This window comes from Myotis daubentonii, chromosome 16 (genome assembly GCF_963259705.1).
Source record: "Myotis daubentonii chromosome 16, mMyoDau2.1, whole genome shotgun sequence".
Classification (NCBI taxonomy): domain Eukaryota; kingdom Metazoa; phylum Chordata; class Mammalia; order Chiroptera; family Vespertilionidae; genus Myotis; species Myotis daubentonii.
This window is the reverse complement of record NC_081855.1, coordinates 40,971,448-41,034,081: the sequence shown is the minus strand read 5'-3', so window position 1 is coordinate 41,034,081 and position 62,634 is coordinate 40,971,448. Positions and strand designations below refer to the sequence as shown.

The 62,634-nt window shown below is 52.2% G+C and overlaps 1 protein-coding gene across 2 annotated transcripts; it reads left to right on the top strand.

The window, feature by feature from the left end:
• Positions 1 to 8,156: 8,156 nt before the first annotated feature.
• RGS9 (regulator of G protein signaling 9) lies at positions 8,157 to 58,786 on the top strand. Of its 2 annotated transcripts, none has more exons than XM_059670078.1 (19): positions 8,157 to 8,406; positions 16,684 to 16,780; positions 20,820 to 20,870; positions 21,269 to 21,375; positions 21,578 to 21,629; positions 21,889 to 21,947; positions 22,958 to 23,034; positions 27,035 to 27,116; positions 33,550 to 33,612; positions 39,620 to 39,649; positions 40,362 to 40,423; positions 41,211 to 41,324; positions 43,436 to 43,551; positions 45,803 to 45,890; positions 47,922 to 48,060; positions 50,324 to 50,409; positions 53,935 to 54,052; positions 57,272 to 57,747; positions 58,276 to 58,786. In XM_059670078.1, exons 1-19 carry the CDS (start codon positions 8,350 to 8,352, stop codon positions 58,409 to 58,411), a joined length of 2,010 nt encoding a protein of 669 aa, XP_059526061.1. In that variant the 5' UTR covers positions 8,157 to 8,349; the 3' UTR covers positions 58,412 to 58,786. The 2 variants fall into 2 exon arrangements, with proteins under 2 accessions (XP_059526061.1, XP_059526060.1); XM_059670077.1 differs by having other exon boundaries at positions 8,158 to 8,406; positions 33,550 to 33,621.
• The last annotated feature ends 3,848 nt before the right edge of the window (positions 58,787 to 62,634 follow it).

The window sequence follows — 62,634 nt, the reverse complement described above, 5'->3', positions numbered from 1 at the left end:
CAAGTTAACCAACTTTTAAATACTCTCTTATTTGAATTTTCTACTCTAAAAAGAGAAAGAAAATTATGCAAATATAAATACAGAACCTAGTAAAATTAGAATGGTCTAGGTCTAAAAAACGTAATGGCCTCCAACACACATAAGGGTGTGGCAAAATTAGTTCATTCTGGGCAAACAATGTAACTATGAAATCCCGTTGAAAAACGACTGGACATTAGTTCAAAAACCATCGACTATGTTTGGGCTCTGACCCATGAGAGACCATCTGTGGAAAACGTATCCCAAGCAGACAATCCAAAAGAAAGGACAAGCTACATTTCTGAAGTGCTTCTACAGTGGACAACTGCTGATTTTGCTTGTCCAACTTCCAGGTTTTTTACTTAATTTTAACCCTGATTTTTTTTTTTTTTTTTTGGTAGGAAGCCAGCTAGCTCTCAATTCACTTTGGAGGTGAATACGTGACTCAGGCCTGGCCCATCAGAACATTTCAGCATAGCCCTGGCCAGTTTGCTCAGTGGCTAGAGAGTTGGCCCCAGCACCAAAGGGTCTCGGGTTTGATTCTCCGTCAAGGGCACATACCTCAGTTGCAGGCTCAATCCCCAGCCCAGTAGGTGTAGCAACCAGTGGATGTGTCTCTCTCACATCAATGTTTCTCTCCCCCTCTCTCTCCACCCACCTCCCTTCCACTCCATCTAAAAGCAATGGGTGCCAGGCTGGGCGTGGCTCAGTGGTTGAGCATGGACCTATGAACCAGGAGTTCAGGGTTCCATTCCCCGTCAGGGCACATGCCTGGGTTGCAGGCTGGATACCCGGATCCCTGAGTGGGGGGGGGCGAGGAGGAGGAGGGTGTGCAGGAGGCAGCTGATCAATGATTCTCATCATTGATGTTTCTATCTCTCTCCCTCTCCCTTCCTCTCTGAAATGAATAAACATATATTAAAAATAAATAAATAAAAGCAATAGAAAAATATCCTCAGGTGAGGGTATATATATATATCCCGGTATGGCTTGGAGGAAGATATGATGTCTGAGTCTGCCTGGTCCCAATCCTGGCTCTGCTGCATCCTAAGTGCATGAACTTCCACTTGCTACTTATCTGATCTGAGTCTCAATTTACGCATTTGTTCAATGGGTATATTAATAATAGACATCTTCCTCATAGGGTTATAGCGAGAACTAAATGAACGGAGCAGGTATCCTAACACCTCCTGGTATGTGTGTATTATCATTATTTCCTGCCTCCATTGCCTCTGAACAGGCTCTTACCACCTTTCCTTTCTTCACTTTTTTTTTTTTTTTTTTTTTTGCCTTCCACATACTCCAGTATCATCGCCTTGCATTACTCCCAGAATTATATTTTATATTTTTCTTCCCTACTGGGAATGCCCTTGTAGTGTAAGCCCTGTTCCCCCCCCCCCCCCCCCCATCCAACCCCACTTCTTTTTATAATGCAACTGCCTGATTTAAGCTTTGATTGCCAAGGAGTCCACTTCAAAGACAGCTGTCCCAGTAAACACTTTGTCAGCCACGTGACCCTGGATGAGGAGCCAGGCCGCCTCCAAACTGAGGCTCCTTTGTTTGGAAGATCTTGGCTGATTTCAACAGCTGACCAATTGGGCTACTTGTTTGTTTTTCTCTTCCTGTGCTTTAAATTCCGGCTCTTATGTTTTAAAGTCACTAATGAACAAAATAAACTGATGAACAAAATAGGTCCAGAGGCATGGATGCCTGGAACAGACTGACAGATCTCAGAGGGGAAGAGGGGGTGGGGCGTGGGGTGGGGGATGGGGTGGGGAATGGGAAAAGATTAACCAAAGAACTTATATGAACACAGTATATGCATAGCCCATGGACACAGACAATAGTGGGGTGGAAGGCCTGGGGTGGGGTGGGGGCTGGGTGGTAGGAGGGAAATAGGAGACATTTGTAATACTGTCAACAACAAAAAATAAATTAAAAATAAATAAAGTCACCAATAAAGAGTGAGCCAGGAGAAACCCTTGGCCCCCCACTGTCAACCCCAATGAAAACAGAACCCCAGGCCCTTTCTATCTTTCTTTCTCTCTCCTTCTCTCCCCCACCCCCTCCTTGTAAACTTTGCTGTGTAGCTCATTGCGCCGTGTAATTTCCTGCAAGTAATTGACCTGTATCTTTTCAGTTTCCTGACGATTATTGCTGAAGGGCATCTTGCGATCATAAGAACCAAAGGCTGGTCCAGCTACAGCACGGGTTATTAACAGGCCGAGACCAGCTGCGAACATCCCTGAAGGAGGCCAGGTCTTATACCGTGGGAGCGTAATACAGTCCCCACCCCAGAAACGGCGCGCAGTCAAGGCTTGTTGGACAACACTCAGTACTTCCAAACACAGAGCAGAGAAAGTTGGAACAATGAATGAACATGTAATAGGTCCTCGAGGATAAACAACAGGAAAGAGAACCACAGGAAGCTAGAACCATTTTCCTGCCAAAACACGGCTGGATTCCTGAGGCTTACAGACTCGTTTCTTCCCAGTCCTGGACTTGCTCTCATACCGTGGGCAGGTGAGTTCCAGCAACAGACTGGCACCGAAGGGGACGTTCTGAATGACCGCTTCCTTTTCCTGCCTGAGAAGTCACCTCTTCGCTGGGGGTTGGCTGGAGAAATGCCCGCTGCCTTAGAGAAGCTGGGAGCCACTGGAGATTCTGGGGAAAGGGAGGGGTTTATAATAGCAATATCTTGGGAAGATTAAACCTCTGAATTTGCACTCAGAAAACTAGAGAGATATTCACATATCATAATGTTCACCCTTTTATTGTGTACAATTCAGTGGTTTTAGTATATTCACAAGGTTGAGCACCACAACCACTATCTAATTTCAGAACATTTTCCTTACTCCAAGAAGAAATTCCACACTCATTAGCAGTCACTCCCTATTCCTTCCTACCCTAAAGGTGTGGACTTTTTACAAAACACTAAATTTGGTGTCTGTAAAGTGGCTTGAATTTTGAACTCAGAAGGGATGTCTACCGAAGATAAAGAGAGCAAGGAAGGGGCAGAACTAGCTTTTCCGAGGTTCAGGGGATATAACCAGACATACATCTATCTATCTTTCTTTCTTTCTTTCTTTCTTTCTTTCTTTCTTTCTTTCTTTCTTTCTTTCTTTCTTTCTTTCTTTCTTTCTTTCTTTCTTTCTTTCTATCTATCATCTATCGAAGAGAGAGAGAAGAGAGAGAAAGCAATATTAGATCCACACATGGAGCAAAGAGAAATGCATGTGGGCAGAGCAGATGTTCAAATACAGCATCTAAATCAGCAGTTCTAACCTGTAGGTCGCGACCCCTTTGGCGGTCGAACGACCCTTTCACAGGGGTCGCCTAAGACCATCCTGCATATCAGATATTTACATGACGATTCATAACAGTAGCAACATGACAGTTATGAAGTAGCAACAAAAAGAATTTTACGTTTGGGTCACAACATGAGGAACTGTATTTAAAGGGCCAGAAGGTTGAGAACCACTGATGTAAGTAGAGTGGAAGTTACGGATGTGTAAAGAAATTCTTGCAGGGGTTAATGTTCTTATTTTCTTTGCACCTCCTGTATGGGCCATCTTCCGGTACCCTTCCAGACGTGGCCATTCCTGGGAAAACCAAGGAAAAGGCAGAAGGGCCAGAACTTTGGAAAATCCCTGAAGAAAGACACTCGCTCTCTGCTGCCCTCTGGGCCGCTCGCAAATGCAGCGATGGCTCTGGAAGGGGGAGGGAGGGGCCTGAACCACCCCACAAGGCAGTGGGAGCATCTGAGCGATGGTACAGGGCCCTCAGCTAGAGTGCACTCAGTGTAACCATCCTTCAAGCATGTTTGACAAAAGAAGAGACTTCAGCAAGCCTCGGGGTGCACAGGTGGGGTGCACCAAGTAGTCCATTTTCCTGGGGGGGCTTCTCCCAAAGGGGGCTCGGCTTGCCCTTTACCCCCACCCCCTCTGATCACTTGTGGCAGGACTGGTTGGGGTATGTCAATGGAAGTGTTCAGCTCTTTTATTTTTTTAAATGTTTTTTTTTTTAATTGATTTTTAGAGAGAGAGGAAGGGAGCAGATAGAGAGAGGAACATCATCCATCTGCTGCCTCTTGCATGGCCCCTACTGGGGATCAGCCCGCAACCCGGGCACATGCCCCGACAGGGAACCAAACCCTGACCTCTTGCTTCACCACTGAGCCATGCTTTTTTGAATGTCTGTCACCTGGAATCCTGTGTGTGTGTGTGTGTGTGTGTGTGTGTGTGTGTGTTTGTGGGGGTGGGGGGTCCCAGTCCAGAGGGGCCGTGCTTTGTCAGGAGCACTGAGCCCCACTCCGCCAGTCGTTGGCGGACTGAGCTTTTCACTCTGCTTAGAATACTAACGTCATATGATGTGTAAAATGGGAGGAGACTTTTGAATTCATCAAGTCTGATACTTTTTTATTATTAGTAGGAAACTAGAGAATCAGAGACGAGGCACCTTGACCAAAGTCACCCATCCAGCTCATTCATAGTGACAGAAAGCAGGTCCGTGGCTGTCTGGGGCCAGCAAGGGGGGGTCACAAAGGCACAGGAGGCTCTTGGGGGACATGCTACACTCCCTCTCGTGATCATGGGTGTCGTTTCACGGGTGTACACGTACATGAAGACTAAGTATGCGGCGGAGTGGGTGTCAGTTATACCTCAGCAGAGCTGCTCAAAAAGTCACACCTCCAGTCGGAGGCAGAGCAGGGAGGGAACGCACATCTTGTGCCTTGAGGCTTTCACACCTCCCCTTCTCCCAGCCTTTGAGGTGTGAAGAAACCTTTTCCCATAATGTCATTTACAAAAACTCCACTGTTCGAAAATTTCTACTGAAAAATAAGAACACCCTTCACAAGCCCTGGCCGGGTGGCTCCGTTGGTTGGAGCACCGCCCTGTGCACCAAAGGGTTGCGGGTTCAAGTCTCGGTCGGGGCACATACCTAGATTGTGGATTTGATCCCCGGTCAAATGCAGCGATGGCGCTGGCCCTTCCTCTCTCTCTAAAAATCAATAAAAGCACGTCCTCAGTGAGTTTTAAAGAACATCCTTTACAAGAAAATAGCAGACACAGGGAGACAGAAGAGAACCCCACACAGCTGGGAGAGGTATGGGGGCAGAGCGAGGTGTGACTTTGCTCTGTTTACCTGTGTTTATCCCTGGCAATGCTTGTGAAAAAGGTCATCTCGGATGGGTCCAAAGACTTCCATCGAGGGTAAAAGAGATAGGGACGCGGTTTTTACAGGACTGTACTTTGTGATGCAGTTGGTGGCCACCATGGGCTAAAACAGTTTTTGAACAATTCCTGGATGAGAAAGAGGCAGGAAAACTTCCAGAAACGTTCCAACTCTCCTCTCTCTCTCTCTCTCTCTCTCTCTCTCTCTCTCTCTCTCTCTCTCTCTCTCTCTCTCTCTTTCTCTCTCCCTCCCCCTGATCACACCAAGCCTGGCCAGCTTCCGGAGGCCTAAAATAGCTTCTTTGTGCAGAAGGTGAAAGTACAGGGTCACGGCTGTCTGTGCTCCGCCCCTCCTTGCGTTGCTGCTGACCTGGCGCTGACCAGCGGGCCGCAGAGGGATTCTGTCCACTGGGTCCCGCATGCTGGCTGGGTAGCCAACAGGGCCCCTGGTTTTCCTGCCGGAATACATTTTCCCGGGCTCTTGCCTCTCTAGCAGGAGTTAGGAAGAAACGTGCATGCATCTAAGCGGTTATTTTCCCGCCGTATGATTTTTTTAGAACAGCAAATGTAATACACAAGTTGTAACAAATTCAGACGAGAGAGAATGATGTGAAATGCAAACGGCAGTGGGGGTGGAGTAGGGGCAGTGGCTCCGGGAGACAGACGAATGCAACGTGATTTCTTTCCGAGTCTGGGAGATGCCTGTCCTGGGGCAGGAGGTGCTGTTACCGAGCTGCCCGAGGTGCCTGGGAACACAGGATCAACCCTGAGGACTCTACCCTGGGAGTCCGCACCGCCAGAGGCATTTAAGCCGCTGCGCTGCTCCGGCAGGGTTTGCCGCGGGCCGTGCCGAGTCCCCTCCACCCGGATCCTTCGCCCTCTGCCCCGCTCTGTGTCCCAGGAGGCTGACCCGAACAGACTGCATCACCCAGGCTGCATCGCCTCTGGCTTCCGGTCTGGACTGGACAATGGGAGGCAGCAGGAGAGGGAGAGTTGGGGTATTTATCCTCCCGAGTCTTTTCAGGCCTTATCCCCTCAGCACTCAGCACAGGGAACTGAAGTAAATGGCTGAGCTGACCGGGGGTGACTTTAGACCTGGGTGGATGGCACACGATTGTGCCTGGGTGACGTTTATCCTACAGGGGGCAAGGTCCAGGCTGGTCACACTGTACAGCGTGTCCAGGGCAGCATGGCTCCAATCCAGGTCCTGAGTCACACCCTTCCGCTGATGAGGAGGACGCGGAGGACTCGAGTGACGATGGTGATGACGATGGGGAGTCCATTTACCTGACGGAGTCACAGGAGGATTTCCTTTTAGCACTATGTCCCTCTGTCATGTTGCAAGATAGTATTTGCTTTTGGGGCCGATCCTTTCCCTGAGGGGTAGTTTACATGCAATGTTATGCTCCCAGATTTTTTAAGAAGACAGTTGGATGAGTTCTGACAAACTTACCTCTGTAACCACCACTCCCATCAAGATATGCAACCTTTGTCACTTCAGACAGTTCCCTATGCCCCTGTCGATGTAATCCTGACCCAAACTCTCCACCTCCCCACCCCTATCAAAGCCAACCACTGTCTGATCCCTATCTCCATCTTCCCAACCTCACAGGATGTGGTGTCCAAGGAATTTCTGATCATGCTGATCTTGCCTCCATGCCCATTCTGTGCTGTTCTCTGTGATGTACCTGCATTTATCCCTTCTCACCTGGTTAACTCTCCATCTTCCTTTAAGACTCCTCCCCCAGGAAGTCTTCCTGATCTTCTCTTCCACTCTGGCTGGGAAAGGTGCCCTGCAACAAAGTCCAGCATTGTGTTGACTGCATCGCCATTATAAATTGATTCTGTTTATAACTTGCCCCATTCACCTGTGAGCTCCTCGAGACAGGAATTGGATCATATACGGCTTTGAATTCCTGATTCTAGCACAATGCCTGACATACAATACATTCGTTTTTTAAATGAATAGGTGAAGTAAATTATTTTTTCCCCAGGACACAGTCATTAACTTTTAACATCACACTACATGTTTGACCCTTTTGGTTACAAGAAACAAAGACTCAAAATATGTGTGAGGATTTGTAAAGAGGCACACACAGCCATGTTGCCTGAGAGAGTGTCCATAGCAGATTCTTACAGGGACGCACCTCCAAAAATATAGGTAAGAACCACTGTGCAGGGACATGGTTGACCGTGCCTTCCTGAGGCAAATCCCTCTTTGTTCTTTTCCAACTTAAACATTTTATCTGCTACAATCAATAGCCATCCAACTTGTACACACAGAAAAGGCACTTTGTATGACAAGCCACGAAGGGTTCTGATGATGGCGTAGGAGGGTCACCCATTCATTTTCTAGCTATGGAAACACCAAGGACCAGAGCAGTGAAATAGAACTTGCTTAGACCAGGCAGCTGGCCCAGTAGCAGGGACTACAATGGACTTTTCTTTCTTCTTCTCTTCCTTTCTTTTATTAACCAACATCTCGCCAATTCCACTTGTCATTTTGCCCTACCCCCCCCCCCCTCCCCAAACACTTTTAAACATTCGTTGAGGGCCAAGCACTGTATTACACACTTCCCCATTCGATGATATACAATCATTCTGTTGAGTATGATCTCACTTTTTTACTTTTCAGGTAAAGAAATTGAGACCTAGAGACTTTAAGGAACTTGCCCAAGGTTGCCCAGCTGGCTACGGCAGAGCTGGGAGAGGAACTGTGTTTCCCACCGCGCTTATTAGTAAGGTTGCCGCGTCTCACTTCTGCACATAACTCTGTTCCGAATGGAGCGGAGTTGAAAGGCCCCTTCTCGTGGCAGACCCTCCCACTCGGGTCTCACCTGAGGTTCTGCTGGGTTCCGGCAGAGCCACACACCGCCCCCTGGCGGCAGGTGAACGCTAGCGCAGCGCATGCTAATGAGCCCGCGGCGCGGCTCGCTGATTGGCTGGCGCGGATTCCAGCTGCTCCCCAGGGGCGGGAGCTCAGCGCGAGTAAAGGGGCGCTGCAGGCAGCCGCCGCCCCCGCCCCGCGCTCTCCGGCTCCCCCCGCACCTCCTCTTGGGCTTCAGGGTGTGTGCGAGGCACGCTGGCCCTTTCACTTGCGGGCCTCTCCTCTTCTCTCCCTGTGGTGTTCTGGTTCTGAATTCATCCAGGGTCCAGGATGACAATCCGGCACCAAGGCCAGCAGTACAGGCCGAGGATGGCATTTCTCCAGAAGGTAAGCTGGTCTGCCACCTGGGCCTGGGGGGTGCGCGGGCACCCAACTCTGAGAAGTGTCCGCGGAGATGCTGGACCGGCTCAGCGCGTGTGGGCAGGAGCGGAGGGCATCCCTTGTGGTCCGTTAATGCTGCTGCTGCTATGAAAGGACTTCTTTGCAGTGTGTGTGTGTGTGTGTTTGTGTGTGTGTGTGTGTGTGTGTGTGTGTGTGTGTGTGTGTGTTAAACACTATCATCATTAGGTTTCCATGTAACCTGTCTGTAGTGGAGACCGGGAGCCAGGGGCGATGGTCTGCTGCAGGCTCAGAACTACCTGTTACTCAGGAGAGAAAGGTGCCCTGCCCGAGGCAGTTCAGCCCAGGCTGTCACCTGCAAGACTGTCTCCGGATCTTGTTATAAGGCACCCAGATATTAAATCAACATTTTGGGGGGTTATTTTTCGGATCCCAAACTGCAGTATTTTAAAGTGTGTGAGTGAGTGTGTGTGTGTGTGTGTGTGGGGGGGGTGACTGTGTATGCATCGATCATGCAATGATATATTTGTAGGATAAAGGACACCCCACTCGCAGCACCCCCAGACCCCCCATTGGAGCATGTGTATCTGCTTATCTTGGGTCTCTGTGCTGGCAGCAGAAGTCAGAACCTTTTCTCTTCGGCCACAGACTTTCTCAGACCAGGTGGCCAGGCACAGGCTGTTGTGTGGTCGTGGGGGAGGTAAAATGCGTCTTGCCCGGGGTGATGTGTTTGGGAACAAAGCGGTTCATTTTGTTGTGAACTCTTCAGATAACCGTGTCTGAAGCGATCGTCAGGGGCTGAGGCCCTCGGTCACTTGTCCACCCTTCCTTCCGTCCACAGCTGCTGTCCACGGCACCGTGTCCACCATCTGAGGCTTATCTCGTTGAGTGGAATTAGCCGAATGCTCGGTGACAAGTGGAGCCCTGAGCCCCTGGAGCTGAGTACGTGGGTGTAGTCAGTGCCCAACTGTCCTGATTTGCCTGTGACGTTCAATGCTGTAACCTGGACAGTGCCGGGCATGCTGGACCGCTGTCACACCCCTCCGCCCACTTCTAGGAGCTTGTGCTTGTATCCAGGTAGTGGAGGTATGAGGCTCATCCACAAAACAGGCGGGAGGTTGTCAGAAAGGACCCCGAGAGCCGATATGGCAGACACCGGTTCCTGAAAGCAGAGGAGACCACCCAAACCCCCTATCTGAAAGCCATGGCCATCCTCCAGGGTTCCCCAAGACTGCCTTCTTCCGCCCCCAGACAGGCAGGCTCGGAGGCTCGGGGAGGAATGTCTGGAGATACTCTCCGTGTCTTCTGAATCTCAGATGTTCTTGCCATCATGGCTGCTGTCTAGCAGAGCTGCCTCTCTTTACCTTGGCCTTCTGACTGGAGTCTGGTTGCCAGCCTCTCCCCCCACCATCATACTCTCATTCTCTTCCACCCCAGCCTCCCCTTCCACCCCTCCCCACCCCACTCTCCACCACTTCCACCCCAGCCTCACCCTCCTCCATCCCAGCCTCCCGCTCCTCCACCCCAGCCTCCCCCTCCTCCACCCCAGCCTCACCCTCCTCCACCCCAGCCTCACCCTCCTCCACCCCAGCCTCACCCTCCTCCACCTCGCTACTGAGGTCCTCGCCAGGTCACACAGCTCCCTAGAGCAGGAGGAAGGATAGAATCAAGGTGTGCAGAGCAGGTCTCAAGAGCCCGTGCCAGGGGATCCCTAGCTATGAACCTGCTGAACTAGATGTCCAGCCCTCTGAAGGACCCAGGCTAAAGGCATGTGGACCTGTGTGCAACTGTCATCAACTTCTCAGAGAAACAGTCAAGGAATATTCATGAAGTATGTTGTATTCCCCATCGGGGGCCTTATATACACCATCTCATTTATTCCTGAACACAGTGGCATTATAAAACACGGACATGTGAAATAGCATGATGGTTTGCAGACTCAGCAGGGGTTGGGATGGTCCGGCGTGAGCAGGAGGCTGACGGACAGGAAGGCTGGAGAGAAGGGCCCAGAACTGGGGGCTTCGAATGTTGTGCTGAGGAGTCTGATGCTCTCCGTGTTCAGGGAGAAGCTGTTTGATGTGTTAAAATCAGAGATGAATAAAATGAGTTGGTTTACAGGTTAGATACAGCCGTGGGCAAACTACGGCCCGCGGGCCGAATCCGGCCCGTTTGAAATGAATAAAACTAAAAAAAAAAAAGACCATACCCTTTTATGTAATGATGTTTACTTTGAATTTATATTAGTTCACACAAACACTCCATCCATGCTTTTGTTCTGGCCCTCCGGTCCAGTTTAAGAACCCATTGTGGCCCTCGAGTCAAAAAGTTTGCCCACCCCTGGGTTAGAAAGATGATTCTGATGAGAGGGTATGAGTTCTTCTCTACCCTGGCTGCACTTGGAGAAATATTGCTCTCAAGTTACCATCCTTAGAGTTTCTGTTCACTTAAGAGGTAATTAAGTAATTAAGTGGGGTAGAGCCCAAGCATTGGCTTTTTAAATTGTGTTTTAAAAAACATATTTTTATTGATTTCAGAGAGAAAAGGAGAAGGAGGGAGAGAGATAGAAACATCAATGATGAGAGAGAATCATTGATTGGCTGCCTTCTGCATGCCCCCTACTAGAGATCAAGCCTGAAACCTGGGAATCAAACCATAACCTCCTGGTTCATAGGTCAACCCTCAACCACTGAGCCACCCCAGCTGGGCTAATTGATTTTTTTTTTTTTTTTGAGAGGGAGAAACATCAACTTGTTTCACTTGTTTATGCAATCATTGGTTGATTCTTGTACATGCCCTGACCGGGGATCAAACCTGCCATCTTGGCATGTAGGCCCGATGCTCTAACCAAATGAGCCACACCAGCCGGGCGACATAGGTCTTTTAAATAGGGCTTCTCAAGTGAACGCACAGCTAAGGTGAAAGCCCCTGGGACATTTGAGAACTCTGGAGACATTTTGGGGTGTCACCGCTGGGGAGGGGGATGCTATGGGCATCTTGTGGGCAGAGGCAGGATTCCTGCACAGGCAGCCAGCCCCACACCCCAGAGTGATCTTCCCAGGTGTCGGTGGCACCTCGGAGGGCGGATGCATTTCAAAGTGCAGATGCCAGGTGGGCAGAGCCTGAGAGCCAGGAGGGGGGCAGAGAGGAGACAGGTCAGACACAAAAGCAGAGTCAACAGAAGTTGGCCACTACTGGCCGGGGTCACCTAGGACGCGCCTTGGGCTTTTGACCAGGGTGTAAAGAGCAGGTCTGGGGGAAAGACTGTGAGCCCCGATGCGGGGATGGCACTTTCGAGGGTCTTCTGGACGTGGCGGTCAGATGGCCGGGAGGTCAGCGGGCCTCCGTGTGGTCAGACGCATTAGCAGGAGCCCCTTCCGCTTTGTTGCAAAATCACCTCCTGGTCCTGGGTCGCTGTCCCCATCTGTGTACAGAAAAGTACTGATGATTATCATCCCCCTGGGAGCCTTCCTTGGCTGAAAGGAAAATTCCAGCCCCACAGATCTTGCGCATGAGTGACAGGTCCTTAATGCGAGGCACGGGCGTGGGCGTGGAGGGTGGGATGCGGCGGCCGTCAAAGCCATCATTTCTGCTCCTTCGTGATGTGGGGGTTCCCTGTCACGCCGGCAGTCACACCACAGCACGTTGGCATCTGAGAGAAGCAACGTGGGCCCGACACCCCTCCACCCTGGCCCCCAACACGGGGTCAGGGGGGCCCAGCTCAGCCTGGTTCTGGTTCTGTGGCATTTCCGCGTTGCCTGGGAAGGCGGTGTGGCTGCCGGGAGGCGCCGGGAGCTGAGTCTGGTTCGGAGCGGGCACTGACATTGGGGGTGGGGATGGCCATCCTCTCCCTCATTCCTAGAGGACAGCCCGCCGGACAGAAGTTGGCAATACAGAGACCAAAGCAAACCTTCGCCTGCGTGGGCTGCCGTGGCCAAGTGCCACCGGCTGGGTGGCCGGAACCAGGGGCACCTCGGGCTCACAGTGCTGGAGATCGTGGCGTTGGCGGGGTTGGCTTCGTGTGCGGCCGCTGCCCTGGGCCGCCGGCCGGCTGCTTTCTCCCGTGTCCTCGCGTGGTCTTCCCTCTGCGGGCGTCTGTGTCCTAACTTCCTCTTCTGGGAAGGACACCGGTCGTAATGGAGTTGGAGCCCCACTAAACGGCCTCATTTGAGCTCCATTACCGCGTTTACTTAAAAAATAGATTTTTATTGATTTCAGAGAGGAAGGGAGCGGGCTCCGTCACCTTCTTAAAGCCCTCTGTCCAAATGGAGTCACATTCCGAGGTCCCGGATGTGAGGATTCAACATATGAGTTTGGAGGGGGCGGGGTTCACCCCTAACAGGGTTTCTCAGAGGCGTGCCACGGGCCAGAGTCCTAGCCTTTCCTCGCTGGGTGGCTGGGAGACCCTCCGAGGAGAATCTGAGGAAAACTGATTGGCCTCCCAATGGGCCCGGCTCCCGCAGAACGTTCTCGGGGTCCCTGTGTGCCCCCTCCCTTCTGGGGGGGGGGGGGTGATCCACCTGCCAGAGAGAAACCTGACTCCCGCATTGTGCTGTAAAAATAGCTCTCATTATTCCTCCTCTGAAGGTTATTTTCAAGCTCTTTATAACTAGGTTTTAATTTATTTTATTATTTTTTTAATGCGAAGAGATGGGATCAGATTCCCTGACTTTCTCTCTCAGGGAAACTCAGGTTTCCAACTCGTAGGGCGGGTTTCTACTTCTTCTCCAATATCGGGGCCCTCTGTTCCCTCGAAATGCTGCTGTTTCATCTAAAATCCATTTTAAAATAAATGTGGGATCTCACCTGGCAGGCCCTCATGCCACAAAGTCAGGCACTTCTCAAAGTGGCATTTGACCCCACAGCTCATGGTTAGTTGAGAACTCGGAAGGAGTTGACTCCCGCAACCTGTGGCTCCTGGGTCCCCTGGCCATGTCCAGGGGGAGTGAGGCCACCTCCCAGCCCCCACACCTACCTGGGGCGCCTCTTAGCTCCCCTCCCTGCTGTGGCCGCTCTGCTGGCCCAGTGGCCTGAGATACTGCCAGGCCTAGACATTGCCGACCAAGGACCGAGGCTCCGATGGAGCGGAAATGAAGTTTCCATCCCAGAACAAGCCTGTGAGCCAGGAGAGTGTCCTCCAGAGGAAGCCAGCCCGCAGTCAGTCTTGCACGAGGAGCCCCAGGCACCCCCTGGGCCCCGGCCAGTCTTGCTCGCTGGCTGAGCCTCTGGCACTGTGCCCAGAGTGACCTTGACCATGCCCTTGATCCTGGTTGTTTCTCGAGATGCTGGTTTAGCAACACATTGAAAGTGGACGCTCAGCACTCAGCAGTGACTCAGGACCTCGTCCCACGCCCTTCCCTCCTTGGGGAGGTGGGAGCCTTCCAGCTGCAGGAGTGGCTGGCCGAGGGGCAGGGGGCAGGTCTAGTCTGTCCAAATCGGGGTTCCTCGGCATGATCCCCCCCTCCAGTGCAGCCGGGTTAATCTCTCTAATGCAGCGGTTCTCAACCTGTGGGTCGCGACCCCTTTGGCGGTCGAATGACCCTTTCACAGGGGTCGCCTAAGACCATCCTGCATATCAGATATTGACATGACGATTCATAACAGTAGCAACATTACAGTTATGAAGTAGCAACGAAGATAATTTTATGGTTGGGTCACAGCATGAGGAACTGTATTTGAAGGGCCAGAAGGTTGAGAACCACTGCTCTAATGCTATATCTTTTTTTAATCCTCACCTGAGGATGTTTTTTCCCATTGATTTTTAGAGAGAATGGAAGGAAGGGAGGAGGGGGAGAGAGAGAGAGAAACATCGACCGGAGAGAGAGACACATGGTTGGGTTGCTTCCTGCATGCACCTGGACTAGGGCCGGGGACTCAACCTGCAATGGAGGTCCGAGGTACCTTGACAGGGAATTGAATTCCCAAGTGGCCGATGCTCTAACCACTGAGCAGCCAGGCAGGGCGCTCATGCTGTTTTTAACATTTATTTCATTGTGGTGGAACCCTGCATACGAGAACTTTCAGTGTACAAACAGTATTGTTACTTTTACGATACTGTAGAGCAGATCCCTAGAATCTATCCACGTTGCTTAACTGAAACATTATGCGCTTTTCCTAGCCCCTCCCTAACCCCCTCCCTCCACGCTTTGATTCATTTTGCGTGTTAGACACTTCACATAAGAGGAAGCATGCAGGCTTTCTGTGACTGGCTTGTGTCACTCAGCAAAATGTCCCCCAGGTTCATCCGGGTTGTCGCATGTGGCAGAACTTCTGTTTTTTCAAAAGGCTGAGAAATATTCCATGGTATGCATGTGCCACGTTTCCTGTATCTGCCCATCCATCAGGGGACACAGGCTGTTTTCGCATCTTGGCCGCAGTGAGCTATGCTGCAGTGAACACGGGAGTGCTCATAGCTCTCCGAGATCCCGAGGTCAGTTCTTCCTGATAAATACCCAGAGGCAGGGTTGCTGGGTGGTATGGCAATTCCGGGTAATTTCTGGAGGAACCTCCATACTGTTTTCATTTTGCGTTCGCATCAACAGTGGACTGCAAAGGTTCCCAGTTCAATGTCCTCACTTTCCTGTGTGGAGAAGCTGGGGGCCTTGTTACTCCCCCATCCCCTCCGCCTCTTGGAGCACAGCCTCCCTCCCTGTCTAGGGAAACCCTACTCTCTCCATGCACACTGCTTTTTCATCATCTCAGCCTCCTCTTCTTCCTGGTTCTTATTCCAGTCAGTATCCTCCATATTTTTTTGATGCAAAATTCAGCCTGCCTTTGCCATGTAATACATGCTGACTTTGTGCATGGCTCGATGCTAAGTGCTTTACGTGATCAATCTCATTTAATCTTCACGTCATTCCTCTGATGGCGAGGCACTTGCAATCTCTATTTGACAGAGCAATGAGTCAGTGAGATGTAGCAATTTATCCAGCGTATACTTTGGAGCAGGGGTTTGAATGGAGCATTTTAGTCACCCAGATCCCTAGTGTTTATCTTAAATTTCTATTTTCCTACAGATGTCTTCCCAGCTCTCCGAGGATGGGGGGACTATCTCTTTTACTTTGTTGTATCCTCCACAGTGCTGGGCATGCAATACATGCTCAATAAACACGTGCTTAATCAATAAATATGTTTAATTGGTGAGTAGAGCTAGGCTTTTACTGCCAGGCATCTGAACACAGCCCTGCATGCAAAGTTTCAAAGATGCATGAATTGTACAAATGCTACAAATGACGATTCCATCAATAACCACCAACATATGTCTCCTTACAAAGCATCTATCTTTAAGTTTATATGACTTTGTCCTTATTTATCTTTATGCAGTATAACATATCGTGCCTTATAAAGCATTTTCACACAATTAATTAGATTCTAAGAGATTACAAAACCATACTTTGTAGTGCAGGGCTGTGTTCAGATGCCTGGAGAGTGTATTTTATGAAAAGCAGGAGAATAAGGGTGATGTCACCAGGTTGGTTAAATCGAGGGGAAGAGGTAGACCACTGAGCTCTTTTAGTGCGGGGAGCGGACAGGTTGCTGTTCAGGTGCGACCCTCCACAAGGACAGGTCCAGCTGTGCACAGCTGCCCCGACTTCCAGAGAGAAAATCTTGGCCATTGGCTCTGGGTGAAATGGCCCTGGCAGGGTTTGGAGCACAGGGGTGACATGTTCTAAAATGATGAAAGGACTCACTCTGACGGCTCAGTTGAGAATAGACCGAGGGGTGGACGTGTCACAGTGAAGCCCCATCACGTCCTGCCCCGACTACAGCGACGGCTTTTCTCCACGGGGGCAGCCCGTGTCCTCCCTCTGCCGTAGACCACGTTTCCAAAACGCAGGCCAGGCCATGCCACTCCTCAGAACAAAATCCGCATGCTGGGCGTGGCATTCGAGGTCCCGGGACGGGGCCTCCACCTGTCCCTCCGGCCTCGCCTCCCCCTGCTGTCTGTCCCTCTCACACCCTCCCGTGCCTGTGCTCATCCTCCCCCTTTCTGTCCAGGAAAAGCCTTTGCTGTCAAGTCCCGTCTTCTCCTGAAAGTCTCTGCAGCATCTCCACGTCAGGCCGAGTCTCCCGGGCACGCCCACGGCGCGGGCACGGTGCCTGGAGCATGCTGCTCCTCTAGTTCTGGTGGCCTCACTCAGGGCCGCCTACGTGGTTCGCTCTGTGTGCCCATCTTTGTGTCCCCTGACCCCTCCGTGCCCTGCAAAAAGCCCGACTCAGCCTCTGACACGGTTCCCCTTAGCCACACTGTTTGCTTCTGCCTTGCAGATTGAAGCGCTAGTGAAGGACATGCAGAGCCCGGAGACGGGGGTCCGAATGCAGAACCAGAAGATCCTGGTCACCAGCATCCCTCACGCCATGACAGGTAACCCGTCCTGTGACGTAGTCTTGTCCTGGAACAGACCACACAGGGGGGCTGGCGAACTCCAGCCCGTGGTCACATTTGGCCCGCGGCCTATATTTGTAAATAAAGTTTTATTGGAACACGGCCACATCCCCACTTATGTATTGTCGTTGGCTGCTTTTATATGACCATGTAAATAGCTGTGCAGAGAGACGGGATCACGGCCCGCAAAACGGAAAATATTTACCCTCTAGCCCTTTCCAAAATACGTTCGCTGACTGCTGTGCCCCAGGCCCCTTCTGCAGAGGGGGTCGGAAGGGAGGAGAAAAGGACTCAAAAGGTCGCTTTGTGAAGCCATTCCACCAGGGGGTCATTTAAAAAAACACACGTTTACTGTGACTGTTTGTTTGCCTTGTTTGCTCTAATGAAATCAGGTAGCAGAAAATAACTAATTGGCAGTAAAAAAACTGGCCTTTGTTCTACCCTCCCCTACCTTCTAATTTGTATTCAGACCCTTCTTAACTACCCTGTGGGGATGGCGCCCCTGTGTCCTTTCTCTGGGTGTGGGATAAAGGGGTGCAGAGCATCCTTTGAGGATATGGACAGAAAGAGCTGAACCCCAAAGTAAGAATGCATTTTGATACATGTGTGGCATATGTTTTATGTTTTGGGTTGCAGTGGAGGGCATGTTTTCTACGGAGGCATATTGGCTGCAGAAGCAGACAGCTTCTCGCAGCACCAGCTGGGGCCTCGCCCTGTGCTGAGCTCCCCATGAGCCCTCACTCGCCCCCCAACCCCCACCCACGACCTGACTATTAATTTCTCATCAAGTGCCCTCGCCTTTGCAGAGGCAAGCTGGCTACCAGCCTCCTGATTCCCTGTCTGACGGCCTGGAAGACGAGCTCCCCCCACCAGCCATGTGCCACTCAGGGTTCCCTGAGTGCCAGCAACAGAAGGCCCACCCTGGCTAGTTGGAGCAAACAAGGAATTGATTGGAATGTGACAGGGCAGCTCACCTAAGACAGGGAAACGGATGAGCTAGACTCGGGAAAGGCTAGGAACCCAAGCAGCCTGGGCACCCAAAGAGCAGGGATCAAAGGGCAGACTTTCCAGGGTGCCTCTGGCCTCCCCCAGCAGTTAAGATGCAGCCGTGGCAGTTCTCCCACCCTGGTTGTCACTGGTTTTGGCCTGAATTCTCCACTAGATTCGGAAGCCCTCAAGGGGCAGAAGGGGCAGAATCTCCTCTTGCTCATCTGGGTAACCCCAGTGCTTAGCACAGCTGTGGGGCAGGGGAGAGATCTAATACAAGTCCATGGAATGAGTGAACCAGCCCTGGTCTAGCACTTGACATTGAGTCAGGCTCCCCGGGATTGAATCCGCTGGGTGCCTTTTCTAGCGATGTAGCCGAACCTCAATGTTCTCATTTTAGAAGCAGGCGTGGCAATTCCTGTCTAAGAGAATGAGTGCAGGAATTACTAAAGGAGATAGTACCGTGCCTGTGGCCAGCACACAGCGGACGCTGGAGGAGTGGCAATAGCTCACAGTTTCCCACACTGTGTCAGTTGATATACACCGTACAGTTAGGGAAAGATGCAATCATCCCCATGTCGCAGAGGGGGCCCTGGAGACGCAAAGAGGTCCAGCAACTTGTCCCCATGTCACTCGACTCCTACGTTGGCCGAGCTTGGACTTGAGCCCAGTGATGTGACTCCAGTGTCCACACTCTTATTCCTCTCAGTGTGCACTCACTGCTCCCCTCCCTCGCACACGGGGTGCACTGGTTCCCGGCTGAGGTGCCCCCTGCCATGCTTCCCCTTGCTCCTCCTGCTGGTGAACCCCAGCGGCTGTTGGAACAGGGCACAGGGAAGGCCTTGTCTTGCAGCTGCAGATCAGCACTCATAACAGCTAACTGAGTAATTGGCATCCATCTCCTCGGATGGCAGGTGACCCAGGACTTCTGGGGACGAAGATGGCTGTTGTAGAAGCCCTCGCAGACCACGTGGTACAGATGCCAGTGGCCTGTAATCTCATTTGATTTATTTCAGGAAGCAGTCAAGTGGATGAGAAAACCCTTGGCTCCTTGGTGGAGAGCACTAATCTGTCTGCTGTCTATTTGGGTCTTTCTCTCTCGCTCTGCATAAACTGTGCAGCATTCAATGAGACTTGGGGTGGAAAGTCTAAAACAGCCAGTCCTCCCCTTGCCCTAGCCCAGTGATGGCGAACCTATGACACGCGTGTCAGAGGTGACACGCGAACTCATTTTTTTGGTTGATTTTTCTTTGTTAAATGGCATTTAAATATATCAAATAAACATAAAAAATATAAGTCTTTGTTTTACTATGGTTGCAAATATCAAAAAATTTCTATATGTGACACGGCACCAGAGTTAAGTTAGGGTTTTTCAAAACGCTGACACGCCGAGCTCAAAAGGTTCACCATCACTGCCCTAGCCAGTTTGGCTCAGTGGATCAAGCATTAGCCGGCGGACTGAAGGGTCCCGGGTTCGATTCTAGTCGAGGGCACATGCCTGAGTTGCAGGCTCGATCTCCAGTAGGGGTTGTGCAGGAGGCAGCTGCTCAATGATTCTCTCTCACCATTGATGTTTCTATCTCTCTCCCTCTCTCCCTCTCCTTTCCTCTCTGAAATCACTAAAAATATAAAATAAAAACAGCCAGCCCTCGGATTTTAAATGAAGTTTGCTTTTGCCCAGCCAACCAGGGGCGAATAAAGCTAAGAGTAACGGAGGAGAATCCAGTGAAAGCAATAATGGTGGGCACGTGGGCACCGACAGAGGTAAAGGCTGGCTATTGTGCCCCAGGGTGTGGATGGGGCGGGAAGAGTTACAGGTGGCCCAGCCTCAGCCATGCTGTGGGCAGGTAATTAAGCCCAGAGAGTGTGGGAGTGGAGCATAAGGGCCCTTCCTGGAGGCGCCAAAGGAAGTGCCCCTTCGCCATCTCCGAGGAGGGAAGCCTCCTTTGCTACAGTCCAGCCACAAGGACACAGGCAGCGGGGTCTCCGACCCTGATGCTCCTTCGTGGCCTATTTTGCGGGCCGGCTGCCATGCAGGCCGGGGACCAGCGTGGCCTTTGTAAAGCGGCTGGGGTTGCTGGAAAGGGAGGTCTATGGCGTTTGCAAGGTGGCGTCTGCTTTGGGGTGTTCGATACCAGGACAGCTTGTCTTTCTTCTGCGATGGTGCTGCCCTCCTCCTACAAGGAGCATGAGCTGTGCATGGGGCGAGGGTCCAGGTTGAGTAGGAGGCACACAGCTTCCCTGTGGCCCTGCAGCAGTTCTGGACTTGTTGGTGGAGCTTGGTTTGCTTCGGCCCTTAGATAAATCTGAATCCTGGGGGGCTGGGTGGGAGGGGTGCATGTTCTCCCCGACCCTGTCTCTCTCTGCCTCCCTTAGTTTTTTCACACCAGCCTCCACTCTGCACTGTTCCCAGGACTCAGGGCAAGAGTAACCATGGAGCCACATTCTACTGTCCAAAGTAATAACTCACCCTACAAAGAGTTACTAAAATCTGTCCCATCCTCCTGCTTTGATAAAAGTACCTTCACGAGGGTTTGAGGTCTCTGGCTCTCCCAGAGTTTCCCCCCGGGAACTGGGAGGCATCGGAGAACCAGCCCCCTAGCTCAGCCCACCCCCATTTTTCTTCCCATCCCTGGCTCTGATTTAGCCCATGTGTCCAGGCTCCACCTAGAGCGCCATGGACAGCTTGCCTTGGGTCTGATTATTTTCAGTGTTAAGACCTCGTCTGTTTACTTTCTACTTGAGTCTATGCACAAATCATTGTGAGGTAAGAAAAGAGGGACCACAAGAGAGGTCAAGATGGAGAGTGTGTAGGGGAGGGTAAGCGGGAAACCAGGCCAGAGCCAGATCATGGATGGCCCTGAATTACTGGCTGCAGGGTCTGGACTGCACACAGTGGGGGTGGGTGGGTGGGTGGAGGGAGTCCCTGAAAGTTTTGAGCAGAAGAGGGATGTGATCACAGCTGAGCAGGGAGGAGGCCAGCGGGCCTGTGAGGAGGCTCTGATGACGGCCTGATATTTCTGTTTTGCAGGAAGTGATGTTCTGCAATGGCTTGTCCAGCGGCTCTGGATCTCCAGTCTGGGTGAGAGCTCGTCTGGCCCTGGGTGACCGAGGATTGCGTGTGCAGCCCGCGAGAATCTCCGCCGGGCAGAGGCTGCATGGAGGCTTAGCCCGGGGCTCTGAGAAATCGACATTTTAATTGAACAGACAAGGCCTTCATGCGTAAAACAACCAGAATCCAACTGGGGGACAGAATTGTTTCATACAAAATACTGGCTGGGGGGTCCTCCTATTAGCGCGTTTCCCAGCTGGTACTCGCCCACAGCCAAGTCCAGGAACCACTGTCCTCCCTCCTTGATTGACGTGCTGGTGGGACGGAGGCATCTTTTTTGGAGTTTGGGGTGCTGTGTGGGGGCCGGGTAGTGAGCCTCTGCCTTCGGCCCCTCTCTTAACTTCCATGCGTCCGCTGCTTCTCCCCAGAGGCGCAGAACTTGGGCAACTTCATCGTCAAGTACGGCTACATTTACCCCCTGCAGGACCCCAAGAATCTCATTCTCAAGCCCGATGGCAGCCTCTACCGATTCCAGGTGAGTCTTGGCCCGACCGTGGCTATTAATATGGGGTTAATCTTATCTGAAGAGATAGCTGCTTGGCTTCACATCCTCACAGATCAGGACTTTGGAAATAAGTGGAGGGGGCTACGGACGTTTTATCTGTTAAACCACATGGCTGGGGCCTTCCTGGGTCGGAGCCCACTGTCTAAGCGAGGTTTCTTGGTTTCTTTCGTAGACGCCGTATTTCTGGCCGACCCAGCAGTGGCCAGCGGAAGATACAGACTATGGTAACTGCCTCTCCTCATGCCTTTGTTAGTGCTGAACGTGTTGCTTGTTTACTTGCTGCATTTTGGTGGCATTTGTCTTGCTGTCATCATGACCTTTCTATCCGTACACCCCTGTATTGGGAGTGTTCCTGCAGGAAGAGAGCGGGTCTGCTGTGTTCTCTCCACCGACCGGGCCGAGCACAGCAGCCTCATGCCCAGAGAGCCTGCAGATGTGGTTCTGAAACCTGATGATGGAAAATGTCATTGTTTTCTTCCCCAGCCATCTATCTGACCAAGCGAAATATCAAGAAGAAAGGGGTTTTAGAAGAACACGAAAAGGTACAGAGATACTTTCAAGTAAAGGTTATTATACTTGAGTAGAATATAGTCTTGAGTTGTTCTTTCCCCCCATTTCCCTCATTGCTACGTTCATATGTATCCTCATCCATCCATCCGTTCATCCATTTGTCATCCATCATCTATCCATCTATCATCCATTCAATCTATCATCCATTCATCATCCATCCATCCATCCATCCATCCATCCATCATTTGTCCATCATCCATCCATCCATCCATCCATCCATCCATCCTTTATCCATTTATCCATCTATCATCCATACAGCCATCATCCATCCATCCATCCATCCTTTATCCATTTATCTATCATCCCTCTAGCTGTTGTCCATCCATCCATCCCTCCATCCATCCATCCATCTACCCATCATCTGACCATTATCCATCAGGATATTTAGAAGCAGCTCCCTGAAGTGAATTCTTCCCTATGTTGAACTTCAGTTTCTCACGCTGTAATTTAAGACTTTGCTATCCCAAAATGATTTGAATTAATATGTATGATAATGCATATTAATTGGTGAACAGGTTTGAATTTGCATTTGTGGTGGGAAAGCAATAGTATACACTTTTGTTTTAGGCTTGAGGAGTCATATTTCTCTAAAGGCTTGATTTCTGGGCAGGCGGTAACAATTCTGCTGTGTTTTATGCATGACAAACATGTTTTTAGAAGAGCCAGCATCATACCAATGTTAGGTCTTATCTTTGTGGATTTGTGGTGCTCTGTTGAGTACTGAGTTTCCATGCTCCTCCCCACACTGTATTCCCTTCCTCCTGATCAGATTTGAGATACATATATTTTTTTAAAAAAAGGCTTTTTGAGAATTTGGTGCTGCACCTTGAATGAGCAGCTTGAAAAGCTGGGCGAAGGCCCATTGACTGGGCCTTGTTGTTGCCAAGCCAGGGGCATGCCCTCGTCGACGTAGGGCTTTCTGCCCACTGCACGTGGCACATGTCACGGGCCTCAGTGTTCTCACTGTGTTTTCCTTCCCTAGGAAAACTACGATTTCTTGAACAAAAAAATCAACTACAAGTGGGACTTTGTCATTATGCAGGCCAAAGAGCAGTACAGGTGAGTGAAAGGTCCTGGTCACCCCCTGGTTGTCCTCCCTCCCTCCCTCCCTTGTGTCCTTTTGGTAAAATAACCCTTTAGTGGGCGTCTATGGTTCAAGCACTGGACTAGGCATAGGGAATATAGAGACACGGTCTGGCGGGTCAGGCGGAAGACTGTGATGCTGCAGTGGGATGAGAGCCACAGGCAGGAGTTTGCAGAAGGAGCTGTGGAAACCACATTGAACTTGGAGGCTGTGTAGGAGGCCTCCAGGTGAAGGATGGTGATGGTGCATGGAGTGGCGAGGTGGGAGACATCGTGCTCTAGGCAGACAGGACCAGAGTCTGGAGGCAGGGGATGTCTGCTTGACACAGTTTCCCATAGCAGACGTGGAGAGTGGGAAGCTTGGAACTGGCAGAAGTGAGGGTGGCGATAAGGGCCACAGGGAAATATTTTGAAGCAGGGCAGGCGTGTAATCAGATTCGCATGTTAGCACCACCACTGCTGCTCTCATTTGCCTGCTGTTCACATCAGAAATGGAGCTAACATCCTTCTGGAGGGCTCTCTTTTATTTTTATTTTTAAAAATATTTTTATTGATTTCAGAGAGGAAGGAAGAGGGAGAGAGAGAGATAGAAACATCAATGATGAGAGAGAATCACTGAGCCCGCAACCTGGGCATGTGCCCTGACTGGGAATTGAACCATGACCTCCTGGTTCATAGGTTGACACTCAACCACTGAGCCACACTGGCTGGCCTGAAGAGCCCTTCTTGTCCACAAGAGCCAGATGTAAACGCTGGGGAGGGTGTATCAGTCAGGATGAGGTTAGGCTATTGTAACAAGCAGTCCCCACATCTCAGGGGCATGAAACCACGGGGCTCACTTCTTCTTTGCGGGTCACCGGGGCCCTACGTGCTTTGTGCCACCAGGACCTATGCTAAAGGAGCAGCCCCGCCTCGGCCTTGTCTGTTTCCAGAGCAGTGGGGGGGAGGGGCTGGGAGGATCACAGGTGCTGCTGGTCACGTCTGCTCACGATTCATTAGCCAAAGCAGGTCACATGGTTATGCACAATTTCAAGGGAGGATGGGTGGGGATGTACAATATTTTCTTTTGAGAGAGAGAGAGAGAGAGAGAGAGAGAGAGAAATTGACTTATAATTCCTCCCATTTATGCATTCATCGGTTGATCCTTGTATGTGCCCTGACCAGGGATTGAACCCCCAACCTTGGCATACTGGGAAGATGCTCTAACCAACTGAGCTACCCAGTCAGGGCCATGGGGATGTACACTATTACTGTGTGTGGGCGTGGGATCAGGAATATGGGGGGACTGATGCCAGTGGATTAAGCCCAGGGGGCCCACCTTCACTCACCTTGCCGGGTCCAGATCCTGGCAGCTCTAGGCTGGCTGGCGCATGGCGGGGCCGGATGATGGGGACCCCATTCTCATGAAGCAGCCTGGAACCAGAGGAGTGGTGGGTTAGTCAGGGTTCTCTAAGAAAAGAGAGCCAATCGTGTATAAATACACATAGATTTATGATCAGGAATTACAGTTATGGAGGGTTAAGTCCCAGAATCTGTAGCCGGGAAGCTGGAAGCCCAGGAGAGTGGATGGTGTAAGTGCCCGGCATGAGCTGGGGCGGGACACAGACATTTGGTCCATAGCAGTCTTTTTTTTTTTTTTTTTAATCCTCACCCGAGGATATTTTTCCATTGATTTTTTAAGAGAGCATGGAAGAGAGAAACACATCCATTGGTTGCCTCCTGCACACGCCCCAACCAGGGCCTGGGCCAGGGAGGAGCCTGCAACGGAGGCACGTGCCCTTGATCAGAATCGAACCCGGGACCCTTCGGTCTGCAGGCGGATGCTCTATCCACTGAGCCAAACCAGCTAGGGCCATAGCAGTCTGTTTGGTTCACCACTGTACTCCCAGTGCTTGGAACATAGTGGGAGATCAATACCTACATGAATGAATAAATGAATGTAATGCTGTTGCTGAAAAATCTTAATATGAAAAACATTCATAATAGGACAAACTAAAATACTTCCTCGTTTACTGACTCCCTTGGGTTCCGTTTGTTACTCTTTCAATAACTCCTATGAGAAGAGCAGCAGAGCGAAGCCGGGAAGGACATGGGAGTAAATTAGCGATCGACTCTGTTTACAAGGCTGACCAGCATGATGGATACTTCACAGTGCCCCAGGCTCCTGGGGACATGGTGGTGGTGGGGGGGAGTTAACCTGGTAGAAAATCGAGTTAGCTTGGCAAGGGAAAGTGGGAGCGACGCTGTTTATATTTAATTTCCCCAGGAGGTTGGCACAGCACCCCACTGGAACGGCCCTCCCCACCCATCTGGGTGGCTGGCTGTTCTGTGATTCACAAGACGTCAGCTGGCAAATAGCTCTGCCCCCTCTGTCCGGTCGAAGGCATGTGCGTCATCCCAGGTTGCCTGGGAAAACAAGCGTCACCCAGTGTGAGCGCAGGTCGCCGTGGAAATGGTGCCGAGTGGGGCCCAGGGCGCGATAATGAGCGTTGCCCGGCTCCTACAGGACCAAAGCGCGGTCTCATTTCCTCTCCATAAAGGGAAGGGGAGACCGAGAGATAAGAGGGAAATAAAAAGCCTGTTGGAATAATAAGTTGGGCTCAGAAAAACCCTGGCTTGGCACACAGTCTTTGATGCGACAGAGTGGAACTGACAGGCGGGGAGGCACGAACATGCCCCGAGGCCAGCGATTTTCCCCCCCCCCCCGGCGGGCTCTGGCATTGCTGGCTGCCCGCGTGTCCAGATGTCACGTACGTCGTTTACCAGAGCAGGGAAATGAAGAAGGCAGGCGGTCAGATGGCAGCCCCGAGCGCCACCCACGTTGGCCCAGAGGTGAAGGTGGAGTGGATTGGACTCTACGTCTGCCCCTGGGGGTGATTGCACCCCAGCACCACCACCTCAGGCAGAGCTGGACTCTGTCTGGGACCTGAATCCCAGTTCAAGTCCCACCCCTCCCACTTGCTGATGGGGGGACCCCCAGTGGGACATTCAACCTCCCATGAAAAGGTCTCTGGGAGGATTAAGTGACTAGATAGGGGAAAGCATTGAGCAGGGCACCCAGCGCCCAGTGTCGAGTGAGCATTTGCTGTTTTTCGTTATCGTTACGGCATACACGGATTAGCTGGGCAGATTGGGCGAGTGCTGTGGCTCATCAGGAATGGGGTCCGTCACTGAGCAAAAGATACAGAATCTTCCTGGCCGTCAACATGGCTTCTGAAAGAACGAACTCTTACCCTTTGCGACAGCACAGATGGGCAGAGAGGGTAGGATGCTACGCTGAGTTAGCGTCTAGTTAGCATCTAAAGAACAAACAAAAGAGAAACAGACTCATAGATACAGAGAACAGATGGATGGTGGCCAGAAGGGCGAAGGGAGGGGGGCTGGGGGAAAAAAGGTGAAGGGATTCAGAAGTACAGATTGGTAGTAACAGAACAGTCATGGGGATGCAAAGTACAGCACGGAGAATATGGTCTATAATCCTATCTAATAAAAGCCTAATACGCAAATCGAATGAACGGCGGAACACCTGATGGAATGACCAGTCGCTATGATGTGCACTGACCACCAGGGGGCAGACGCTCAACACAGGAGCTGCCCCAGCACACAGGACCCAACCTGTGAGTGGGCGGCGCCAGGCCAGCCAAGGCAGGTGCCAGTGTGGGGGTGGGGACGCCCTGATTGCACTGCCAGTTGCCCTGCAGGTCGGCCCTGATCGCTGGCCAGGTCTAGGGACCCTAAATGTGCATGAATTTTGTGCACAGGGCCTCTAGTATTATAATCATTATGTATGTTGCCAGGTGGATACTGGAAATATCAGGGGGAACACTTTGTAAAGTCTATGATTGTCTAACCACCATGCTGTACCCCTGAAATGAATACAAAACCATATCGCCTGCAAACTGTAATCAAAAGAAAACCTTAACTATTAATAACCTGAAAAACACACACAAGAAAAACATGGCTTTTGGCTTTTCAGGACCGGGAAGGAAAGGAATAAAGCAGACAGGTATGCCCTGGACTGCCAGGAGAAGGCGTACTGGCTGGTCCACCGAAGCCCTGTGAGTATTTCCCCTCTGGTTTCACCATCTTTCCCCTGCCTGCCACCCCCACCCTGCACTCACCGCCCCTGATGCCTCCCACCCCCACCCTGCACTCACCACCCCTGATGCCTGCCACCCCCACCCTGCACTCACCACCCCTGATGTCTCCCACCCCCACCCTGCACTCACCGCCACTGATGTCTCCCACCCCCACCGATGTCTCCCACCCCCACCCTGCACTCACCACCCCTAATGCCTCCCACCCCCACCCTGCACTCACCACCCCTAATGCCTCCCACCTCCACCCTGCACTCACCGCCCCTGATGCCTCCCACCCCCACCCTGCACTCACCGCCCCTGATGCCTCCCACCCCCACCCTGCACTCACCGCCCCTTTTGCCAGCTCAGGGCCCTCTGGAGCTGGAACACTGAGGCAGGCAGGGGCTGCCCGGTGTTGAGTTAGCGTCCAGTGCCTGGTGGCTGGAGGAGGAAACGCGCACCTGGATGGGCTCTGCTCGTGGCCCATCTGGCGGTGGTTGGACCACGTGAAATTCCTTAAGCCATTAAACCTCATTAAACTAGGATGAGTTGGTCTTTTAAGGGGACGAGGCCTTTTTTTGGGGCCAGGATACCTTGGAAAAGAAGTCTAAGAGGAAGAAACTAGGACATAGGCTCCAAAGCATGAAAGTAAAATGCTGTGGAGGACCGACTCTCTGCAGGGCCAGCTCCTTCCCTCTCCTGGGCCCAGCCCCCCGCGGCTGGGGTGGGAGGAGGCGGGAGGAAGAGTGTGTGGAGCCTCCTTGCTTAGAGCACATTGCAGCTCTGGCGGTGGGGCTTTGAAGGGCCCGGAGAGACAAGCTGTGCATAAGTGACGGGACTTGTCAGGGCTCACCCCTGGGGAATGGAGGCCTCCTCCACCAGCACAAAGAGGCGGGCTGTCACCATCACCCCTGGGTCACCATCACCCCTGGGGTTAGCTCTGCTGCCTCCGTTCACGCCTGTGTCGGACCCATGTGCTGCCCATGGATCGTGGGAGGTGGGAGATGGGAAAAGCGTTCTGAAAAGTGAAGAGAGTTCACACACGCTCTTCCTCTTCCTCCTTCAGTTCTCTTGCTCGCCAGGCAACCAGATTCTCAGAGCCCGGAAGCAAGCCGGGTCAGCCCAGGTGCCGAAGCTCCCGCCTTGTTGAGCGTCAGGCCTATCAGATTTTGGCTGTTTGGCTTATTTTCTTTCTACACTCAAATACCCGACAGGGGTCCCATCTTGGGGGCATTGGTTCCGATGACTTGCTGCCAAGGTTAAGGCCCTGGGGCTGATCTCCAAGAAGCTTGCTTGGTTTTGCCCGGTTTCAGCGCCCCTCCTCTGGGTAAACCAGTTGGCCACCGCCCACCACGGGTGCCGGGGGCTGGGTGACGGTGGATGACCGAGCCCAGGGCACTGGAGCGCAGGAGTGAGCTCTCTGTCTGAGAAGGGAACCAAGCGTTGTCCAGCCTGCATGCAGACGTCTGTTCCTAAACGGGGGGCCTTGGGGAGGACAAGGGCAAGTGGCAGATAAGCCACGCATTTGGCAAGATGCCCTGGTGCCCGGTGGCACCCATGACCGAGAGGATCCTGGTCCCTGCAGGGTGGGGATGGCTTCCATATCACATGCGGGACTCCGTGGTGGGGGGGATGCATCCCTTGCAAAGTGACCCAGGCTGGCCCTGCCCATGATCTGCCCCAGTCCCTCTCCTCTGCTCTGTCCCTGAGCTCCGGAGGCCTATGAGGAGCAAAATGGAAAACAGGTTATCCAAGTTCTTTCCAGTTCTCTTGGGGTAAGCACTCAGCCCCCACACCAGGCAGCTGGCTGAGTGGCTCTCCACTGTATGATTCAGAGGTACCTAAATTTAGGTACCTCTGTGTCTCTGTGACCACTGCTTTCACCATCACCTCGCACACCTCCACCACCTCCCACCTTGCCCCCACTGTCTCCATCTCCATCACCACCATCACTATGATTGACATGGTCGCGATCACCACCACCACCACCACCGACCTGAGTCGAGAACTTTCAGTGTGCCGGACACTGCCCTACGCATCAGTCTACAATCGCTGCCTTATTTCATTTTCGCAGTCTGGTGTGGGAAGCAATGTTATTAGTCCCCTGTTGCCAATAAGGAAGCTGAGGCTCAGGGATGTTGCTTATCGGCCAGAGTCACACAGCTAGTGCGTGCCGTAGCATCTGAACCCACAGACTGCACGGCCTTTCTCTCTTAGTCCCTATCCTCTGCTCTCCCAGGGCCATGTCACGTGATGTCTCAGTGCATGTAAGACCTTTTTGCAACCCCCTTGGTCATGAGAGCGTGGCATCAGGCACTGCTGCTCTAACAACCAGGCTGCCAGGGCTCACAGGAGCCTGGTCCCTCCGTGATAGCACCGGGAACCAAGTTCAGAACAAGGCTTTGACGCACGCGGAGCAGTTGTAAAAGAATTCCCTGGACACAAAACTCTTTACACCAATCTCTTACTGCTCCCTGAAGTTGAAACTGGATCGTCAAAGACGAGGCCAGAGGGCCTGTGGGTCCTGCTCCCTCCACTTTCTTAAGAGACTCACAGCCTCTTGGGGCCCAAGAGCACTGGGGTTAGGGCCATGTTCTGCTTGGAGCGTGTCCAGTTTGAAGTCTGTCTCAGCCTTCAAGTTGAGCAAAACCAGGAAGCCCGGGAGCTCAGCTCCGTCAGACTGTCTCCCAGAGACCCAAACAGACTCTCAGTTCACTGGGAAAACAGCCAGCCGGGCAGACAAAGCACTTGGCTCGGTGGCGTGTGGAACAGCCTGCGTGTGAACGGACGGGGGACCCATTGTTGTGGGTGGGACACGGCCTGCAGTTACCGAATCGGTTCATTCCCCTGTTCACTGGTCTGTCCACTAATCCGTGGAACCTTCACGAGGCCCCGACTCTGTGCCAGCTAAGCAGTGAAGGTCCTGGGCATAAAACAACGCGAGCTAGAGGTTGTCGAGTGCCTACTGCGTGCCTGTGTTAAGCTTTTGGCACAGATGGTCCCATTTGCCCGGGGATGATGCTATGAAGTAGGGAGTAGCATCATCCCCATTATCCAGATGGGGAGATCAAGGCTCAGGGAGGGTCAGGAGCTTGCACGGGTGAACCTGTACTGTACAGAGCGCCTGGGCAGCTAGCTGGGGGAGGCGGGGTCCTGAGTCAGATCGGGGATCTGGGAACACCTCTTGGTGGAAGTGACATTCAAGCCAAGATCTGCTTCGAGCAGACGTCTCCGGCCTGTCCACCCAAACTCATCTCCCTGCTTCAGCCTCTTTCCCTGGTTTTATTTTGCTTATGAAACTATTTGGGATTTTATTTATTACTAGAGGCTCGGTACACAGATTCATGCACTGGTGGGGTCCCTCAGCCCGGCCTGCACCCTCTTGCAATCTGGGACCCCTTGAGGGACTGGGACTAAACCGGCAGTCGGACATCCCTCTTGCAACCCAGGTCCCCTTGCTCCTAACAACCTGACTGCTTGCTCCTTACTGCTTGGCTTGCCACTCCTTAGCGCTGCTGCAGAGGCGAGAGAGGCTCCTGCCACCGTGGCTGCACTCGTCAGCTGTGAGCCCGGCTTCTGGCTGAGCAGTGCTCCCGCTGTGGGAGTGCACTGACCACCAGGGGGAAGCTCCTGCATTGAGCGTCTGCCCCCTGCTGGTCAGTGTGCGTCATAGTGACCGGTCGTTCTGGTTGTTCTGCTGTAACGGTCGCTGGGCTTATATATATATATATATAGATTTGTTTTCCATCCCATGCACCAAAGGGTCTGAACTGATATGTTAGAGAAGAGAGTGGTGATGAGAGAAAGTGAGGAGAGCAAGAGAAGGGACAGGAGGGGCTTAGTGGAGTGTCAGCTGGCAGTCACCACAGGATGCCGTTGCCCTTGTTTCCTGGGCACTGACAGGCAGCTCCGGGTTATCTCCGTTCAAGCATCTCCTTGCGTGCCAGACACCACATCAGCTGTGGCTCTGGTGACTATTGTGGGAACAAAAACTTATGCTACCTGATGAATGAATGAATGAATGAATGAATGAATGGAGCCTGGGGTTTTCCCCAACCGGCAGAAGCAGAAAGACAGCCCCCCTGGGAAGTTTTGAAGGCAGGGTGCCGGGATGGGACCACAGCTCTATAGGCACAGCTGAGACTTATGCAAAGGCTGAGAGGAGGCAGGTTCTGGGCAGCGGGGCAGCCCTTCTGTAGAGCTGAAGAGAGCCAGGAGGGCTGGCACTGGACAGGCTGGCAGAATAATAGAGCTCCGCGGGCGGCTCCAGCTCTGAGTCCAAGGCTGTCTGGCCTGGGCAGCCCTGTGCTGATGATGGTTACGCAGGTGCACCACTGAGCACTCGGGCGGCCACCTTTATATAAAAGCATGAGTCAAGTTCAAGGGAAAGAGTTGGAGAACTAATTCAAGACTCAAGATGACTGCACTGGCGCTGTGGAAGTGTGAGGGTGTGTGCCCTCAGAGTGGGTCTGAGTGTGAGAGAGTGTGTGAGTGTATAAATGCGACTGCGTGTGATCGTGGATGTATTTGTGCGAGAGGTGAAAGTGGTGTGAGAATACATGTGTTTTTTGAGTGTGTGTGTGTGTGTGTGTGTGTGAAGTCTTCAGGTAAGCTGGGGGTTTCTTATACCAGACGGAGGGGGCAATTCCTGGAACCCACTGTAGGCAAAGGCACTACACCCCTATGATTCTGACGGCCCCCCACATCCCTATGCTGGGTTAGGGCCCATTGAAGGCTGGCTTGGACTTCTGTACTGTCCCTTCGTAGCACTTGTTATAACTGTAGTTCATCATTTGTGTGAATAATTGCTGAGTGACTGCCTCCTCCTGAGACCTGCTGGGGATGTTGGAGGCAGGGGTCCCTGTCGCATGCACCACGGGCTCCCCAGGGCTGAGCACAATGCCAGCCACAGGAAGTAGCTGCTATATTTGTTGACTGAGGTCCACATGTAACAACAACTAGGGTGAGGACGGCCATCCCTTTCCTTGTCCTCCTCCCGCCCACTTCCTACTTCTCTCTTTCTCTTCCCTGCCTAGGCGGTATGCCCAGCATCTGCCCGCATGGTAGCCTGCTGAGCTAAGTTGCCAGATTTAGCAAATAAAATCCATTATGCCCAGTTAAACTTGAATTTCAGATAAACAGCAAATGATGTATGTCCCAATATTTTGATACTTATTGTATGCTTCTACTAAACACATATGGAATATATTTTTATGCAAAATGATATAGTCAAACTATGTGCTATTTATCTGGAATGCAAACTGAACGGGGTGTCCTAAAGTTTATTTGGCCACCATACTTCTGAGCTAAAAATGTGACTGATCCTGTTGATGAGGCTGAACCTGATGGGGAGAAAGCCCAGTTGCTTCCCGTCTCTGCTCCAGTGAAGTCACCCTCGTTAATCACAAGAGAACTTGATGGGTGCCTGGCGCCAAACCAGCACAGAGGAGAGTGCAAGGCCCGAACTGCTGGCCTCAGAGAATCGAGAGAGACCAGGCAAGATTGGCTGGAGAGCGGGTGGCCTGATCGAGAAGGGAACTGACCAAGATTGAGACCCAGCTCTGGGCCAGGCCTCTATTTACACACACAGTCTCGGAAGGAACACGATCCCTTGCTCAGTAATAGCGGCCCTCTGCTGAGAGAGCTTCACACTCCACCTTGTTAAGTCCTCACAAGAACTGGCAGGTAGGAGGAGCATCTCCATTTCTCAGAAAGGAATTGTGTGCAGACTGTACTTTCCAAGACCTTCCTCGGAGCGAGGAAGTGGCAGGACTAGGATTAGATCCCAGAGGTGCCCGGCAGAAGCCTGGACTCTCTAAAGCTCTGCATTGTGGGTAGGGAAGGAGCACCGGGGAGGAGTCGGGAGTCCCATGTGCTAATCTCAGTGAGCTCTTGCTGAAGTAGAGTGTTATTTGAACATCAGTTCATCCATTCACCCACCCACCCATCCATCACCCATCTACCTACCCATTTATTCATCCATCCATGCAACCACCCATCTACCCACATACTCACCAGAGCATCCATCCACACATCTATCTACCATTACCCACCTACTGACCCATCCCTCCCTCCATACATCCATGCACCTACCCACCTATCTACCCATCCACTCATCCATCCATCCATCCATCCACCCACCCATTCATCTACCCATCACCCACTTACCCACCCACCCGTCCATCAGTGCACGCATGTATCTCCCCATCCCACTGTGTTAGGTTCTGGGGATGCTGTGGTGGTGGAACAGTTTATGAAGCTCTCCTCACACACCCTCGTAGCTCCCTGTGGGCTAGGCTGCAAGCCCTTCGCAGCTCACTGTCACAATTGGCAGCTTGGCCAAGACCCAAAGTTAATTAGAAACTGGAGACTCTCCCAGCAGTGGTCCTTATGTTATTTTTATTCCATCCAGCCAGGAATGAACAACGTGCTGGACTATGGCCTGGACCGAGTGACCAATCCGAATGAAGTTCAGGTAAACCAGGTAGGTCTCTGCTGCATACTGCTGGTAGGATGGGCAGGGCCTAGGTGAGGGTCTTAGTCTGGGAAGATGTCCATCTGTCTATTGTCTAGCTGTGTCTGTTGGGGCAGTGATATCTCCCCTTTGAGAGTGCCTAAGAGAGGAGGACTATGGGTGGGCTCTGTGACATCAGTGTTGGGGGCGGGGAGGCCATGGGAAGGGCCCTGCATAAAGAAAGACAAGAGATCTAGAGTGCAGGTTGGAGCCAATGGGATCCAGACGGCTGGCTTACAGATATTTCGGAATCACTTCTTCCTTTGAAAATCTGATGAAAGTTATGAAAGCATTCTGCCTAAAGACTCCTAGACAGACATTTGCATACAATTTCAGCCAGTTCCTGGACTCCCTGGAGCTTATAGGCCCCAGGCTTAAAACCCTTGAGTCAACTTTGGGTTTAAACCCTCATCCTGGACAGGACCTGGAATGTCACACTTTTTTTTTTTTTTGCATCTCAATAGGGTGGGATCTTTGCAAAGATTCTCCTAAGCTTTTGTTTTAAAAGGACTCTTTTCCCAATACAACTACTATTTATGATGGATGGCCAATTTCCTACGATGGTTTCTTATTTAAAGAAATGCAATTCGTAAGCTGTTGAAACAGTGAGCATTCTGGGCAGGGTTTCTCACCATGGCACTACTGTGTTGAGCTGTCCTGTGCAGTGTAGGATGGTTAGCATATCCTGGCCTCTACTCACTGGATGCCATGAGCATTGTGCCTTTCCCTGCCCACCTCCCAGGCCTGATCATCATGGATGTTTCCAGACATTGTCCCATGCACCCTGGGGGAGGAAATTATCGTGGATGAGAACCACTGATCCCAGTAAACCAGCCTAAACCCCAGTGCAACTAGTTTGAGATGGTTTCTTTGATTTCTGCCTAACATTGTCTTTGGGCAGCAAGGGGTCAGTGACCTCTTTAGCCTAGTGTGTCAGCTCTAAGCTTTGGCATTGCCTTAGGCCTGAGTGGGAGCCAGGAGGGAGAAGAAAGTCAATGGGGAAAGAAAAAGCAGGGACAAGGAGGTCACGAGGCAGCTGTGACATGTATACCTTTGCCCACTGGGACCCAGAACTCACAATGGCCATGGGGACCTCCAACCAGTGCCTTAGGCAGACGCACAGGGATGGAGTCCATCTGGAGAGAGATTCCGTGTCCCCAGAGGGTATCACTGGGTTGGGTGGGGTGGCTAAGTCCCTTGTCCACAACTCAAAGTGACCCTTCCTTTGATACACGTATGACACTGTCAGCCTTCGGCGGCCTTTTCCACGTTCCCCTCGTCAGATGACAGATAATTGCTGAGGCCTTGTCGCTTGGTTGCCACGGAAACAGAATCATCAAGGCAAATACTGAACCTGCCTGGAAGATGTGCTTTTTGTGTTTTTATATTTTATGGGTAGCTGGCAGCTCTGGAAACCTTGTGGTGGAGGTGGGGAGGGCAGAGGTGGACAGCAGAGCGCCCTGGTCAGGCTTGGAGGAGAGGGCGCCCTCCGCTTTCAAAGCCCATTTCTTGCCAGATGCTGGCATTTCCGGCCGCCTGGGTCAGAGTGTGCGGGGCAAAGGGCTTGTCTGCCTGCTGATGTTTGACAAGGGGCTGCTTTTACTTTTGTTTACCATCGCCTTCTCTGTCTTTCTCTCTCTCTCTCTTGCACCAGCTCCCTTTCTCCTGTCTGCACTCTGGCCTTTGTGGAGAATTAAGAAGAATTAAGAATTCTCACGTAGGCGGGGGGCCCTCCTGCCTGTCCCATCAGCCAGCCCCAGCGGGTGCCCGATCAGCTGTTAGGGAAATAGAGGCTGCTGCTGGGTTTTATCTGTCTGCAACATTTCCCCAGTTTGACTCAGTGTTCCCTGTTTTCCGGGGTTTACCTGCCCTGAGGGAGGGGGTGGTGGGAGTGTGGAGTGTCTCCCAGCATAGCTAGCTGCCTGCCTCCTGTCTCCTCTCTTCTGCTTTGCACTCACCACAACAGTTCTGAATTTCCTGGTTCCTGACTTTCGATTCCCTGCTCTCAAAGCTTGCCTACCCTGATTCCTCAGGCCTCTCCCGGTCTTGTGTTTTGCTCTGTGCTGGCCCACCCCTCACCTCTTGTTTTGGCAGATCCCTGCCTGGCTGCCTGATCCCAGGGTCCTGGCTTGTCCCTGTTCTGGGCTCCCGCACTTCTGGGCACAGTGGCCTGAGGGCCTCGCAGGTCAGGGCCCTGACCCCTGCTGCCCTGGGATTATTGTCTGCAGCCCTCATCCCGCATCCGGCGCTCAAGGCCAAGGAGTGGGCCGCAGAGCTGTGTACATAAGCTCTGGCCCAGTCCCTATTTGGGCAAATCTGCAAGCGGAAAATAATAAGCGAGAATCCCAAGAATGCAGGGCATTTGGAGATTCCTTAGACAGCGTATCTCCCTGTGCAGAGTGTGTCGCCTGGGTGAGGAATAGAGAAATGACCCCTGCCCAGGAGGGCCGACTCCGGGAAGGCAGGGGATCTGTGCGTGAATTCCAGAGTCAAAAAATGTTATTATTTTATCAGGAGGTGGTTTACCTCGAATTGCTTACAAGTATGTGTGTGTGTATTTTTTAATAACTTCATTTTATTTATAATGAATGTTCCTTATGGCCTTTGGCTAAGTAATAATTTTGATAGGTTTATGAGGTTTGGCAAATAAAAATGTAGGATGGCCAGTTACTTTTGAATTCCAGGTAAACAACAAATAACTTTTGTAGTGTGTACCAAATATTGCAGGGGCGTCCTGTATTTTATCGTGTAAGTAGGGCCAAAGCCATGCCACGCGTGTTCTCAGCAGCAGCCTGTGAGCCCTAAGTCCCTGGCCACAGTCGCCTGTCTATTGTCTCACTTAATCCCTTCCTTTTCTATCTCCTTTTACCAAGGAGAAAACAGAGGCTTTGAAATGCTGAAAAACGCATCCAAAGTCATGTAGCCAATAAACCACAGAACCAGGATTTGGCCTTGGTTTGAGCCCCACAGCCACAGTCTTTTTTCCACCCGCCTTCCCATCAGATTTTCTCTTGGTCTTTTAGAGGCGTCCAGAATGTTCACCCCCATACACCCTCACACCCCTAGAAGGACAGAGATGCCCTGTGTCAATCTAGAGCAGTGGTTCTCACCTTCTGGCCCTTTAAATACAGTTCCTCATGTTGTGACCCAACCATAAAATTATTTTTGTTGCTACTTCATAATGACACTTGCTACTGTTATGAATTGTCATGTAAATATCTGATATGCAGGATGGTCTTAGGCGACCCCTGTCAAAGGGTCGTTCCACTGCCAAAGGGGTGGCGACCCGCACAGATTGAGAATCGCTGATCTAGAGGAAGCCAAGCCTATGGACAGCTGTCTTTAAAGCTAGAAATAAATGCTAAAATCCACGTGGCCACTCCAGGTGGAGGTGGGGAGACCCCAGATGCAACTGTATCTTATGATTAGAGAGCTCGCTGCAGTCTGATTCCCAGAAAGTAGCTGGTCATTCCGGGAATCTGAAACCTGACAGCGAACCGCACCACCGAGGCAGGGCCCTAAAAGGGTAATAAAAGCCAATGAAGTGCATTAGCCTATGGAACATGTTGAGCCCTGAGGCTGAGATAATGGCCCCAGAAACAAGCATTTGAGGCCAAAGTCAGACAATGCTAGGTAGAGTAGACATGCCAGAAAGGACAGACCCCGTGGAGCCTGGAGAACAGCAGGCAGACTTGTCTGTGATGGTCCACGCAGGAGCCCTGGGCCGCAGCACGGTGGCCGACAGGAAATTTGATCTTGGGTCCCAGGCACTTTGAAGGAGGGTGTTTAAGATGCTGGCTGCTGAGCACAGGCCTTTACCATCATTACTATCTCCCCTGCTCCCAGCTCTACTGAGATATTGACATGTAACATATGTAAGTTGAAGTGATGATTAGAGACATGTCTATATTGCAAAACATGACCACAATAAGGTTCGTGAACACCTACCTCTACCCCCTTGCATAATTACAATTTTTTTTGTGTGTGTTGATAGCATTTAAGAGCTACTCTCTCAACAGCTTCCAGGCCTGGACTGCAGTATCGCTAATTACCGTCACCATGCTGTGCACCGGGTGCCCAGATCTTATTTATCTCAGTGCCGGGAGTTTGTTTTACCTCCACGAGCGTGAATTAAAGAGCGTTGCCTGTGTTTGTGTTCCATCTCGGTGTTGGGGCTCCAGCTCTCTTTTTTGTTTTAATTTTACTTGATATGGCTGGACAGAGTCATTCTATTTGTCATCGTCCTCAGCATCAGGGCAAGGAGAAGACCGGAGTGAGGAGCAGGCTATTTTCTGTTTCTCATGGATCCCTCCTCAGCTTCGCAAAAGGCAGAGCTGGGTTCGAATCTTGGCTCGGCCACTTACTGACCAGGAGTTGTGGACCAAGTTGCCCATAACCTATTCCAGTCTCAGAGCTGAATATTGGAATAATAAAACCTCGCTCCCTTACACAGGTGTCAGGGCTCCACGAGGTGCAAACGGCTTTGCACTAGTTGCTAGGTGGTGGTGGTTATGCACCAGTCCAGCTTCCCCTTTGAGCAGAGGCCAGAGGCCAGTCCGTACTATTTTGAATCCATTTCAGCAGACGCGGACAGAAGAGTCTGATTACATTAGGTTTGCATGCAAATCTGCCGTGGCCCCAGGGTCCTTTCCCCCCTGAAGTGTGTGTCTTCTAAAACGGGGCCTAATGTGGAGACAGACTGGGAACAAAGAATCAGTGTGGCTGCCAAAATATTTGGATCAACTTTTTAAGTGGAGAAATGTTCTCTCAAGCTTAGAATACATCTCCATTGTTATTTCAGGCCTCAGCACACGACAGCCATCGTGAATTTAATATCGACTGAGCATCTGCTCTGCCCCAGATGTTACGCTGGGGAAGCCTGGCAGGGTCGTCCTGCTTCTAATGGTGCCTAGCGGGTGATGTGTACATTAGAGAGTCACACAGACACACATCATGGATGTGATAAAGGCTATGAAGGGGAAGTCAGGGTGTGTGGGAGGCCCCAACAAGGGACCTACCTGAGCTTTACCCTCCTGAGCTTTACCCTCCTGAGATACCTCGCCCCACTTCCCCACCCGGGAAAAGGATTTCCTGTGAAGAGCAAGTACATAAAAGCAATCTGATGAAGCAAAATCAAACCCGGCAAGGATTGGAAAGGAGAGACGTGTACGTGCCATCCTAGATGGGAACCTCCTGGCCCATAAGCCGTTGTCAGTGGGCTCCATGAGCCATTGGTTATTTTATTATTAACTGGCTGAGGAAAACAGTATCCTCCTTGGCCATTTAAAAAATATATATATATAAAATTGATTTCAGAGAGGAAGGGAGAGGGAGAGAGAGAGAGAGAGAGAGAGAAACATCCATGATGAGTGAGAATGATTGGCTGCCTCCTGCACGTCCCACACTGGGGATCAAGCCCACAACCCAGGTATGTGCCCTGACCAGGAATTGAACCCTGTTCTTCTAGTTCATAGGTTAACGCTCAACCACTGAGCCTCACCGGCAGGGCCCCAGTGTGATCCCTGTCCCCCACTGTGGCATTGGTGAAGCTGTTATGAAGGCATCAGGAACGAGCCTCACCATTCATTCAGCTCTCTCTGTCCCGTGAGAGGAGAAACAGACACTTAAACCGGTTCCCCATTCCATTTCAGGTGGTTGGGTAGGCCCGACAGTAGATGGGGACCAATCCCAAACTCGGTCTTTCCTGCATCTTGGCTTTAGGGTCAAGAGCAGGGTCAAGTCACAGTGGTAAATCCTACCCCAAGTCTTCACCAAGCCTCTTAGTTGATCCAATTCTCCAGTAGTTGCCCAGCATAGGGTGGAGGTGGTGGTGAGGGGGACATTCTGTCTTCTAAGAGAAGAAGGACAGTTCTCTCATGGGGGGTGTGTTTTTATTTTCCAAATGGGCCTTTGAACTGTGATGATTTCATGGCATCTGTTTAATGGCTCTGGCTTCTTTGTTTTACAGAAACAAACAATCACTGCTGTCAAAAAAGAGGTAATTCGCCTCCCAGTTCCAGGGATGTTTGATCTTAAATCCTCCAGCGCATGACACGTACTTGGGCTTGAGGCTCTGCACTCGGCAATGAAATGAAAGCCACGTGTAGAGTTCAGAGGACTGTTTACAAATGAATGGACAGCACAGAATGGCAAAGCATCTTCTGTGAGATCTGAATGGGGCTGACGCTGGACTGGGGTTTGGAGACACTGTCCGAGGCACCTATCAAATGCTGTAGGGCCTGCATCCCCACCCTGGCCCCTGGTCCTATGATTACAAGGCTGTTCAGAATTTGCCCAGGGTGGCACATTGCCTATTTTGACATATTTTGTATCCAGGGCCCAAGACAGAGCCCTGGTAATAGTTGGCCATTGAGGTTAGAGCCGCTTGGTTAACCATCTGTCCCCATAGCTTGGCTTAATGCTTCTTAGAACACTCCCCCCCCCCCCCACCCCAACACACACACCCCAGTTGATGCCTCTTCCAAGACCAACACATGATGGGTGAAGGAGGCCCCTAATTTGAAGTTTGGGATCACCCATCTACTGTGGGCCTGAACCCTGTTGGTACTGAGGTGTCTGGCTTGAGGGGTGGAATGGGATGCCGTGATGGGTATAGGGTGTCTAGTTCTGGAGGTCCTCTGTGAATATCAGTGTAGTGACACCCAAGAGTGGGGCAGTTGGACATCTTCTAACGACCGTGTCTCTTCCAGATCATGTATTACCAACAGGCCTTAATGAGGTCCACAGTGAAGTCTTCGGTGTCCCTTGGAGGGTATGTTCCTATTTTGTTGGTCTTGCTGAGGTTTGAACAGCAGATAGGCAAGAAGAGAACTTTTGCTTTAAGGCAAACTGGAGAGGTCATAGACTGACTTAAGATCCTAATGAACTCTGCAGGACAAGAGCGCTCTCTGGGGGGTTAAGTTACTGGTGGTCCACTCGGTGCAAGTGTCCAGGTCTCGTCTTGGGTTCGGCAAAATCAGGGTGGGTGAGGTTCTGTACAAGCCTGTCATCTCCTTTGTGGGCGGGAAGGTGGGGAGAGTTCATGGACTGGACCCTGCGGGATCCATGATAGCCTGTGTCCCTAGCCTCGCCCTTTCAAACTAACGAGGGGAAGGTGGGCTGTGCTCACTGAGTCAATGTGTCCATGGTTAACCTCTGATCTAAAATCCAATCAGGACACATTGGGAATTTAGGTTTGGTTTGTTGAACGTTCAGGCTACCCTGACCCAGTCCCTTGTAGGACATTATCTGAGACACACAAAGGGTTTCTCGTCAAGATACAATGTCATGAGCCTGCATTTTTTTATTAAATCTGTTACAGAGAAATTAAAAAGGGCCTGGGTTGGGAGGCAGCACCTCATTTCACAAGTAGAATGGGGACAGATTTTCGTCAAATGCCTGCTAATCTGAGTGCTGTTCGAGCATTTCCCCGAGAAGACAGTAATAAGTAGGCAACCAAATCGATAAGAAAAGGAGGCCAGGCTGGCCAGGCACCCCGAGCATGGATTTAGTCTCTTGGGTGTTGAACTCCTAGGAAATCTTTTCCATTTGCTTTGCAGGATCGTCAAATACAGTGAGCAGTTTTCGTCCAATGACGCCATCATGTCAGGCTGCCTCCCTAGCAATCCTTGGATAACAGATGACACCCAGTTCTGGGATTTAAATGCCAAATTGTATGTATTGGATATGTTGGTGTTTTTAAACGTAGCTTTTTGACTTATTCAATTCATCCACCCATTTGAAGTGTACAATTCAATCTTTTCTTTCACTATATTCATGGAGTTGTACAGCCATCACCACAAGCAATTTTAAACCACTTTCATCACCCAAAACAGAAGCCCCACTCTCATACCCTTTGGCTATTTCCTCTCCCCACCCCCCACCAATATTCCTCCAGCTCCCGGCAGCCACTAAACAGCTTCCTGTCTCTGTGGGTTTGCTGATTCTGGACACTTCGCATACGAGAGACCCTATTCCATGTGGTCTTTTGTGATTAGCCTTTTCACTTGGCATCCTGCACGTATTAGTACTCAGCCCCTTTCTATGGCTGAATAATATTCACCCTAAGGCTAGACCACATTTTGGTTTTCCATTCATCAGTGGATGGACATTTGGGTTGCCTCCGCCTTTTCGCTATTATGAGTAATGCTGTTGTGATCATCCCTATTCAGATTTTTGTGTGAACATGTTTTCGTGTCTCGTGGGTGGATACCTAGGAGTGGAGCTGCTGGGTCAAATGGTAACTGCGATGAACAACATATTGTTTTTGAAAAGAAGACAATTATCTTTATGGCTTTGTGTCTTGGGTGTCTAATTAGTGTCAGGCTAAGCTCCTGGAGGACAGGGCCCTAACGCTGCCCTGGTGATTATGCTGCCCACTCCTTAGCTCTGCCTGTGCATTTCATTTTTAAAATTTATTATTTAAAAAATATTTTTATTGATTTCAGAGAGGAAGGGAGAGGGGGAGAGAGAGAGAGAGAGATAGAAACATTGATGAGAGCGAATCATGGATTGTCTGCCTCCTACACACCCTCCACTGGGGATTGAGCCCACAACCCAGACATGTGCCTTGACCGAGAATTAAACAGTGACTTCCTGGTTCATAGGTCGACGCTCAACCACTGAGCCACGCCAGCCGGGCTGGCTGTGCATTTTGCATGGTGGTTGCTGCTCACTGTGCCTGCGTGATCTGGTTGTTGGAAGAGGGGCAAAGGCAGTAATGCAGAGGGAGAGGGTAAACCAGCAAAGGAAGAAGACAGGGGCGTAAGTGTCAAGTCAGAGGGGAAGGCGGAGGTGGAGGAGTGGGGGGGGGGGCTGGTAGGAGTATAAGACCAAGCTTACGCCAATGCCAAGGCCATCACACCTGTATGGGGAGGACACAGGTAGCCCGGATGCAGCCAGGTAAGCAGGCACAACTGGAGAGCCTTTCACCTGGCCCAGGTAGCCTGCCCTGGGCAGCTGATGGTTAAGGAGGGCACTCATCTGAGTTTGGGGTGTCAGTTGCAGAGCAGAAGACTCTAGAATCACCTCCTGGGGGAGCCTTCCCTCCCCCACTGGGGGCTCTGGTCATTAGGATGGTTTTCTGGAGTCTGTGCCTGTCTCCCAGTTATCAGACAGGAGAGGCGGCCTGCATCTCCTTGTGGACAAGGATGGGTGGCATTCGGCTCTCCGGGAGGAGAGGGCAAGGCCGCCTGGCCAGGAAAAGCGTTGTCCTGAGAGGGAAGGGAAGGAGACCTTTTAAAACACTGAGCGGAATGGGACCTGCATCTTAGAGGAAGCCGGAGAGAGGTGCGGAGACGGCACCGGGGTCCACTGGGGGCATGTGGCCTGAGGCAGGAGGAGCATGGTAAAGGGCCAGCTGTGCGGTGGGTGACAGCCATCGAGGGGGTGGCAGTGGCCATGGCACCCATGGCAGTGCTGTTCGGGAACTCCCACCGGCCCGGCGTGCAGCCTGGCCTTCTGCGGGCCTATCTCCACAGGCCCGGGCGGGCGCAGGCCTTCCTGTTCTTTTGCCCGAAGGCTAAGAGCTGTGATGGTCCGTCTCCCCTCTGGGCTGCCAGGTCCTGCTAGGAGGCCCAGGGGCCCTCTCTGAGGATGCATTTCCCTATCAAGTGATTGCTTGGGTTGTACATTTGTGCAGAAATGAGGGTGGGGGGACCGCGTGGAGCTCCGGGCCGGGGGCGGATGGAGGGAGCTAAAGCCCTCACCCCAGTCCAGGCCGCCGCCTGGCACAGCCCCCCTCCCACGGCGTGTCCTGGGCATTTATACTGTGTCCTCCCTGCAGGGTGGAAATCCCAACCAAGATGCGTGTGGAACGGTGGGCCATCAACTTCAGTGAATTGATTCGAGATCCCAAGGGGCGCCAGAGCTTCCAGTACTTTCTCAAGAAAGAATTCAGTGGTGGGTCTTTGATTAAAAAAAAAGATTTAACGTTTAGAAGCACTCCTGTTGGGTCTAGCACAGGGATCCCAAGGGGCCTCACGGTTGGGGTGGGGGGGAGTTTCATTTGCTCACATGAATGTTATTCACACTTTCAAGCTCCCCCTCCCTGCTGGCCGCCCCATTCCTTACCCTGATCCTGCGGTCACCAGCTCCCGTGGGCCTGGCGCTCCGTGCAGCTCCTGGGGAAAGCGGACGAGGAGGGAGGCTGACAGCAAGCTTTCCCTTGTTGTTTCCCAGCCTGATGTCCTTCAGCTCAGCGCTTCTCGACCCTGGCGGCACATTCGAGTCACCTGGGGATAGTTTAGACGGCTCGCCTGGGTCCCATCCAGAGGTTCCATTTTAATTGATTTGGGGTGGAGTTTCCCAAGGTTTGAAAACTCCCCAGGTGATTCTAATATGTGGCCATAATGGATAGCCGCTCTCCAGCGCTGCTTCCATCAGGGGCTCAGGAGGGTGCGGATTTTAATGGCACGGGTGCGGCCACATTCTAGATCGATCCCATCTCTGGAGGTCTCACAAGGTAGACACTTGCAACTTCTTAAATATACAGCACCGAGAAAGCTCTGGGGAGTCATAGGTCAGGTCAGGACCGATTTCACCAGGCTGAGCATTCCATTGACTCCCACACTTATACGGAAACATTTACTTTTATAAAAATATTTTTATTGATTTTTTTTAGAGGGGGAAGAGAGAGAGAGAGAGAGAGAGAGAGAGAGAGAGAGAGAGAGAGAGAGAGAGAGAGATATGAGAGTGAAACATTGATCCAATGCCTCCTGCATGCCCCCTACTGGGGATGTGCCTGTGGATGTGCCCTGACCAGGAATCGAACCAGCAACCTTTCTCATGGGAGGATGCCCAACCAACTGAGCCACACCGCCAGGGCTGAAATATTTACTTTTATGGGGTTCATTTACTTCCTTACAAAGTCCCCAGCTCTGGGGAACACCACATTATAGCCTCAACATTCAGCAGCTTATTCCCCAAGGCCCACCTGTCTGTAACCTCGAGGGACATGCCATTAGCCTGTTCGATGCAACACATTACATTATCATATGGATTCTTGAAAATCCTCTCTCGGATCCAGCCTGATTGCCATGATATAAGAAAACCCGCTGTAGATGGATGGGGAAGAGGAGTGCTTTCAGCACCAGACAGAAGCAACTGTCCAGTGAGTGGATAGGGTGCCATCTAGTGGCAAAGTTACAAACCACACCCCGAGCCTCCCCTACCCATGCATTACTTAGTAACAAAATCTGTGGAAAAGATTTCCCTGCATTATCAAAATAGCACTATTGGTGATCTCCTCATGGCATGCCTCAAAAATGAATCATCAGTTTTCTCATTTAATTGAAAAATCATAAAATTGAGATCTAATTCACATACCATAAATTCACATACCATATAACTCACATGCCATAGTCCACATAGCCTTTTAAAGAGTACAATTCAGTGGTTTTAGTTTATTCACAAAGTTGTGCACCCATTACCACTGTATAATTCTAGAACACTTCCACCACCTCTAAGAGAAACCGTTAGAAATGTCCTGTTCTTCTCCCTTCCTCCCCTCCGCACGTCCTCCCTGCCCCCAGCCCTAGGCAACCACTCACCTGCTTTCTATCATCTTGGATTTGCCTATTTTGGACATTTCATATAAACGGAATCATAAAGCATGTGTCCTTTTGTCTTCTTTCACTTAGCACAGTGTTTTCAAGGTTCACCCATGTTATAGCACATTCCAGTGCCTCATTCCTTTTCACGAATGAATGATATTTCATTGCGTGGATATACCACATTTTGTAGACGGGGCCCTATCACGTAGCAATGCGTGTTTACAGCCCAGTCATGTGTGGCCTTGTTCAAGCATATTTGCTACCACTAACTTCCAGGGCAGAGAACACGCCAGCCTCTGGGGGCTGGCGTGAGCTGAGCTTGTGTCCTTGGGGACAGAACAGTGATCACAGCAGACACGCACAGCTGCGAGCATGGCAACGCCCATCAGGCTCCTGTCAAAGACACGTGCGCAGCAGCCATAGGCTAACGAGGTTCCGGGCCCTGGGGTCGGCGTGGCTGCTCATTGTTTTGTCCAGCCCCACAGGCGCCCGGGCTTGTGCGGAAGGAAGATGCTCAGGGCCGGGAGCCCTGGCTGACCTGTTTCTTCTCTTTTCTTCTCCCTGCTGGTTTCCTGTCTGGCTTTTGTCTCCCTGTGCAGGAGAGAATCTGGGATTCTGGGAAGCCTGCGAGGATCTGAAGTACGGAGATCAGTCCAAGGTCAAGGAGAAAGCGGAGGAGATTTACAAGTGAGGATTAGCCACCTTGAGGAGCCCCCCCTCCCCCATCGCACACCCCTGGTGTCAGCAGCTCAGTCCTGCACCTGCCGTGCTATACATAGCTCACTGCCACTGTGGCAGGATCCCCCGATCCTGGGGGAAGGTGCTTACTTAGGAGTTAAAGAGGCAAGCCACCCTCAATTACAGCGCTTTGTCTAAACCCCCTTAGGGCTCCTGAGAGACAGGTGTGCGCAGGCGTGCCAGAGAGAGAGAGAGAGAGAGAGAGAGAGAGAGAGAGAGAGAGAGAATGAATATGAATAGGTGAGGTGGGAAAACCTATTCCTCAGGCCATGTTAGGGAAGGGAGGTCCCCCAAGTGTCCAGGACTGTGAGCCCAGCCTGGGATACAGCTGTGGCACCATGCTTATGTTGCAGTTACCGGCTCTCCCCTCACTTGCTGAGTGTAGCTGGCCTGCCTCTCCTCCAAATTCCCCTCCAAATTCCCCAGCGGCTAAGGGCGTCCCTTCAGGTGGAGAGGGAAGGGGGCTGTGAGACCACCAGCACGGCCACGGGCACAGCTGTCGACATCTGCACCCTCCCTCCTCCCCCAGCCCGGGTGCTGGTGTCTCGCTGTGGCCACATCCTGGCCAGTCCCCCCTGCACTGGCCTTAGTGGACACCTGTCTTGGGCTCTGCGGGCCCAGGGCATTTTGCTCCTATTCACACGCTCAGCTCAGCCGCGGTTGCCAAAGCAAAGCCACCACGCTGGGCTGGAACCAGCCGCCTGTGGCTGCGAGGGGGCAGGCCAGATGGCCTTCGCCTCTGAGTGCTTCTCCCTCCAGACCTCTGTGTCCTTCCTTGGAAAGGACGCAGAACGGACCATCCCAGTTTTCAGAGGCGCGAAGGACGGTGGAGAGGGAGCTGCGGCCTCCTACAGAGAGGCTCCTCTACTTCCTTAGATGTTTGCCCACATCCTCCCACAGGGAGACACCCTGCACCCAAGAGAGATGGGGGTGGGGGGGGGGTGGATTGTCGGTCCAGGAAGGTCCCGTGACATCCTTCCCCAGGACAATGGTGTGTGACTGCCTCGCACACTGTGACCCACGCACACTCCTAATTCCAAAAATCTGCAAGGGAGCCGGCTGCCTCCCCTTTCCATCAGCCTCCCTCCACCTCCCCGGACTCCCCACTTACGTCATCTCAGTCCGAATTCCAACATTTCCCTGTGCAGCATAGGGGTGGGGCGCAGTATCCACGTGAGTATTCCTAACCCTCAACACGTCAGAATGGGGGTACGGGAGAGCTCCCAAATCCCAGTGGATGCAGGTCTCAGCATGTGTGGCCGAATGTAGTTCTCATGGGGCCACTGGCAAGGATGCGCAGGTCTTCAAACCCCGGGGTGCTGGGTACCCGGGCTGCCTCCTGGCCCAGCATTTGGATCCAGCTCCAGGCAGGTCTAGACCGGGCGTGGGGGAGCGGAGGCGCTGGGGCGCCGTGTGGAGGTGCTCCGCCGAATCTGGGGGACAAGGAGGCAGAGGCGTGAAGTTGGAGGCTGGGCTCTTCGCCCTCATGGCTAGGGTTGCTCCATCCACTTCTGCGCTCTCCTAGACGCTGGGACACCAACGGTCATCAGCCACGTTCCCAATACTGGCATGGCTGTTGTCTTGCTTCTGAGAAATGTTGCTTGGCAACCTGTTCAAACGCTTCCTGTGTCCTAAAAAGGGACCCCTTCCAACCCGGACACCTGAGTCACGTCTGTCCCTCCCGCTCAAGGAGCTGCGAATTAAAAAAAAATTATATATATATATACTGATTTCAGAGAGGGAGAGAGAGATAGAAACATCAATGATGAGAGAGAATCATTGATCAGTTGCCTCCTGCAAGCCCCACCCTGGGGATTTAGCCTGCAATCCAGGCATGTGCCCTGACTGGGAATCGAGCTGTGACCTTCCTGGTTCATAGGTCGACGCTCAACCACTGAGCCACACGGCCAGGCAGCTGTGAACTTTTTATTAACCGACTTGGTTTAGCTACTTTTGCTAACATTTCCCTCCCCGCCCCAGGCTATTCCTGGCCCCAGGGGCGAGGCGGTGGATCAACATCGATGGCAAAACCATGGACATCACAGTCAAGGGGCTGCGGCACCCCCACCGCTACGTGCTGGACGCTGCGCAGACCCACATCTACATGCTCATGAAGAAGGTTGGTCTTTGCTGATAATGCTGGGTGTGGGGATGGGGCAGGGAGCCCTCCCCTCCCAGGTGCCTGGAGAGTTCTTTAGATACGGGGGGCAAGGGACACGGCATGTGGCTACCGCTTTGTGGGCATTGTCTCCCTAAAAGCTGTCTCTTCCATCTGTGCCCTGGGCTGGAACCCCCTCCAGCCCCCAAGCTCGCTGGCTGGGAGGACCCCCATAGATGCCTGAGGGCTTACAAGACGCAGTCCGCTCAGCAAAGCAAGGAACTTTGCATCACAGACAACCCACGAGGTGGGGACGGCTTCTCCAGAGTCTAGCAGTTTGCTCGGGTCCCCCAGAGGTGGAACCCGGATTCAAGCTGTGTCCCTCGGAGCCCAAGGCTGAGCCCTCCCTCCCTCCCGTGGATGGCGGCAGTCCTGGTGGCCCTGCCCGAGCAGATGTACCACAGGGCGGGTTTCGTGTGTGTGATGGTGGTAAGACCCCGGGAGAATTCAGACAGCCTTCTGGGTTATTAATAAAAAGTGAACATGGGAGTTTGCAGGACGTTGTTTAAAAAAGAAACAGGCACCTGAGAGAAAATCAATCACTTAAAAATTTCCTTTTCCTTTCCATTCTTTGATATGAACGTTACACAGTATCTATTACCGTTTTATTATTTTAAAGTTTAAAAGTTAGTATTTTTGTTCTTTTAAATGTTATTTTTCAATTATAGTTTATATTCAATATTATTTTGTATTAGTTTCAGGTGCACAGTGTCATGGTTAGATAATAATGAACTTTACACAGTGTCCCCCGTTATTTCCAGTGCCCACCTGGCACCACACATAGTTATTGCAATGTTATTTCGATCACTTTCTTAAGAAATTAGAATTTGGGGCTCAGGCTTAGCCTTCGAGGAGTTGTTTAGTATGGTTGCCACCCGGTGCCACGCCCAACGAGACTTTCAGTAGCTTCAACTTCTCATACAGCAAGTATTCCTTCGATGGCAAAGTCTCTCTAGAAACTTCGTCACATGACGTAGGTTTGTGTGCGTTCCATTTTTCTATTAGTTTCCCTTATTATATTTCTTTTACTTTGCCCTTTGTGTTTATTGCATTGGAAAGAAATGGTTTTACTTCGCTTTGAAAATATGGAACAATTTAAATATTCTACCAAGCCAGATTAGCCATTTTTCACCATTCATTTTTTTCATTAGCGGGTTTTTCTGTGCTTCCCTTATAAGAGGACTTACAGCGGGATTTATTTAATGATGGTCTTCCTTGGTGTAATTTAAAATACATTTTGATTCTTAAAAAAACACATTTTTGATTCTTAAAATACATTTTGATTCTTAAAAAAAAAAAATTTAGGGAGACAGCCAGAGAGGCCAGCTACTAGCCAGAACAAAACAGAGTCCTGGGTAACTTCATAATGATATATACAGGGGTGGGCAAGTGTAGATTACAGTTGTGAGTACTCGAAACACAGAGATAATAAAGCGATTGCAATAATCATAACCTGCATGTTGTTTTCCGTACAAACAACCAGTAGCCACCACTCAGTCCCTGAAATGGCGCTCCTTCAACAAATAGCGAGAATCCGCGATCCCTGGTGGTCACTGTGGGCTTTGCCCCATTTGCTGTGACTAGACTGGCTTGGAGTGTGCTTGGAAGTAGCCAGCATTCATGAAGCGACGGCTCTGAACCTGTAAGGGTCCCAGGAACTAGCCACACGGGAGGAGTCTGAGCCTGGGCCTTTGGTTTTCTCTTGCCCTCATACCCACACTCAGGGCAGAAAGGGGAGGTTGGCGGCTTCGGCGTGGGCTCCATGCTCATGCTGCTCATCTCCATTGGAAGAAGGTATTGGGTGGCGCAGGCTGGCTGCAGGGTCCTCTTGTCTCAAGCTTGCTTCGCTGAAGAGCCTGGACGTGGGTTTTGGGTGGGGGCTACAGACTCCGATGACCGAACCTCAAGTGCAGACGAATCAGCTGGAGGCTTGTGAAGACTCAGGTCATCCCACCCCCAGAGCTTCTGGTTCAGTAGGTCTGGGGTGGGCCTGGGAAGGTGCACGTCTAGCACGTTGCCAGGTGAACACGGGGCTGCTGGTCGGGACCACACTTGAGATCCGTTGCTTTGGACACACACGGACATAAATGCCTTTCACGCAAGGAGACACACGCTCTTAACCTCGCCATCTAATTGCCGAGGGAGGGCTTGAAAATGGCAAGCGTGTTCATTTGATTTGACACGTTCCCTCTCGTAATTACTGTTTTTCTCTCGTTCCCTCTAGGATTCTTATGCTCGCTATTTGAAATCTCCCATCTATAAGGAAATGCTGGCCAAAGCTATTGAACCTCAGGAAACCACCAAGAGAAGGCAAGTGGAATGGCCTGTGGTTGCCGGTTGCCTGCTGTTCTTGTTGACAGAGAATTGAGGGTCTCTTCCAGCCCAGTGGCCATGGTTGAGAGATGTTTGTTTGATGGAAATATTGGGGACTGGGAAGTATGTATCAAGGTATGATTGCCTCATTGCCCTCAGAATGCCCTGAAATCATCCTAGCAAGATTTCCTTCGTCATTACTGCCAATGAGTTTTCTTCCCCTTGTGCTGGTTTGAAAGAATCTTATCAGACTTATAGTTACACTTATCACAAACTAGAGGCCCGGTGCACAAATTCGTGCATGGGTGGGGTCCCTTGGGGTGGCCTAAGGAGATCGGGCCCCAGCTCATGCCCCCAGCCTTGCAGCCCCAGCTCGCGCCCCGAGCCTTGCAGCCAACAGCCCCACCTGACACCCCGCCTTAGCCTGGCACCTCCCACTCACCTGCTCCACCATCCTGCCATGGTCCCGCTCACATCAGGGCCCATCGGGCCCGGCAGCACCTCCACTGCTGCCCACTGCCAGTGCTGCGTTGCTGACACCTGCCATGTTTTGCACCGCCCCCTGGTGGTCAGCGCACATCATAGAGAGTGGTCGAACTCCCAATCGAACAGCCGCCTGAGGGGACAATTTGCATATTAGGCTTTTATTATATAGGATAGAAGCAACTCATTGGTGTTTTTTAAACTAAAACAATTTTGTTTTTATTTTTTGTAACTCATTGGTTTTTTAATATATATATAATTGATTTCAGAGAGGAAGGGAGAAGGAGAGAGAGATAGAAACATACATGATGTGAGAGAATCATTGATTGGCTGCCTCTTGCATGCCCCACAACCTGGGCATGTGCCCATGACCGGAAATGAACCTGGGACCCTTCAGTCTGCAGGCTGATGCTCTATTCACTGAGTCAAACTGGCAAGGGCCAGTTTTTTAGTTGCGACACTTCTCCACCTTCCTAATGTTTGGGGATTCATTTAGCCACATCTTTGTATCCTTGTAATGTCCTAAGACCTTATAGAGAACAGCAGAATATACCACAAGAGAAATGGTTGGTTAGGGGAGACGAACAGTATTCTTGGGGACCCTTTCAGTGTCTGTCAGTCAGCACCTTCCCCCACCCCTTCCTCACTGGAGATGCAGATCATCTCAGCTGGCAGAGCCCTGGCACGAAGCACGAAATCGTGTTCTGAGGGGGCAGTTTGAGCTCTCCTTTTGGCAAAAAGGAACCTCTATGGCAGCAATTTTTGACCTTTGTCATCTCATGGCACACATAAACTAATTACTAAAATTCTGCAGCACACCAAAAATATATTTTTTATCGACTTGACAAAAAAGTTATTATTTTGATTGATTTACAAAAAAATAATAATAGTAATCACCTACCCTTTTTGCTCCAAAATTACTTAAATCAGGTGATCAGGTGCCTCTACTTGTATATAAGGATTTGTGGTACCAAGAATTAACCAGTCAGATGCAACTAGATTATGCAACGTGACCAATAAGATGCAACTCTGTGCTTGGCCGGCGTGGCTCAGTGGTTGAGCATCGACCTATGAGCCAGGAGGTCACAGTTGGATTCCTGGTCAGGGCACATGCCCAGGCTGTGGGCTCGATCCCTGGTTTGGGATGTGCAGGAGGCAGCCAATCAATGACTCTCTCTCATCATTGAGGTTTCTCTCTCTTTCTCCCTCTCCATTCCTCTCTGAAATACATACATACATACATATACATATATATACATATATATACATATATATACATATATATACATATATATATATATATATATATATATATATATATATATATATATATATATATATATATATTTATGGCTCAAGACAGGGCATTCACACCGGACAGCTATTGCTGTGTTGGCTGTTATTATTTTTTTATTTGACAACCTTAGGGAAAAGAGGTCAGTGCCCTGACTAGATAGTCCGGCATTGCATGTTTTAAACATTCTTGCACTCACCTGTTGAAAATCTCCGATCGATGGGGATGGAAGATTCTAAAGAGTAACCAAAGACGCAGGACTTTGGCGGAGGTGTTCCTAGCGCCGATGCATGACCTGTCCCCGCCGCGTTAGCAAATGTTCCCGCTCGCCAGCTCAGCCCACGCTGGGCTCCTATCCAGCATCTCCAGTCAATTCAAAAGAACGGTGGTTGGACCGGAGCCTTTATCAAAGGAGCTTTAAAAAAAAGCCCAACTCGGTTTCATTCTCGAGGATAATGGCGCTGTTATGAAAAGGAGAGAAAGGAGGTCTCTGTGGTGCCATTCTTCTCGGTTTCCCGGGGAAGGAAGGGAGTTCAGGGTCCCTGGGGATTTGAAAGCTTCTCCTTTAAGCCACAAGAAAGGACCATAATCGCTCCGCAAGTCCTGCAGGAAGTAGTGGGGAAGGAGGGGAGTCTCGCACAGCTCTCTCCAGAGGCTCTGTGAGCTGGGGCAGGCTGAGAAGTCAGCGGGATCTCCTGGGTGCTGGGTGCCAGGAGGGCTGCATTGGCATCAGGCCCCAGGGACAGCGCGAGGCGCTGTGTTGGAGCCAGGCGATGCTGTTACTGCTGCTGTGGGTGGGAACACGCGTGGGAATGCTTTGGTGACATTGCAGCTCCGCCTGTGACTGTGTGGGATTATGGCGGGTGTGAGTTCGTTCCATGATTTGCAGGAATAAGACGATGTGTAAAACTTAATTTTTCTAGAGCAACTTACATCGAGCCCTCCGCCTTCCCTTGGCAGGGCTGGTGGGAGATTCAATATCAGGCAGGCCTTCCTGTTGGGGAGCCCTCTTCCTCCCTAGGGCAGGTAGAGTTCTACAGGCTCCTGTAGTCCAGAGATTTGGGGACGTCCTAGGTTTTAAGTTTACCCTTGCGCCTAAATGCTTGTTTCCAAGCCTGTGGGTGGCTTAGCTGCTCTCTCTCCTCCGTATGAGTCAGAGCGTTGTCCTGGCTTCTTCCAAGGCCATGGTCAAGAGAGTTTGGTCCCAGGAACCCACGTTTAACCTCTGTGGGAGGTTCTGACTCCCTGGGTGCACGTGCATGAGGCCAACAGCTCCCCAGCCCTCTTCAGGCCCCTTTCCCCTTTCTCGGCCCGCTGACCTCTTAACCAGCCCCGCTCTTCTCCTTCCCAGAACCGTGCCTTTTGAAAACAAATGCCCCAACTCTCCCTTGAGGCAAGAACCCAAACCCTCCTCGCTCCCTCCTTCAGGAAGAGCCTGCCGGAAGTTAAGACGACAGGTTGATTTCCAAAGATTGTAGGTGTGTCTAATTGTCACCATCCAGGCAGGCTCTCTTGTGCCTAGCCTAAAATCGGGTGGCAGTTGGGACCCACTCTGGTCCCAGGCTCTAAGGGAAAAGAGCTGAGGTCGGACACACCTCTGAGAGCCCCACCTGAAGTTCACCAGGAGCATGAGGAACAAGTCCAGTTCTGGCCTCCCAGCCCCACCTCCAAGCCAGGTGTGGAGAGGCCATTGTTGGGCAAGCCTGTGGCTTTCTGCTAACCACCAGCGCTGTCCCTCCTTCCAGCTCCAGCCTCCCATTTATGCGGCGTCACCTGCGCTCCAGCCCGAGCCCCGTCATCCTGAGGCAGCTGGAGGAGGAAGCCAAAGCTCGGGAAGCAGCCAACACGGTGGACATCACCCAGGTCCTGAGCAAGCTGGACCGCAGGAGCCAACTCAAAAGAGAGCTGCCTCCTAAATAAACCTGCCATTGCTGGGGGTGGCGGGGGCAGGCACGTGGGAGAGGCAAGCAAAGGCAGGGTCAGAGTCTAGAAGAGTCCATCCCCGATCAGTGGGGCCGCGGGGTACACAGGTCCAGCCCATATTTCTCTGACCTCCTTCATGGTGGGCTTCCCAGTACCACGGCAACGCGAGCGTAGCTCTCTCACCCCGACAACCAAGGGGCAGTGGTGGGGGGAGGTCACCTGACTCAGTTGCTGTGTGACCACCTATCTCACCATAGGCGGTCCTGGTAGTGAGAACCATAGAGAATACAGGCTGATTTGTGTTCCACCATTTGCTTTGAAAAATTAAAGAGAAGGCCTCTCCGTCCCCTACTCAGCCCAGGCATAGCTCTTTCAGGCACATTTGTTTCAAATAGCTTAGCGAAGCGCCTCATCCCATCTTATCTCTCCAATTTAGACGTCGCTTCTAAAGCAGTTGGAGATCCTGCCAAGAGACCAGTGGTAGGGTTTTCCTATAGATGCTTGTCACTGCACACCTCTGTCACACCTGCCTGGAAAGGCCCTGCTAAGACATGTCTGTTGAGCTAGTTCTTACAATTACTGAGGGTGGGTGGGCCAGAGACAAGAAAATATCAGTAGGGTGCTTAGGACAATGCCTGGCATGTAATAAGTGCTCAATAAATGCTAGCTGCTGATGTTATCAGCACAACAATTATAACCATCAGCATCACCACCATCATCACCATCCTTACTATCATCCCTACCATCACCAGCATCCTCACCATCACCTGCATCATCATCACCATCACCCTCATCATCACCAGCAGCAGCAGCAGTACCATCATGATCATCCTCACCATCACTATCATCACCTCATCATCATCATCACCATCCTCCTCACCATCCCTAGTATCTTCATGGTCTTAGAGTAAGCGTGTGCTTTCTTATACCTGCCAGTGTTGTCCAATACAGTGATTTGTTATTTTTTTAATATGTAGGGCATTTCCTGAGGGATACCCAAACCATCTTACTTCTCTTCTCTCTCAAAGTCTTGCGGGGTAGCCCTCCCAGCTCTCTAGGGACCATGAGGACGTATTTAAGGGGAGGGGATTAGGGTGTTGGTGTCCTGTCCTCTGACTGCAGCTCCTGTGAGAGGACTGGCTAGCAATCGTATAGTGATTGGTCAGTCCTTTGGCCCTGAGTTCCATGGCTGAAGTAAAGGTCCAAATGCGAAGGAATGTGCTGGGCTGAGGATGAGAGGAGGTGCTCACCCATGCGGCTTTTCCTTCCTGGGACCAATGTTGCGCATTGGCTTTTGGGGACGGTGAGGAAAGGGCGAGTGAGAAGGGACTGGAGGGGGTGATGGTGCACACTGCGTGCTCAACCTGAATGCAGCCCTCTCCTCACCTGCCTGCGCCCAGGAAGTAGGAGTTCAGGTGGCACAGGTCTCATTGGAATTCTCACCCAGTTTCTGGATGGAAAATGAATCGCTCCTCTTGCACCATCTGCTTTGCCTTTCATTTCGATCCTGTGATTGTGTTCTCATGTCAACACACCTGCCCATTTCATGCTCCTTTCCCCACTTCTCTGGGTTCCCTTGCAGAATAAAACAGCAGCACAAAACCAAACCAAGCCAAGCTCACCTTCACTGCGTCTCTGTCGTGTCTCATTTCTTCGCCATGTGCCTTGCATGCCACTGCTTTGCTGCTTCACACCAATGGAGGGTGTGGCGGGGGCTGGAAGGGCTGGGTCTCCAGGTGCAAGCCCCAGGCCTCTGGGGGAGGAGTGGCCAAGGTCATGGTGGTGGGGGTAGGAAAGGCATCCTGCTTAGAGTGTCCAGGGCCAGTTGGGCGAATGGCTATTGGCCCAGAAGGAAGGACCTTCTCAGGCCAGGGAAGTGAAGCAGGACAGTGGCCACCTTCCTTACCTGTACTGTCCTTCATCCTGGAAAAGAGAAGGAGCTGGGGAAGGAGTGAGGTGGGGGAGAGGGCACAGAATTGGGGGGGGGAGTGGGAGTTTAGGGAGGGGCTCCTCCTATCATAAGCTGTGTGATCTTGGTCAAGTTGCATCATCTCCAGGAGCCTCAGTATTTTTACCTGTAAAGTGGGGATTATAACAGGAGGTTATCACTAATTCTGAGTAAGTAGGGTTCAAGTGAATGGACCAGGTGGGGTGTCCTCAGTCAGTTAGTTGAGAGCGGAAGAGCACTTTGATGTCTTTATTTCTCCTAACGAGGCTTCATGGGTTTGGTGTTTTAGTTCACTCTCCAGGACCCCATGTCCTCTCCAAACCCCACAGGCAATGGGACAGCGACATGCGACATGCATCAGCGCCTCCTCAGGTCCTTTCAGGAGGGGACACAGCAAACCCCGCCCATGACCCTGGGAAGGGAAGAGAGGACAGAGGGGAGCCTCCCTGGACTTTCCGATTTTAATTTTCCAGCTCAGACAGGCTCTCTCAGGCTCCTTTGGCTGAAGCACGCCTGACCCGCCCTCCCGCCCCGGTGCTACCAGGGAGGTTGAGGCACTTCTCCAATGAGTAGCCTCCCCACCCCGTATTGCCTGCCTCCTCCTCCCGGCTTGTCCAGGTCCCACACACAGTCTTTCCCCCAACCACCTGCTCTGCCCGCAGGAGACACGGGGAGGTGCTGGGTCCAGGCCATCCATCCCCCAGGTGTGTCTGTGGACACAGGTAGGGGTTCAGGTCAGCGTGGGTGGTCTCAGGCCTGGAAGAGTCAGCCAGGTACCAGCGGGGGCTTCTCCAGCCCCCTCTGTCACTCTACTAAAATGTTTCCGATGCCTCCAGCCCTGAGGGTGGGAACCAAGGACAGAGAAGGGATGATGGTGTCTGGCAGGTACTAAGCATTGCTCACTGGGGGACTGGGCCTGAGGGGGGTTGGAAATTCAGCCGGCCACACCCAGCACCCCAGGCCTGGAGGATGACCAGGTCTGTGCCTTGGGATGCAGTGCCCACGTCTGGGGACCATGGCCAGGGCTTGGCAGAAGGCCTGTGTCTGTGCCATCATCACAGGTGGCTTTGGGGGCCCTTCCCAACTTCCCAGGTGAAGCCACTCCAGACCTGTGCTTTGGGCACGGGCAGGGGCTGAGTGAGCAGGGGGCAGCCCCTGTGCCCATCGACCAGCCACCCAACTCACTCTGAGCTCTCTTTCCTTCCCTGCAGCCTGGCCAGCACACTGCTCCCAGCCCCCACCTGGCCGTGTACACGGGGACTTGTGTGCCCCCCTCTCCTTCCAGCCCCTTCTCCTCCTCCTGCCGCTCCCCCAGGAAGCCCTTCCCCTCGCCAGGCCGCTTCATGCGGAGGCCCAGCAGCACCGTCTGCCCCTCGCCCATCACGGTGGCCGTGGAAGGCTCGGAGCAGAAGGGCGAGGCCGGTGGGTCCAGTGCCGGCCCAGGACCCTCCAATGCAGACACCAGCGAGGCCTCCGCCGACTGCCCCTGGCCCCGGCCCCCGCCCAGGGCCCCTCTCAAGGCCCGCATGGCTGTGTCCTTCAGCAGTTTTCTGAGACGAGGCTGTTTGGCCTCCCCCGTCTTTGCCAGGCTCTCGCCCAAGTGCCCCCCTGTGTCCCATGGGAAGGTGCAGCCCCTAGGGGATGTGGGTCAGCAGCTGCCACGGCTGAAATCCAGGAGAGTGACAAAGTGAGAACCAGTGTGGGGGGGTGCTATGCGTGTGTATGCACGTGTGTGGGTATGTGAGCACATGTCTGTTGGTACACATGTGCATATGTGTGCATGTGTCTGTGGGCATGTGCATGCATGTATGGTGTACAGATGTCTGTGGGTATGTACATACATGCATGTGTGCATATGCCTGTGGGCATGTGCATGTGTGTATGGCGTGCATATGTCTGTGGGTGTGCACATACGTGCATGTGTGCCTATGCCTGTGGGTATGTGCATGTGTGTATGTGTGCACACATGCCTGTGGGCATGTGGATATGCACACATATATGTGGGCGTGTGCATATATGTGCATATGGCTGTCTGTGCATATGTGTGTACATATCTGTGGGTGTGTGCATGTGTGTATACTAGTATATGTGCATATGTCTCTGTGTGTGCATGTGTGTGTGTACACATATGTCTCTGGGTGTGCATGTCTACTGATTCTTTCCATTTGGTGTTCCCCCTGCACTCCCCATACTTGCTTTCCTCTTGTGTCTGTAGCTTTTTCCAGATCAAAATGGATGTGCCTGTGGAGCGTGGCACCTACCTGATGGACGCGGAGGACACGGGGCCAGGAGCCTCGGGCGACCAGGCCATCAAGAAGGAGGTCATCTGCCCCTGGGAGAGCCTGGCCTAGGGCAGAGCTGGCCGAGTCAGGGGCCTGGGACCAGCAGGTGCTCCCGGCAGACTCTGCTGGGTGAGGCAAGGGGACACGCTCTCAAACCTTAGTGCATTAAGATCATACTTGGGGGCCGAGAGACGAGATGACGTGGACTTGGGGGAAACGTGCTTTGTCTGGGCTCCAGTGGCCAATTCCCTCCCACCCTCTGACCTTCCCCCCTTTGGCATGTGGATAAAACGACTTTACTTGCTGCCTTAAAACTGATAAAAGGTTAACTTGTAAGAGTGTCTGGGAGTGAAATGTTAGTGTGTGTCAGGTTTTCTTGGTTATTTATGAGCTCTCAAGTGGCTTGTGCGTGATGCTTTAGCCATGGAGCTAGCCAGGGAGAGGCCCTAGGGTGTGGCACCCCCCAGGAAGGGGGCTGGAGAAAGGCGCCCTTCTAGAATGTCAGGTGTGCTGCCCAGACCCACCAAGAAGCAGATGCCAAGGCGGGGTTAGGTGGACAAGGGCTCTGTTGGGGAAACACCTGGGAAGAATAAAGAGTAGGAGCTGAAGAAGCGGCGATGGCCTTCGGACCCGTGACGCTGGGCTGACCTCTGGGGAGGGAGAAGTGGGCAGGGAGCGTCTCTGATGGAAGCCCGGTTCCAAGGAAGTTTTGGCCAGGCTGTTGGGGTGTCCCTCAGCCAGAGCCACTGTCGGAGGTGTCCTGTGTCTTGTCCTCTGCATTAGCGCCCTCACCAGTCAAGGCCATTGGCTGGGAGCACCTGTGGGAAGCCTGGCCCTGAGCAGGAGGTCTGAGTGCACACTCGTGCCTGCTGTACCCATCCAGTGGGCCCTCTGCAGGGCGGGCCTCGGTGTGCCCCTCCCAGCTCTCCTCCAGACATTCACGCACCAAGTCTTCATCGAGCCCCTGCCGTGTGGCAGGCACTGTGCTAGGTCCCGGGGATGCAGCAGTGACTGTTGCTGCATGGAACTCATCTAGAGCAGTGGTTCTCCACCGGGGACAACATTGCCTCTGGGGGACACTGAGCCGTGCCTGGAGACAGTCTCGGTTGTCAGGACGGCTGGGGAGCTACCTGCATCGAGTGGGTAGAGGCCAGGGATGCTGTGAACACCCTAGCATGCGCAGGACTGCCCCTATCCCTCCATGACAAAGGGTTACCTGGTCTGATATCGGGGGCCCCTGCAGAGAACCCTGAGATAAACGATAGGCCATGCCCTGCCCTGTGATGTTGAGCAGGTGCCTGGTGTCATCTGTTTCTGCCCACAGCCCTGCGGCGTTGCCCGAGGGGTCCTGCTGGGATCCGGTTTGGACTGGACAGTGGGTTGAGATGAAGGGTTACAGGGCGAGTAAAACGTTTCCTGAAGGACGCATGGGAAGTCACCCTGAGAAAAAGAAGTTCAAGGGGTTTGCCCAACCACTCATTATGCCCCCCCCCCCCCCGCTTTCATCCTCCACTTCATCGGAATTCAATTAGCAGATAAGGGCCCCACATTTGCTTTTAACCTCGACAACTTGCCTCCCTTAGCCCATAAGTACTGGGGCCGCTGAGTCACCCGTTCGCGCACTTCTAAGTATGAGTGGCGGGTCGGTGCCTGGCCAAAGCCTGGGCTGGCCGACCCTGCAGGAAACACAGGCTTGGAGGTTTAGATTCTACAGAACCCACTCCTGTGGGCTCACAAAAGGTCACTCACCTTGGGGTCAGGAACTTTTCTCCCAGAATAAGTGACGTAGGCTGGGTCCTTCTTGGAAGGTGAGGGGTCCGGTGAACGTGATGCCTTTTTGCAAAGCTGCTCTGAAATGAGATTGAAGGAAAGCAATCCATACCCTTTGTCGACCAGCAACAGTGCCCGGGAAGGAGGAGGAGCTCAGCCCCGAACCTGCACAGAGGGTGGCAGGGCTCCGCTCCTACGCCGCCAGGATCCTAAAGAGGAGCCGGGCCCACGTGGATCTCCGTGGCAATGACCAGAGCCTGAAGGAGTCACCGGTTGGACCAGCTAAGGCCCAGGCTACAGTGCAGTGACAAAGAGACCCCAGAGGGAAGGAAGTTCTAACATGAAGGAGTTTCTGCCTCTGTTACCTCATTGTCCAAAGGCCAGGAGCATCGGGGCGAGTGGAGTCCGGGGAGGGGAGGGAATCCAGGGCCCGGTTTCTTTTGTTGTTGTTGCTAATCCTCACCCGAGCATATTTTTCCATTGATTTTTTTTTTTTTTTTAAGAGAGAGTGGAAGAGAGAGGGAAAGACAGAGAGAAACATCGATGTATGAGAAACACATCGATTGGTTGCCTCCTGTACGAGCCCCGACCAGGGCCCAGGCCGGGGAGGAGCCTGCAACCAAGGTACCTGCCCTTGACCGGAATCGAACCTGGGACCCTCAGGTCCTGGGCCGACGCGCTATCCACTGAGCCAAACCGGCTAGGGTATGACTGGTATATTTTAATCTCGTTTCTCCACATGTGTATATGCAGGCACCCAGGGCCCCACATTACACCCTGGCATGTGTGTGCATGGAGCATGTGTGTGGAGTGTCTGAGGAAGCCCCCTAGTCACTGGTCTGATGATTCTCCTTTGGGGAACCTGGAAAGGCCCCGTGTCCAGGACACACCCAGGCCAGTCATGTCAGAGTCTCTGGAGGTGGACAGAGGACCAGGATTTATTTATTCTTTTTTTGCAGCCTTTCCCACGGCCTCACTCCCGCCCACGTGGTGAGCACGTCATTGGAGCCTCGGCAAGGGCTTGGTAGCTGCTGTTGTATTCTCAGCCTTCGGGGCCACCGCAGAAATGGAGACAGAACACAGCCTGTTTTCATAGCCCATCACGTTGGTCAGTGTCAGGGATGGGCTCACGTTCCTTCCGGTGAAAACCTACCAGCAGAGCAGTGTCTCCAGGAGTCCTAAGGCGGCTGTGGGAGGGGACACTGGGTGGCCCTCGTGAGGCTGTGACGTCGCTGAGCCCGAGAGGAGACCGTGCTGTCCCTGGGTCAGTGGCCAGGAAAGGGAAGAAGGATTTTTAGAGTCTGTACTGGCCAAGTACTCCGAGGTCCCTGGGTGCCCAGGTGAGCTGGGACAGGGAGGGGACATGGGACTTCTGCTCACCTGGACCTCCGAGACCCAGCCCTCCGCTCTGGGCACCGGCTCCTCCTCGCGCTTCACCAGAAGAGGGAGTCCGAGGCTCACACATCCCCAAAGGGAGGTGGCTGGGATTTCCCCTTAAAGATGCAGAGCCTGTGCCGGAGGAGAAGGAAGAGGGACTTAGAGACAGGTGCTCTCCTCTGTGTTGGGGGGGGCCGGGGGGCAGTGGCAGCAGTGGGAGGGACTGTGAGCGTTGTGCCCCCGTCCTCAGCCCCAGAGCCCCTGAAGCTGGGCGAGGTGGGGACCTTTGGGAGAGAGGAGCCTCTCGCTGGGCCTCGGGCTCCTGGCAATGACCTTGGCTGCGGGGCCCCTGCAGGGTCCTCCTGGCTGCAGAGCCCATGGGGCCGAGGGGCCGATGCTCTCTGTTCCTGATGGCTGAGGGTGAGGGTGGGACTCTCTGCAGAAAAACTCCCGCGGAAAGAAAACTCCTCCCTCGCCTGCGGACCGCAGCCAATAGAATCCCTCCCTTTAGGGTCCTCTCTTTGGGTCAAGCTCTGACTCCTAGGACTGGAAACCCATAAACTTCAGCCTTCACTCCTCGGCCTGAGGGATGTGCCAGCTCCTTTTGAGCTGGAGAAGCTGGGGGGCTGGGGCACCCAGAAGGCCCACAGTGGGGTGACATATAACGGTAATAAACAAGCTTTTCTGCTGACGGGAGGGACCTGTGTATGGCCCTATGACGGACCGAGGGAGGGGCAGCTCATTTTCTTCTCAGGAAGCAGCAAGAGGGTGTTCAAAGGCCCCTGTGAGAGGGAGGCGTATATCAGGGGCAGCTGGGTTGGGTTTAGGTGCTGGTGTGTCAGCATCTGCCACGTCCAGCGAGGGGAGGGAGTCTGCCCACGTGCATGGAGGTGTGTGAGCACGCCTGCGTGTGTGCACACGTGTATATGCAGGCACCCAGGGCCACACGTTATAATCCTGACATGTGTGTGCATGGATTATGTGTCTGGGGCGTCTGAGAAAGTCTTGCTGGTCCCAGATTGTGGCTGTGTGTGCTGAGGAGCGTGTGGTAGGGAGGCCAGAACCCTATGAAATTAATCTCAGCACACGTACCTTCCACGACATGCAAAAGAACAGGGCGAGGTACTATCCGGAAGGCACAGCGT

Bases quoted from the DNA above. Each gene is read 5' to 3' on its own strand.
- RGS9 (XM_059670077.1), top strand. From the start codon at position 8,350: ATGACAATCCGGCACCAAGGCCAGCAGTACAGGCCGAGGATGGCATTT. The intron at 33,622-39,619 runs GTAGGTCTCTGC...TTTGTTTTACAG, and splicing joins ATGAAGTTCAGGTAAACCAG to AAACAAACAATCACTGCTGT. The intron at 50,410-53,934 runs GCAAGTGGAATG...CCCTCCTTCCAG, and splicing joins CAGGAAACCACCAAGAGAAG to CTCCAGCCTCCCATTTATGC.